This window comes from Cervus elaphus, chromosome 10 (assembly GCF_910594005.1).
Source record: "Cervus elaphus chromosome 10, mCerEla1.1, whole genome shotgun sequence".
Taxonomy (NCBI): domain Eukaryota; kingdom Metazoa; phylum Chordata; class Mammalia; order Artiodactyla; family Cervidae; genus Cervus; species Cervus elaphus.
The window spans coordinates 15,644,278-15,712,930 of NC_057824.1; the positions used below are offsets into that span (position 1 = coordinate 15,644,278).

Here is a 68,653-nt window from a genome sequence, read left to right on the forward strand (position 1 = left end):
AGGGAGTGTGGTGCTCCACCCCAGGGCGTCTGGGTTGGTCAGGGGCCTCAGATAAGACCCTCCTTGTCCCTCAGCCCTGAGACGCTGGCTGGGGCTGGAGGCCGCTGACCCTGCGCGCTGACCCACCAAGCTGGAGCCTGGTTGCGGACATCAGGCCTCCTGGAGGAGCTGCGGAGCTGCCCTGAGGGGCGGCTCAGGCTGACACCGGGGCAGACCAGCCTGCCGGGCGCTGCAGGGCCCTCGCCGGCCCTCAGTTTCCTCCTGTGGACGCACCCTGCCCCACAGTGCTCGCTGTCCATGCACCAAGTGGGGAGCTGGAGGGCGGCTGGTCCCCGGGGTCTCGGGTCTCTCAGAGCCTTGGTCCTCAGATGTGAAGTGACCACACCGACCCCTGGCCGTGCTGAGGGCGGGGCAAGACCCCATGTGTGAGGAGTGGTCACGATGAGTGTTAATCAGGAGGCAGAGGACACAGGAGCCAGCCAAACACCCTGGGTTTGAGTCAGTGCGGCCCCACAGAATGGGGCTGACCCTGACCTGACCCTGACCTGACCCTGAGCCTCAGTTTCCCCGTCTGTAAAAGGGGCACCAGCACCCAGCCCCCGGGCTGGCATGGGATCCAGACTCAGTGGAGACTGGAGTGCTGGGATGGTGGGGGGCTGAGGGCAAAAGGGTCTGTGTGCCTACCCCCAGGTCACAGCCAGATGTGGACACTCTAGTGGCCTTGCCTGCAGGCAGGGAGTGGGTGGACATGACCCCGTGGGCCAGGGCTCGACCAGGACGCCGGGCACCTCTGAGAAGCCACCGTCCCTGGGGCATTGAGGCTGATGTCCCTGTGGACACAGCTGAGACCCAGGGGGCACCCTCGGAGGAGAGCTATAGGCAGTGTCCTCATCTCTTGGGAGCGAGGCCGTGGCTTCTGGTCCAGGCACATTGTCCCCGTGCCCCAGCCCCTCTCAAGCAGCGTGACGGTGTGGTCAGGACCCCTCACCTGAAAGGACGTGACAGGCCTCCCACCCACCTGCCCCGAGATGCAAGCTGTTGTGTTAGAAAACCAAAGGCAAGGAGCCAGTCGGAAAACATCTTTGAGGACGGTCTCCTTTCTGAAACATCAGAGCTGTTGACTTCACCCTGTCTTGGTGCAGTCTCAGGCACAGCATGGTCAGCTGTTGGACAGTCAGGGCTTGAAGGGGCCACCCAGGGCTGCAGCCCCGCAATGGGTCCTGTCCACGTTGAGACGGGCCCTCCGTGTGACATGCTCGCCAGGTTCGCGAGACCGAGAGCAAGAACGTAACGTGGCAGCCCGCGTGATGGGACATTACGCAGGCGAAAGAGGGGATGAAGCGCTAACACAGGCTACCCCAATATGAACCTCAAAGATGTGATGCTCAGTGAGAGAAGCCGGACGCGGAAGACTGTGCAGGGTGCGGTTCACATTGAGAAGCATCAACAACGGGCATGTCCACGGAGGGAGAGCGGGGCTCAGTGGTGCCGGCGCTGGGAGGGGTAGGGGCTCTGGGGAAGGCTGCTCTTTGTGGGGATGAAAATTTTCTCAAACTGACTGTGGAGGAACTTCCCTGGTGGTCCAGTGGCTGAGACTCTGCGCTCCAGTGCAGGGCAGCTGGGTACGATCCCTGGTAACTAAGGTCCTGTGGGTCGCAACTAAGATCTAGCACAGCCAAACAAAGTATTTAAAAAATAAAAAATAAGTAAAATAAAATTGACTGAGGAGATGGTTACATCGCTCTGAATATATTAAAAGCCATGGAAGTTCAGACTTTCAGTGGGTGAACTGTATGGCATGTGAGTTATATTTCAGTAAAACTGGTTTTAACGTCTCTGGGACTTCCCTGGGGGCCCAGTGGTCAAGACCCTGCCTTCCATTGCAGGGGGTGCAGGTTTGATCCCTGGTTGGAGAACTAAGATCCCACATGCCTCCTGGCCAAGGAAACAAAACATAAAACAGAAGCAATGTGCAAATAAAGACTTTGAAGGTGGTCCACATCAAAAAATCTTCAGAAAAATAAATGAGGAAAACATAAGCCACCTCATTAATGATTTTAGTATTGATTACACGTGGCAGGGATGGTATTTCAGATGCACGTGGTGATGGTGCTCAGTTGGGGAAGATGAGGACAGAGGACGTTCTGAGACAGGCGGCGATGATGGTGGCACCACAGTGAGAACGAGCCTGAGCTGAGCATCCAGAAACGGCTCCCGGCCTCCAGTGGGTCTGCCCCGGCCTCCAGCGGCTCCTGACACTCAGCTGCGCTTGGGCTTCAGGACCAGCTGCTGCCTGCCCTGGCACCGTGTGGCCTGGTCTCTGTAAGCTGCTCCGTGTTTGTCAGAGGCAGCTTCCTGACTCAGGGGCTCTGCTCACATCCTGGGACGCTGCACAGGCCCCTCAGAATCCACCCAGAACCTCAGAGAGTGACTTTGCTCAGCAAATAGGGTCTTTACAGTCCAAGCAGGTTGTGTTGAGGTCGGACTGGCGTGGTCGGGGGAGGGTGGCTAGTGTCCTTGCGATAAAAGGGAGAGCCAAAAGACACTGGGGAGGAGGGTGGCCAGTGACCACGAGGCAGAGGCTGGAGGGACGTGGCCACAAGCCCGGGGACGCCAGCTGCCTAGAGGCTGGACGAGGTGGGAAGGGCCCTCCCTGGAGGCTTGGGTGAGCCCGGCCCTGCAACACCTCGATTTTGGACATCAGGCTGCAGACTTCAAGAGATGAGTGTTGTTGTTTCAGGCCGTCCAGCCTGTGGTCCTTTGCTCCAGTGGCCCCAGGAATGAGTAGCTGACCCGCCCACCCCCTGCTGGTGGGGCTCACAGACCAGCCCGGATCTGGGCCACTGGGTGTGAGTGAGGCCGCGCTCCGAGAGCGCGGTGAGCCTGTAAGACTGTGCCATGGGGCCGGTGGGGTGGCGTCGCCCCACGGCGGGGCCAGGGGAGGCCCCTGTCCTTGCGGGGCGCCCGCTGGCCCCGACAGTCCCTCCCCTGGCGGGCTGCGCCTCCTGGTTTAAATTGCTGCCTGGTCGGGTTCCCGCTGTTTCCCAGCGGCCCCCCTGGCTTGGCAGTGAGGTGTCCTGGTCTCTTTTTCCAGCGGGTGTGGGCCAAGCGGAAAATGACCTCAGAGGGTGGGGAGGCCAGGGAGGCCTGTAGAGCTCCCAGGGCACCCTGAGGGCTGGGCTGGGGTCCCCGCTGGGAGCCCTGCCACAGGCACTGTGCCCTGAGCCCCGGGCTCCGGGGTGAGCCTGGACCCTTGTTCTCGTAGCCCTTGAGAAGACCCCTTGCCACTCAGCCTGGCCCGTGTCGACCTGTACCAGGGCCTGTCTGGGAGGAGGGGTTGGGGGCCGGGTGGAGGGCACTCCCACGGCCTAGATGCCTGAGGACACAGCCGGACTTGGGTGCGAGCGCTTGCCTGTGTCCTCGTCCTCAGGAGGCTTCAGATGGAGGTGGGGCCGTCGAAAACTGTGGCCCTGGGCCGTGGGGTCAGTATGAGGCTTCCCAGCAGGATGGCCCCTCATTCAGGGTCCTACCGAGAAAGAGAACCCCTCCCAAGGCGCTTTCATCAGGGGGAGCTGAGTTCCCCTCGATGGGGGCGTGGAGCGCCTGCCCCCCCAGGCAGAGCAGCCCCTGCCCCCCACAGCCTTCCTCCAGGCCCCCTCCCCAGGGCTGGGTGTGGGGTGGGGCTGGCGGAGCTGCTGCCTGGGGCTCAGGGTTTGGGGAGACGCCCAGGACAGGTGCTGGGTGTAGCCGGTGAACCGGGTGCCCAGTCTCCATGGCTGGGGCCAGGCTTGGGGGACAGGGGACGAGCAGCACCCCCAGGTGGGGGGAGGAGGCTCTCGGGTGGAAGCTGGCAATCCTCCATGCTCCTCGGCAAGCAGCCACCTCTTCCCTGGGTGTCTCTTCCATCTCTTTTGAAGACTTGGCGCTGGATTTGGGGCTGGCCAGGGCAATTCAGGATGACCTCATCCGGGGAGCCTTAGCTTCATTGTGTCTGCAGAGACCCCTTTCCCAAACATGGCCCCATCACAGGTTCTGGCAAACACAAATTTGGGGGCACCATTCAGCCCCCCGTGGCCAGGCACACAGAGGGATCCGGATGTGACAAGGACTGGAATCCACCCAGAGCCTTCCTGTCCTGGGTGCCCGTCACCCAGGGGGACAGAGGTTGCTGCCTGACCTCTGAAAGAAAGAGCCCAGGAAGCTGTGGGGCCATGTGGGATGTGCTCACCTGTAGGACCCCCTCACCGAGTTCAGAGGCAGGTTAGGATGACTCAGGCGAGGGCTGGGCTCAGCCCCCAGCCGGTGCTTCTGCCACCATGAACCCCTGAGGAAGGAGCTGAAGGCTCTGCACCACCCCCCCGACCGCGGCCAGACCACTGCTTCCCAGGCCCTGTTAATTTGGTTCATTTGTCCGTCCATCCATTCATCCAAACATCCATCTGTCCGCCATTCACCCGTCCACCAGTCCATCCACCCGGCGTCTGTCCATCAGTCCATCCTCATCTATCAGCGTTTGTCCCTCTGTCCCTCTCTCGGCCCGTCCCTCAGTGTCTGACCTTGGGTGACTGATGAGTGGGCGGGGAGGGGAGCCCCAGACAGGCCTCACGGTCCACCCTCCCCACCAGGGCCTCGGCCCTCCCCGCCGCCAGGCAGGCGGCCCAGCCTGCAGCTGTGGGCTCCGGGTGGGAGTCTGGACCTGCTTGCTCTGTCGCTGCAGCTGAGAAGTGTTTCCAGTTCACAGCAGCGTAATTACTCACCCTCCTTTGGACAGGGTGGGGGGGTGGCCTCAGGGCGGGAAGATGTGTGTGCCGGTCCAAGCTGATTCAGACCAGGGAGAGGACAGAAAGGCTGGACAAGGGAGGTTTGGGCAGAAGTTCAAGGGCGCAAGGAGGTGGCTGCGAAAGTGCGGGGGCGCCAGGTGGGAGAGACTCCTGCAAGCTCCCAGCGTCCGTCGGTCCAGGCTCCGCAGGGGCCTGAGGGCACGGAGCCAGCCTGGGGGGGTGGGTTGGCTGAGGAGGGGGAGCTGCTGGTCAGGGCCCTGGGAACTCAGCGAGAGGGTGCTGGGCCCAGGGTGGGGCTGACTTCACAGCACGGACACATCACCGGGGCCTCTGGCCCCGAGTGGACACTCCCTGGGGTGTAGTGACCTCTGACTCTAACCAGACACCCTCTCTGCAAGTTCCTGAAACCAGCACAAATGAGCCAAGGCTGCTAGTCTTGGAAGTGATCCTCCGGCTGCCCAGGGGGCTGGTCTGGAGCCTTGAGGGGAGAGTTGGCCACAGGCAGCTGCAAGGAGTCCAGCACCTTGGCTTCAGATGAGACCCTGGTTTTGGGAGGGATGTGAGCAGGGGAGGACGTTTGCCACCCACACGGCCACTTCACGCTCCCAGACTCCCTGGGAGGTGCTGGGGCGGTGGGGCACTGAGGCTCCGGGCCACGCAAGTGGGGAGTGGCAGGGCCAACATTCCTGGCTGCCACTGCGGACAGAGGCCAATGAGAGGCAGGGGTGGGTGGGCCCATCCAGAGCCCCATCCTGGGGGCCCCTCAAACCGGCCGGCAGCCCCAGGAGCTCGGTGAGCAGGCCAGCAGCCTCTTCTGTGGTCCTGCCGAGCCCGCGTGTGCTCGGACGGTGGCCTGAAGTCCCCGCCTCCCAGCGTGGGCCTTGGTGGACAACGGAGCCCTGTGTGGACCGGATGAATGGCATGGGGGTGGGGAGGGGCTGGCACGGGGGCCTTGCCTGTCAGTCTGCTGTTAACCCCTTAGGGCCGGGCAGGGAGTGGGAGAGGGAGCAGCTTCCCTCATTCGCTTTGCTTCTCACTCCCAGGAGAGCACCTGCTTTCACTAAGCACCTACTGTATGCCTGAGTGCTCAGGAATGGTCCCCTAGCCCTGCTCTCTGCCTGGCACTGGGGACCCACAGGGGGCACAGCCAGCCCCACAGGGGTGCTTCCATCTGCTTCTGCCACAGCTGGCCAGCCCAGGAGCCCTCTGGACACTGGACAGGGCCCAGGAATTGGCCCATAAACACCCCGGCTTCCAACCCCGCAGATGCGCCGGAGCCCCTCGCTGGCTGCTGTTCCCGCCCTGTCCCCTCCCCCTGCAAACAAGCTCCAGGAGCTGAGGCCTTGTCTGGGGTTCCCCTCCGGGACTCCTGCCCAGAGGGCCGAGCTGGGGTCCCCACTGCCCTCCGTGTGCTGCTTTGCATGGGATCTCAGAGAGGGAGGGGCTGGAAGCTTTGCCTTTTTCCCCACCTGCCCGTGGGTCCCCAACTTCAGGGAGGAGTGTGAGAGTCCACCCCTCCATGGCCTGGGGCTTGTCAGGGTATCCCTCTCACCCTGGGGGACCCCAAATGTGAGGGAGACGGTCCCGGCCAGGAAGGGGGCTGAGTGTCTAGCAGCTGCCCGTGGAGGGGACCCTGGAGCCGAGTCCTGGGGAAGTCGCCCCGCAGCTGTAACTCAGGTCAGGTCGCCATGTGCAGCGCTTCGCCCTGAGCATGTAATCATCCCATTTCCGACGGCCGGTCATCGCTGCTCACAATTAGCAGGACTTGCTCCCCTCGCCGCCAACCTCAGGCTCCAGCCGGCAACTTCCGAAGGAAGCTGCGATGTCTGCGGGGACCATGGGCTTCCTGTGGGAGAGCCAGAGTCCTGGAGGCGCCAAAATGAGGAGGGGGCGGAAGGGGGGCCTCCTGGAGGTGGCTCGGGAGGGGCCCGAGGGGGTGCTGAGAGCCGGATGTGCCTGCAGATGCCCTCGTCCCTGGGAGGTTTATGCGTTCCCTGCTTTGGGGATTTGGGACAATTTCGTGCAGCCGTTTGTGGTTTTCTCTGGTAATTGATGGTTACAGCCCATGACTGATGGGGGGGACCAAGGCCAGAGGGCCAGAGGCTGGCGGCACCTGGTCGGTGGGTCCCTCCACCCCCCCACCCCCGCAGGTGGTTTCTGCTGCGAGGCTGGGGCTCAGCCCAGGGCATCCCCATCCCATCCCACCAGCCAGGTGACCCCTAACATGCCCCTGCAACTCCATGGGGTCCCCTGTCCTCCCTGCGCGGCCATCGGCCTTGGCGCTTCTGGGAGCCGCCAGGGCAGCGGCCACCATGACGTGTCTTGTGACTCGGCTGCTCTGCTGGGCTCGGGGTCGGGTCGGGGCTCCAGCGAGCGTGGGTGCTCACATGCAGCAGCACCCACCGTGTGCTCGGCCCTCTTTCTGGGGCTGTCTTCATGGGCACAGCGCACGTGAGCGCACCAGGGTCCTGAGTGAGGCAGACTTCCGTCCCCACCTCCACCGCCCTCGGGGCTTTAGTGCTGCAGGGAGGAGGTGTCAGTCTTAGGACTTAGCTGAGAGCCTGGCTTCCGTACGTGACTTTCTTCTCTTGCTCGTGACCGTCAGTCAGCTTTTCTGTATGTAGGCTTGGCCCTGGTGCCAGCAGAACCCCCAGAAGGAACGCGCCCCAGTGCCTTCAGCAGGGAAGGAAGACGGAGCTGGATATCCGGCTTCAGAGATAACCATGGATGATGAGAACTTTCGCACCGGAGGACTAAAGGCCTCCTGCCTCCTCAGGAGGCCAGCAGACTCTGGGAAGGGTGGTCTGACCCCCTGCATGGCCTTCAGCTTCAAGGGCCTCGGGCATCTCTGGTCTTGCTCATGTTCTTCATCTTTTGCATAAAGCTTGAAACTGTATTATACAAACAAGACAGGCTCATCACAAATGCCTTTAGAACGTGCAGCTACAGCAACGAGAGCTCCAAGATTTCTACTGTGGCCCCCAAACACACATGTGCGACCTCAGGGAACTCTGGGGATCGTGTCTCTCCAGATGACTTTCCTATAAATGCAGCTGAAATGTTCATTTGGTTGTTGATTAGTCGCTCAGTCATGTCCAACCCTTTTTGACCCCATGGGCTACAGCACACCAGGCTTCCTTGTCCTTCACCATCTCCTGGAACTTGCTGAAACTCATGTCCATTGAGTCAGTGATGCCATCGAACCATCTTCTCCTCTGTTGCCCCTTTCTCCTCCTGCCTTCAGTCTTTCCCGTCAGCCAAGTCTTTTCCAGTGAGTCGGCTCTTAGCATCAGGTGGCCAAAGTATTGGAGCTTCAGCTTCAACATCTGTTCGTCCAATGAACATTCAGGGTTAAGTTCCTTTAGGATGGACTGGTTTGATCTCCGTGCTGTCCGAGGGACTCTCAAGAGTCTTCTTGGCACCATGGTTCAAAAGTATTAATTGTTTGGTGCTCAGCCTATGGTCCAACTCTCACATCCGTGTGCGACTACTTGAAAAACCATGGCTTTGACTAGACGGACCTTTGTAGCCAAAGTGATGTCTCTTCTCTGCTTTTTAATATGCTGTCTAGGTATGTCATAGCTTTTCTTCTAAGGAGCAAGTGTCTTTGAATTTTGAATTCTTGCAGAGCATCTTGGGATCAAGTCTCTGTAACCCCACTGGGCAGCCAGCCTCCAAGGTGCTCCCAGTGGCTGTCATTCTCTGGTGCTCCCACTCAGCATGGGCCCTGTGCTAAGTAGGCCTAGCCTGCGTGGCTGGCAGGAAACTGCAGTGACAGAGTGTGTCGTCTGTCTCCAGGTTCAGGAGCCTCTCTCGGGTCACTCGCCTGAGGGATGCTGGCCGCCGCACTGGGAGAACGCCGGAGGGATGCTGACCTGCCCACCAGCACTGACCTGCCAGCCCCACAAGTGAGAGCTGGGACCCCTAGAAGCGGACCCTCCAGGTCCCGTCCAGCCTCCAGAGGATGCCGCCTAGCCGACAGCATGACTCTGTCTTCACAAGGACCCAGAGCCAGTCCCTCCAGCTGAGCCGCTCCTGGGTTCCTGGATTTGAAGCTGTGCAGACAGGGAGTGTGTCTAGTTATTTCCAGCAGGCAAGTTTGGGGGCGATTGTTCACACAGCCCCCCTCGTGTGTTGTGCCCCCCCCCCAGCAAAGCCCCACAGATGGTACAGTTTATACAGTGGAACTCTCACTGTCCCAGAGGACACAGAGATCCCGACGGCCGAGACCAGGGTGGGGCAGGGCCGATTCCTCCTGCAGCTTCTCTCCTGGGGGTGCAGACGGCTGTTCCCTCACCCCCCACCCCGTGTCCCCACACGTGGTGCCATCTGCACATGTGTGCCCTGATTTCTTCTTCCCATTGGATTAGGGTCCACCCGCATGACCCCATTTTACCTTCACCACCTCTTCAAAGACCTTCTCTCTAAATACAATCACATCCCAAGGAACTGGGGGTTAGGGGTTCAACGTAGGAATTGGGGGCATGCCCAGCCCACAGCAGCAGTGGAGAATATGCCACACTACCCTTTTCTGCCCTCATTCTGGCCTTTGCCTTAGTGTGGCGTCATTGTCCAGTGAATTCTCATCCTCGGCTGGCCCATTCTGCAGAAGCACCCCCTCGACAGGCATTCGGGATGTTTATTTTTCTGCACTGTGGTTGCTGTTGGGTGGCAGGCCACGTCCTGCACCCCTGTCCACTTGTGACGTGTTTCAGATCGGTCCCTGGGAATACGGGTGCCATGGCAACGGGGGAGGACGTCTCTGGGTTTGCCCTCCCAAACCCTGTACTGCGTGGCCCTCCTGGGTGCAGGAGAGAGGCCTTATTCCCACATCCATCTTTTATCCCTGCTCACTTGGTAACCGTTTTCCAGTGAGGTTGAAGGTCATGTCCCTAGCCGCCTGCCCCTCCTCGGCCTCAAGCCCCAGCCTGGCCCCGGGAGACGAGCATAGTAGAATTCCTTCCTCACTGGCTCAGAGAGGTGAAGCGACCTGGCCAGAGTCACACAGCTGGTGGCTGTGCTGGGCAGGGATGCCAGTCCAAGCCCAGCTGTAGCCGAGAAAGAGGAGGCTCTGTCTCTGGCTGAAAGGAAGCTGCTCCCAGGGGCAGAGCCTGGCCTGGCCGTGGGAGCCCAGCGTGGGACCTCAGGGCGTAGCCGTTCCCACTCTGCTGGCCGCGGACGTGTCCGGGGTCCCCTGGGGTCCATAGCCCGGGAACTTCCCTCTGAGGCAATAGTTGGGCTGAGGCTGCCGCCAGGCTGGCCCACCGCGGCCCAACGTGTAATTAGGGAAGTGGGCTTCCAGCGGGGCTGGGGCCTGGAGAGAGGAGCATCCGAGAGCACATCAGCCACTGCTTGGGGGCCCTGAAGGGTGTTTGCACCGACACCCCACGCAGTGAGGGGCTGGGGGGCTGCTCAGGCCAGGGGGCCTGGGGCCGGGGTTCCCTGGCTGTCAGCCAGTGACCCCAGAGCCGCCTGCCTGAGCTCGAGCAGCCTCCTCAGACCAGGGGACGCCTGCCCCGCCTTCCCCCGGGGACCCCCCTCACCTCTCCTCCCAGGACGCCTGCCCACCTTCCCCCCATAATCTCCGTCACGCCCTCTGCTGTTCCCTCTGTCACCCGGGAGCTGAAGGCAGGTGAACCCCCTCTTGCTGGGTGGGAGCCCTAACTCTCCGTGTGAGCGCCTGGGGCGCCGGCCTGCACCTCACACAGGGTCCTGTCACCTCACCCGAATGTCACCCTGAGGCTTCCTGGCCTCTTCGCCACGTGGCCACAGGCCCACCACACGGAGCTTCCAGTTTTTCTCCCTCCCAGGCACTCGGCATCAGCGTGGCTGGACGGTCCCTGGGGCCCGTGAGCTGGACTCGGGGTGGTGGGCTGCCTGGGGGGTCCCGTGTGCTCGGGGTCCCATGCCTGCAACCGTCAGGTTTTCCTCCATCTGCCCTCCCGAGCCCTATGCCCCCTGGAAACAGTGACAGCCGAGGACCCCCGTCCCTTCACGCCCCACCAAGGGCCAACCTCCCAGGACCACCTGCCTCCCCACGTCTCCCGAGCTCAGACTCCCGCCCTGCTCCCGGCGGCTCCTCAGGCGATGTTGCCCCCCCCCCCACCCCCGCCAACGTCCACCGCTAGTTTGTAACCTTCTCCAGTGTGGGTGGCAGGGCCGCTCCGCCTGTGAAGGACTGGGGTCCGCCCCCTTGGCGTCAGGCGCCATGACTGGCCTGCCGGGTTAGCACTCACTTTCTTGGCCGCGTTAAGCACCACCCCTTGGCATTCACGGTATGTGTTGCGTGAGGTAGGGGTCTGAGCGTATGGGTGTTTGCGGGTAGACGGTTGTCCCCACACCCGCACCAGCCACTGGAGAACCTCTGCTTCCCTCGCCGACTCTCAACGTGCCAAGTTCCATGTGTGAGACCTGTTGCTGAACCCTCTGTTCCAATCCATCAACTCAAATCAACCCGCAAAAATGAATTTAATCAGCCCGGTTATGCGTGACTCTGAAACAGCTGGTTAATTCAGTGAAAAAAAAAATCACATGCCAGATGTCAGCAGATCATGTAACCAAGCGGCCGGGTCGCTATTTTCAGTTTGGAGGGGGCGCTGAGGGCCGCTCATGCCCGATTCACAGGGCGTCACGCACGGTCCGCCCCCCGAGGGTCGGGGCCAGACTGGACCGCGGGGTCGTGACAGTGAGTGGAGCACAGGTGCTGACGGTCTGGAAGGAGATGGGCAGTCGGGGGGTGGACACGCGAGATCAGAGGGCCAGGGCTGGGAGAGGACGGCACGGTGTGGCAGAGAGGCTGCCTAGGAAGCGCTTCTCAGCCTGTGTCGTTGTTTGGTCACTAAGTCATGTCCAGCTGTGTGACCCCATGCACTGCAATACGCCAGGCTTTCCTGTCCTTCACCATCTCCCAGACTTCACTCAAAGAGCTGCTATCTAACCATCTCATCCTCCGCTGCCCTGTCCTTCTTTTGCCTCAATCTTTCCCAGCATCAGGGTCTTTTCCAATGAGTTGTCTCTTTGTCTCAGAGTATGCTGTGGACCAAATGTTAATGTTAAATCCTATCCCCAAGGTCCCTCTGTCAGGAGGTAAGGATGCTAGGAGGTGACTAAGCTATGAACCTCTCAAATGGAACTAGTACCCTCTAAAAGAGACCCTCCCCCCAAAAAATAAAAGAGACCCCCAGGGTCCCTTGCCCTTCCATGAGGAGGACACAGCAAGAGGTTGGCCATTTCTGAATCAGGGTTAGGTCCTCTCCGGATGCAGACTCTTGCTAGCACCTTGACCTGGGACTTCCAGCCTCCAGGACTGTGAGAAATCGAGGTTTGCTGTTTAAAGTGCTCAGTCTGGGATGGTTTGTCACAGCAGCCTGAGGGGACCAAGACACAGGAGGTGGCCTCATTGCCTGGATCCGATGGTCAGGTTGGAGCCCAGGCACAGAGCTCTGGGGTGGAGATGGTCCAGGAAGAGCAAGCGCAAAGGCCCTGGGGCTTCCCATCACCTGGGCAGGGCCCCAAGCAGGGAGAAGGGTCAGAAGGGCCACCAGAAAACCAAGAGGCGTCGACCCCAGAAAGAGGAGACCCATGAGCCAAGAAAGATCAGCAAGGTGGCCAGGACGTCCTGTTCCCAGGCCTGTTGTGCATGTGGCCACAGGGGCCCAGAGCAGGCTCCTCGCAGACGGGGCCCAGTGGAGGGAGGATGAGCTGCTCCTTGGCATGGGTGGCCCCGTGAAGCCCAGACACCTGAGCCCGGTCCTGGGGCCGCTGAGCGGGAGCCCAGCCCACCCTCTGCCCAGCTGCCCACGTGCAGTTTTCAGGTGCGCCCTCCTGGCCAGTGACGTCTGTCCAACCGACTTGCTCAAAAGCCAAAGCCATTTTAAAATCTGAGAACCGTGGACGGGCCTTGTGGTGTCACTCTGCAGCCATGGAGCCCACGTTTCGGGGGCCCCGTGTCTGGACAGACGCAGCATCCACTGGAGCTGACGTGCTGGAGCGGCTCTGGGCAGCTGCCAGGAGCCCTGCTGGACAGAGGGGCCAGCCTGGTCCTCCAGGGACAGCGCAGCCCCACCTGGAGTCCAGCGCCCGCCTCTCTTGGTGGGGGCTGGGGGGAGAGGGGCAGTGGGCAGACTGAGCTGCAGTTGGAGGGGGGACACTGGGGCCTCTGGGGGCGTCAGGCTGCCCCACGCCCTGAGCCGCAGGGCGTGGTGGGCGGGAGCGGGTAATGGGCCCTGGCTGTGATTCTCACTGGGGAGGGCGGGGCAGTGGGGAGCCGGCTTGTTCGGCGTCAAGCCTGGCTCTGCTCTGCCGGCCGTGGAATTCCTCCTCTGATCCAGCTCCAGATGGGCCCAGAGAGGAACTGGGGGAGCACTGATTTGTGCCCCATCCAGAACCGCAGGCAGGGAGCTCCCTGCCCGTCTCCCGCCGTCCTGCCCCCACCTCTCCCCGCACATACACCCCTGGGACACCACTGGACAGCCTGCTGGCGCCACCAGGAAGGTGGAGCTGGGAGCAGTGGGTCGGGCCCACCCACCGGGGCAGGAGCCCAGCAGGGTCTCCAGGGGGCTCGCTCTGCCAGCCAGCACTCAGCTGGGTATGGGACCCAGGGACAGCAGTCACGCCCTGGCCTGAGTCCCCCAAGGACAGAGACACGCCTGTGGGGAGTGTCAGAGACCAAGGGGCATCCCCTGGCCTGGGCAGCCAAAGTCAGAGATGAAGGGAGGCCACAGATGGATGCAGCCAGTTCCCCTTCTTGGGCTCTTGCATCGCCTACTGTGAGCTTCAGGGAGGCGAGGGCGGCCTTAGGCAGGCTTCCTGGAGAAGGCAGCCTGAGCTGGTGAGGGGCCCGGTGACGGGCGGCAGCAGGCTGGGCCGCAGGGAGGCCGCTCGGTGGGCCGGGCCCTGGGCAGGCAGCCCTCAAGGCTCCGGCTTCAGTGAACCAAACCTGCTCTTCCCACGGGCCCCGTGGCGACCGCACGCCTCACGCCTGGCTGAGCACTCTCAATCGCCCGGAACGTCTCTCCCCGACGCCCAGCTTCCCTGAGCGCCTGAGTCGCCCAGCAGGCCCCGGGGGGCCTCCTCTGTGGCCAGGCCAGGGTGGGAAGAGGCGGGCAGGGCCGCCAGGAGGCCGGGCCAAGAAGCCGGCCAGGGAGGGGGGCCCCAGGCAGGTCTGGCCGCCTGCCCCTGAGGGGTGCTCTGCAGGGACCTGGCCCTCGGCGCGTGGGGGGTTGAGCCCTGGAGCCTGAAGGGACGGCCCCTCCGCAGAAGGAAGCCACCGGGGCAGTCCAGCAGCAGCCCCCAGGCCGTGGCAGGCTCTGGCCTCGGTGTCGCCCTGGGGGGGTGGGGCCACCTCGGTGCCCGAGGCCGTTGTGCAGGGCTCACCTGGGGCCGTGGCCCCCCCACAGTGGCCATCTGCAGCCCCGACCCCGGCTCCCGCCCCTGGGGTGGCGCGTCCACCATGGCAAGGCCTGTTGGTGTGCAGTCCCCGCACTCCTGGGGGTGTTCAGGCCTTGGGCCAAGTTTTATTTTGACTCCAATCCTGCCATTGGGGCTGCCGATTCTCACCTTTTATTTCTGTTACATCCTGAACGTTAACACTGTGTTAACTTCAACTTCTTGTTCTGAGGGACAATTGTACCAACAGTCTGGAGGGGGGCCGCCTGCCTGCTGGCCTGGGCCCTGGGCAGCCCCTTCCAACTGCCGGGTGGGTAAGGAGGGGCGGCCTGATCCAGAGTCCTGGGCCAGCCGGGGAGCAGTGGGGAAACCGGCCCAGCGTCCGGTTGCCAGAGGCCTGCCTGACCGTCGGACCCGCCAGCCTTCCCGGCTGGCTCCAGCTGTCCTTACCTAATGCCGCCGCGGGGCGGGAGGCCGGGCGGCCGCCCCCACATGTGTTCCCGGCCGCCGTGGGGTGGGGGGCCGGGTGGGAGCCAAGCCCAGGCCTCCCGCCTTCCCTGGAGCGGCCTGCCTAGTGTCCCGAGCGGGGCGGCCAGGCGCCGGCTCACTGCCTGCATGACAGGCCCTGGGGGGCAGGGCAGGGAGGAGCTGGGGGCCAGGGAAGGCTGCAGGCCGAGCCCCTCCTGGGGTCCCTCCCTGCCAGCTGCCGGAGTACCGGCCAGCTCGGGGGGAGAAGGGGCTACCCGGGGCGATGGGGGAGGGGAGGGCTGTCTGGCCTGTGCTCGGCCCTTAGGGGAAGGGGGAGCCCCCAACCCCAGCCTGTCCACGGGCGGCCTCATGTCACTCTCCCCACACCTCCAGGTGGCCCTGGGGTCTGTGCCTTCCAGGGGCAGGCAGACTCAGGCACAGGGAGGGGCATCCACCGTCGGAGCCCGTGGTGGCCGGGAGGGCCATGTCTGTGCTGCTCTGTCGAAGGGGTGTCCCGCTGCCTGAGCGTGTCTGACGGCCATCCTGGCTCCCGGGAGCCTCCCTGTCACGCTGGGCCCTTCTGCGGCCCACTTTCGGCTCCTCTCACCTCTCACCACCTCCAGGAAGCCACCAGGACTGCTCTGCTCAGAGCCGGCCCTGTGTCCCCAGCCCCAGCACCGGCATCCACGTCCTGGGTGCGGCCGGGCACTGGCCGGGGCCTGCAGTGGGGTGGGGGCCGCCCGGCCGCTCGCTGTCCAGGCCGAGCGGGCGGGGCTGGGCCAGGAGAATAGGCGCCTTCATGCTGCAGCCCCGGCTCCGTGTGTGCCGCGCCCCGGCCCGCCCGCGCCCCCCACCCTGCTGGTGCCCGCCGTGCCCTCCTCCGCTCGCGCGGCTGGCGGCAGGGCCTCCCCGTGTGGGACTGGGCAGCCACCTGCTGCCCACAGCCGCAGCCACACAATGGGGCCCTTGTGCGCCGGCGGCCGGCGGGCGGCGGGCAGCGCCTCCCGGCCCACCCCAGGCTCAGAGCCCTGTTGTGTGGGGCGGCTGCCCTGGCCGGGCAGCACGGAGCCGGACGGGCGGGCCCCACCGCCCCGGGCCCCACGGCTGCCAGGCCTGGGCCCCCAGCCCCGTGTGGTTCCTGTCCCTGCAGCCTGTTAGGGAGAGGTGGGCTTCGCCAGGCTGAGGGCTCCATGCCAGGGCCCCTTCCTGGGGAGTCTGGGGTGTCCTGCGGCTTAGCCCACCACGAGGCACCGTCTGCCCCCGGCCCCCAGACCTCGCCTCAAGGCCAGGGTAGGGAGGGTGGTGGTGGGGTGCGCTGTGTGGTTCTAAAGCCTCCCCAGGAGTTATCTTGCAGCTCCCAGGGGTCTGGGGTGGCTGGTGGACACGTCCTGTTGGGGAGGGTCCCCAGAGAGCCAGCAGGGTGCTGCTCTGGGGGGAGGGGGCGCCAGGCAGAGGAGTGCTGGCTGTGTCCCTGGGCGGGTCCGATGGGACGCCAGGTGCAGACAGTTCGGGACATGGGGTGTTCAAGGCTCAGAGCTGAGCTGCTACCTAGTGTAGCTGTGGGGTGCAGGGCTCTCATCCTTGGATTTTGCCGAATACCCTGGGGTGTCACCCGAAAGGCCAAGGGTCTCTGCTGGTACAGAGATGCCCAGTCTGTAGACTGGAGGCCAACAGCTCCGCGGGCCAACCCTGCAAACTTAGAGGCCCACAGGTCCTCTCCCCTGGCCACCTCGGCTCTGTACGGTGGGCAGGGGCTTTATCATAGAGCCTTCTTTTCCACTGTGGATGTGACATGTGACCACAGGGCCAATCTGAGCCACCCCAGGTCTGGACAAAGGAGAGACAGGTCCTCTCATGCCCAGGAGCTCAGTGTGTGGAGTGGACCATCTGCCCTGGGACAGTGAGGGCACAGAAAAGCTGAGCTGAGCAGACAGGAGTGCTGAGCGCTTGGATCTAGCCGTGCCTGAAGCTGTCACCGCAACTTCATGATCTGGAAGCTGGCACTTTTCGCTTATTTCCAGGAGTTTGATGCCTCTGTCCTTTGCTCCAGGATGTGGGGTGAACCCTGGGTGCAGGGAGGGGCACCGGGACGTGCTCAGGATGTGTGACAGGGAGCCCGGCCCCTTCCCCTCTCTGGGTGATCAGGCTTCAGCAGCCTGTGCCCATGCCCACATGTGGGCCTGAGGAGAACCACGGCCCCACTCTGGCCCACCACCCCTCGGGGCCATCCAATAGCCCCCTCCTTGGGGACCTGCCCCTCAGGGCAGCACTTAGCAGGCAGGGAGACCCTGCAGCCACCAGGGGCCCCATGAGGATGCGTCCGTCCAGCCGGGCCTGGCAGGGGCCTCTAAGCAGCTCAGACTCCACCTCCAGCCTCTCTGGGTCACTCCCACACCTGACCAGAGGCCAGCACCCCCGGGGGGTTGTCCTGTGTTTCCTGATCACCCAGGGCAGCGGGGAGAGGGGCCACTCCTCCCCTCAGGCTCGGGACCCCAGGGAGTCCCTCCTGCCCCCACTTCCGCCCTCAGTGGGGGCTGCACCCAGAACCTGACTGTCTTAGGAGCCAGGGACACGGTTCCATCCTGGCAGGGGGAGAAGGGACAGTCACAGCTGCTCAGGGCAGATCGTCCCTGCCCTGAGGTGGGGGTGCTCCCCCAGTGATGCCGACACAGGCCCCCCCAGTGGGTATCCTCGGTGGCTGGGAGCAAGTTTGCTGGTGGAAGGTCCTTGGAGAGCAGCCCCTGCCTGCCCCCTCTTCAGGCAGGGTGCCCCCAGCCCAGCCCCCCAGGAATGGGAGAACAGCCCCCCACCCCCCAGCGGCGCTCCCTCCCAGCTGTTCTGGATGAGCCCCGTCCCCCGGGGCCTGTGCAAAGCTGAGGATTTCCTCCGGCCCGGAGGCCCACAGCTGCGCTCACACGTGTGCGAGATGAGGGGTGAGGCGGGCTGCGGGCGGGCGCTCGCTGGACCCCTCCCGCCGGGCAGTTCAGGGGCCTGGGGGGTGGTGGCTGAGCTGCTCCCAGCCCCGTGGCTAGAGAGCCTGCATCCGCGGGCCCAGGGGCTGCTGGGCTGCATCTGAGGCAGAAGCCTGGTACCACCATCTGGGGGACCCAGCTGGGCACACACAGTGGGCCCGGAGCTCAGGGTCACCCTCGGCCTCTCCTGAGGCTCCTGACCACCTGCACACATTTCCTCTGCACTGGGCACCCAGGTCTGGGGGCAGGAGGCACGCCCACCTGTGGCACAGGGTCTGGGACCCCGTGGGCTCCTCCCTGGGGTCACGACCCTGCATCGCTGCAGCGGAGTGCCTGGGGCTGTCAGGGGTCAGACTGGCTGCAGCCGCTGCTTCTCATTGGGGCCGGGGGGGGTCCACATCATGTCAGCCTGATAACCTCGGCTGCCCAGGGCCTGTACCTGACCCCGCGCCTCCTGGGTCCCCATGACCTAGGGGGTCCTCCAGGGGTCCAGCTCCTCCAAGGCTAGCCGTCCACTCTGCCAGCCCCAGGACTCAGGTGGGGAGAGGAGACCCAGTCTGGTCCCCAGCCATGGATTCTGTCCAGGGTCAGTGTCCGGGTTGTTGGGCAGGGCAGTTCAAATTAAGGAGCTGAGAAGGGCTGAGTGAGCCCAGGAACACAGGGCCTGCGGCTCTGAGCTTTATAATTCAGTTTTGATGGCGATTAGCCAAATCTGTCATGAGACAGGGAGCCTCAAGGGTGTGGGACCCAAAGGGGGGACAGTCCCTTCAGCCCTCCCTGCCCCCCGAGGCAGCACGCACCAGGCCCACCCCACCCAGGCCCCTCCGTGTCTGGGCCAGGAGGGTACCCCCAAGCCCCCTCAGTCAGTAATTTCCCTAAAGTCGCCCCTGAACCCCTCCTCTTCATCAGAACCCCTCCCCCAATATACATACAGCAGAGCTGGGTGGGGGACAGCCTGGTGCCCAGTTACCCACCTGCCACCTCTGGTTGCCATGTGGGTGCTCAGCCTGCCTGGGCCTCTGTTCCCTCATCTGGGGAATGGGGTAATAGTTGTACATGTGTTGGATTGTGATGGAGAGAATGGGGCACATTCCGTGCAGCCCTTCCAACGGTGCCTGGCGCACAGGAGCACTCTAAGAATTTGTTAAGTAAGCACCTCTCCGAGCCTCGCCCCCATCCTTATGAGGGGAAGGCCGCAAGTGTCAAGTTTAGAGATGGACAAGTCAAGCTAGGGGCACACAATAGGTGCTTAATGAGTGCTAGTGGACACTGGCCCAGGCCAGAGCCAAGAGCCCAAGAGGTGGACGCCACCCTGGGGGCTGTCTTCCAGGGCAGGGAGGTGCCCGAGGGAGGGGCCGACATGAGGCCCAGCTTTGCTTCCTAGCATCTGGTTCAAAAGTGTGGCCCAAGCGTCTGGGCTGAGACTTGGGCAGGCGTTTCAGAGCTGACCCACTGTGGGTGCCGGTCCAGCCCCGGGGATCTGCCGCTGGCCCCAGGCAGCTGGGCCCACAACGAGGAATGGTAGAGTCATCTAGCTGAAATGAAGATCTTAATAGCAAAGCCACGTCTTTCGAGGGAAAACATGCTTTGCGGCCAGCCGGCACATGCACACGGGGTTCTGGAAAAGAAGAGGTCTGTGCAGAGCTGCCTCAAGCCTACGGCTGGATTATTAAACTCCTGCGTGGGGAGAAGCGATAAAAGAAACATGCATGGCTTCAGCCGTGCTCAGAAGTGCACAGTGCCGGAGATGGGAAATGCAGACCGCGCGGAGCCGCCCCACAGAAATAAAACCGTCAGCTGTCGGTTTGAAGATGATGGGGAGAAACAAAGCCCAGATAAATCACCTGCCTACAGCCGCGAGCCCCTCACTCCGGGCCTGCGCCAAAGGCTGCTGATGGATTGAGTGCTGAGGAGGGGCTGCAGAAACTGATACTCGGGGCGCCGGGGGCCCGGAAGCAGCGTGGGGACCCTGTCTGCCTGACCAGATGTGTCTGGCCTGGGCCTCCTTTCCTGGGGGCTCAGGAGGGGACCAGCCAGGCGAACTGGTGTGCCCACTCCATCCTCATCTTGCCAGGCAGCCCCGGACTCACCTGGAGACCTGGGGTTCTGGGCAGCCCACTCTAGGCTGGACGTCTGAAGTTGGCCTGGAAGAGACAGCTCCCAGGGGGCACCTGGTGCTGTTCCGAGGCCCCAGCACCCCCAGGCTGGCAGCTGGTTCGGAAGGATCTTCAGAGGCAGTCTGGTTCGTCCTGCTCCGTCTCAGCCGGGAGCATCACTGCTCATTGTGGTGCCCGGGCAGACATCACTAATCAAGCCCTGCACACACTCCTGCAGAAATGGCTTCCTGACCTTCACAGCACATCTCTCCAGGCAGCCGGGGGTCTGATGGTGCTGGCCGGAGAGGTCCAGCCCACCCCCAGCCTCCAGCAGCCCCTGCCCCAGGAGGAAAGGGTCTCCCCTCCTCCCCAGAACTGTACCCACCTAGGGGCTGATGCCACCCTCCTTGATCCTGGAAGCCCAGATAAACTGCCCTGTGTGCTCCCCCGGAGGGGACTCCTGTTCTGTGCTTGGGAGTCAGTCCTGTTGGAGAGGGGACAGTCCTGCAGAGGCGAGGTGGACGTCAGGGGGATCTCAGCCTCTCCCTGTGGGGTGATGGGGCAGGACGAGGGCCTGACGCCCGGGGCCACACTGCCCAACCCTGTGGCACGCCAGCAGCTACCCCTCCAGGTCCCTCGGCCTGCCCGCCATCCTCAGGCCCCGTGTGTGGTCCACCTGTTCTATCCCCTCACCCGCTGCCTGGGGCTCGACAGAGATGAAGATTTACAGCCCCCCACGTGCAACAGAGGCCTCCGGGGCCCCAGGGTGAGTGGAAATACACCTGTGTGCACACGAGGCAGTCCCACCAGGTGCGGGTGGAGCCCACACAGGTGAGCCTCGATCTCAGAGCCCTGACATCCCGAGGGCTCCTTCCACGGCAGGGCTGGTCCTGATCCGGGGTCCTGCCCCTGGAATGAGCAGTTCAGTTGACAACGTAAATTTAAACCCAGTGCACAGGTCAGGTGATGCTGCCCACAGACAAGGGCCATGGAGGCCTGCCACCCTTTCAGGAGCCACCACCACAAGCCATGCCCAAGTGAGGGTCCTGGGGATGAGGCAGAGACAGGCAGGCTGGTGGACCGTCCAAGGGGGGCCTGCTGGGCACCCCAGAGCACCAGGCACTAAAGCACAGCAGGGCCACAGCCAGGAAGCCCTGCCCCCGCCCGCCACGTCCAGGGACACGCCTGTGCTGGAGTCCTGGGGCCGACCGCTGTACAATGTTCACAAACGGGACGGACCCCTCTCAGTCCGGAGGCCAGGAGTGGAGTCAGGGTGTGGGCAGGCCCCACTCACTCACTGCCCCGAGGCTCCATCTCCTGGAGGCCTCTGCAACCCCTGGTCTGTGGCCACATCCCTCCAGGATGAGACCGTGCCCGTGACATCAGTGACTTGGTGACTCTAGTGCTCTGTCGGCCCAGCCTGGCCTCACTTAACCACACCTGCAAATAGGACCGCAGCTGAGGGTCCAGATGCACGTGAATCTGAGGGACACCATTCAACCCAGTCAAGGCACCAGCAGTACGAGGGGCGGCTCGTGCCCGCCTGCGGGACAAGACCCCTCGCCGAGTCCCGGTCTTTCCTCTGTGAAGCAGGGCCACCTGCCCGCGACCGTCCCAGGCCCCGTGTCCTACGCAGGAGTCATGCCTTGTCCTGGTGTGCTGGGGGTTCTGAGGGTCAAAGATGAGGCACCAGGCAGAGGTAGAGTGTTGGGGCGGGGAGTCAGTGCACTGGTATGGGGTGGGGGAAGGGGATCCCCAAGTTGGCCCCTGGTTTGAAGCCTTAAGCTCCTCCCACTGTGGCCTCAGAAGGCCCGAGATACGGGTGGCCATGCTGCAAGGAACAAGGAAGAATTTGCTAGAAGCACCCCAGGCAGGGGGAGTGCCCTCAACCAATGTTCACAAGTGGCCTCCACAGCTCAGGGGCCCCTTGTCCTGGAACAGGTCAGGGAGCTCACTGTGGGTGCTGGGTCAGAGGGTGGGCAGTGAGGCTCACAGGTCGGGGAGCTCACTGTGGGTGCTGGGTCAGAGGGTGGGCAGTGAGGCTCACAGGTCGGGGAGCTCACTGTGGGTGCTGGGTCAGAGGGTGGGCAGTGAGGCTCACAGGTCGGGGAGCTCACTGTGGGTGCTGGGTCAGAGGGTGGGCAGTGAGGCTCACAGGTCGGGGAGCTCACTGTGGGTGCTGGGTCAGAGGGTGGGCAGTGAGGCTCACAGGTCGGGGAGCTCACTGTGGGTGCTGGGTCAGAGGGTGGGCAGTGAGGCTCACAGGTCGGGGAGCTCACTGTGGGTGCTGGGTCAGAGGGTGGGCAGTGAGGCTCACAGGTCGGGGAGCTCACTGTGGGTACTGGGCCCCGAGGGTGGGCAGTGAGGCTCACAGGTCGGGGAGCTCACTGTGGGTGCTGGGCCCCGAGGGTGGGCAGTGAGACAGGCTCACAGGTCAGGGAGCTCACTGTGGGTGCTGGGGCCCGAGGGTGGGCAGTGAGGCTCACAGGTCGGGGAGCTCACTGTGGGTGCTGGGGCCCGAGGGTGGGCAGTGAGGCTCACAGGTCGGGGAGCTCACTGTGGGTGCTGGGTCAGAGGGTGGGCAGTGAGGCAGGCTCGCAGGTCGGGGAGCTCACTGTGGGTGCTGGGCCCCAAGGGTGGGCAGTGAGGCTCACAGGTCGGGGAGCTCACTGTGGGTGCTGGGCCCCAAGGGTGGGCAGTGAGGCTCACAGGTCGGGGAGCTCACTGTGGGTGCTGGGCCCCGAGGGTGGGCAGTGAGACAGGCTCACAGGTCGGGGAGCACATCGGGGGTGGTGGGCCCTGAGGGTGGGCAGCTCACGGGGCAGGGCCCCGGCTGAGCCTGGGCAGGGGTGGGGTGCAGGCTCCTGGGTCTGCTCACTGCTGCTCACTCACGGGGACTGGAGTGAGGACACCATGGTCCTCGGGGCACCTCCTGCTCTCTGCAGGGAGCTTGGACAAGGCACCTGTGTGCGTTTTTACTGCCGGCCTTGAGGTGTTGGTGTGCACATGTGGCAGGGCCCACTCCTGACACTGGTCACAGCCCACAGGCTGGCTGCTGGGGCCTGACCTCTGCTACCACAGGCCCGAGCACCCTGAATGCCAGTCCCAGCCCAGGGCCCCTCCAAGACCAAGCAGATGAGGGTGCAGGGCCTCCTATAGCCCTGGGACCAGCCCTTGGCAGGCTGGGCTGGGCCATGGGGGGCACACCTGCTCTGGGGAGGGTGGGGGGCTTCCGGAGCTGCAGCTGTTAGTCCCCGGGCCAGACACAGCCTCCCCAGCAACAGCTGGGCCGGAGGTTGGACAGCCAGGAGAGCACAGAGCCCAGGCTGCCCCCGGCCCCCCCCGGGGATCGGTTACAGAGGCTACAGATGCTTGGGAGACGATGGGGCAGGGCGTAGGAGGGGAGCACCCTGCCCAACCTCCAGCCCCAGGTGTGACACCAGGACTCCCCTGGGTGGGGGGCAGCAGGGACGTGGCTGTCCACTCCCTCCCACGGCCCAGAGGTCCTGCCACCCACTTCAAACTATCCCTCGGCCTCCCCTGCTCCAGGTCTGAATCTCTGATCAGCAGCCATCTGCAGCCCAGGATGTAGCAAGACCCCCTCCCACCAACCCTTTAGGCAGCGCACGGGATACCCAGAGGCTACCCCACCCCCTCCCCAAGGCTGACGACCACCAGCCAGCATCCTGGGGCTGAGTGGAGGTGGGCAGGGCAGGGGGCAAGGTGGAGGCTGGGGGCCTTGGTGGGGCAGGCCCGGGGGCTAGGGCTAAGAGGAGCTGCGCTGCATGGGGGCCACAGGGTCATCGTGGGCGCCCCGGAATACAGCAGGGCCCCATCGGCACTCCAGGTGTCAGTGGCCCAGGCTCGTCCATCACTCCTGTGGTGCCTGGTCTCACTTCCCACACCTGAGATTTGGGGGTCCCTGAGCAAGGGACAGTGGGTCTCACCCCAGGCCTGGGAGCAGCCCAGACCCCGCCTTCTGGTCCGAGGCGGCCAGGGTGCCCAGACTCTTGCTTGAATGTCTCCAGGCCTTTCTGCTGACACGTGAATCTGCAGGCCCCCGAGACCCAGCCCTGCTGTGTGGACAGGGTCTGCCCAGAGGCCCGGGGTCTGCACAGCCTGGCCAGCCTGGAGCCCATGGCCTCTCTGGGCCCTGGGGCTGTCTGCCGGCCCGCCTGGCCCCAGTCCCTGCCAGCCAGTTCAGCAAAGGACAGGCCAACCGTCAGGGCCAAGGACTCCCTGGCCTGGCCAAGTGGGGCCGTTTTTCAGGACTCGGGGATTTTGAACCAGCTGCTGTGGCAGGTGTGGCCGGCCCAGCTGAGCAGAGGCACCGGCCGCCCGGAGAGTTGCCAGCCAGCTGCTGGAGGGTGCGGGGCAGCCGGGCTGGCCCCTCGCCCGGGCAGCAAAGCCAACAGAGGGCGGACGGGGCTGGGGGTGGCAGGAGGCCCCTACAGCCCAGAGGGTTCACTGCTGCCCCACCAGAGCAGAGACCACAGCCCGGCTTCTCTGGGCCCTCCGGACAGCCGGGGCAGTCAGCTGGCCTGAAACCCCCTGTTCTCAATCCAGGGTGGGAAATCCTCACTGTCAGAGAAGAAGCACCGCAAGCAGAAACCCGTGCCCCAGCCCTGTGTCTCAGCTTGGGTCGCAGGGCTGTGAGGCGCTGGGGCTGCGTTGGGAGCATTTGTGAGCTGCTCACACCTCCCAGTGGCCACTGCCAGCTTTGTTCGCAGGGATTCAGAGGCTGAAGTGTGCCGGGGGATCAGGGAGCCCTGCGTGGTGCTGTGCTGTGGTCCACTGAGGGTACAGGCTCAGAGGGGGACCTGATCTGTCTCATGGAGAGGACAGGGTTAGGGGGCCGGGCGAGAGGAGGGAGCCGAGGAGAAGTTGCCCCTAGTTGGGAGCCTCAAACCAGACAGGGTCTCCGTGCTACCAGGAGCCCCGGGGGGTGTGGGGGCCACCCTTGGGCTTGGCCCGCATCAAACGGGTGTCAAATGGGCATGCCCAGCACCCAGGTGACCGGGCACCAGCTGGCCCCCATGCAGGAATGGTGGTCCCCCTGCAGAATGGGCCACCCCCTGGTCATGGACCAGTAGACACAGGCCCTCAGGCAGGTCCCCGAGGGTGGGGAGAGGTGCACCCCCTCCCCTGTTCTGTCTGGGCCACCCCACAGCCCTGAGGCCTCTGACACTAATCCCTGACAGAAGGGAGCCCCATGGAGGGCTGTCCCCCAGGGAGAGGGGATCGGGGAAACACTGGGGAGGGGTCACCCAGCCGAGAGGCCACAGGGACCCCAGTCCAGGCTCAGGGAGGGGGCAGGGCTCTCCTGGAAACCTCCAGAGGAGGGGACCGGAGGGGCAGTAATTAAGATCCCGGGTTTCTGAGGAGGATGCTAAGGCTCAGAGAGGTTGGGTGACCAGCTGAGGCCACACGGATGACCTGGTAGGAACCTGGCCCGACCACAGGTGGCACTGGGGACCGTAGGCAGACCCTGGTCACCCGTCGCTTGCCTCTCTCCAGAAGTCCGGCGCCGCGCTCCGCCCCGCCCCGCCCTCTGCCCCGCCCTCCGCCCCGCCCCGCCCTCCGCCCCGCCCCGCCCGCAGTCACCGGGGCGCCCAGGCGGTGGCGCCAGAGGCCAATGGACGCGCGGAGGGCGGTCGGCTCACGACCTTCCCCGCAGCGCGTGTCTGGGTGGGGTCCCGCCGCGGAGAGACGAGGGATCGGGGCAGCCCCTGCTTGGGGACCGCGTGGCTCAGGAAGTGTCTAGTGGGGGGCTGCCTCCCGCCAGAGGAGGAGAGGGGGGTCCCGGTGTGGGGCTGCCTTCCCTCTGCTCCTGCCCCCACAAGCTGCCCCTCCGGAGAAGCTGCCCCCGAGAAAGGGGAGAGCTGGGTGGGGCCCCGACAGGCTGAGGGAACACAGCAGGGGGATTGGGGGTCCCAGGAAGAGGCAGAGGGGAGCAGTTGAGGGTTGAGGGGGAGGTGAGGTGGGGGCCCTTGACCCCTGGGTCTGTACTGCCTCCCCCACTGCGGCACTCTAGCTCAGACCAGGCCCCGCCCCCACCCATTTTCTCCCAGATCCGTTGAGAGCCTCTAATTTGTCCTAATGCCTTTAATTTGTCTTTTCAGCCAGTTATCACTGTGTCAGTTTGATGCTGAGAGAGTCCACGTGAGTGCACAGTCAGGGCCGGGTTCTTGGTGCCTATGAACATTTCCTACTTGAGGCCCAAAGCCCCTGACCAAGAGGGGGTCCCGGTCAGGGGGCTGTGGCATTCGGGGGCGCTGCTGGGCTGCGGCCGTTATGAGCGCGTCTCACGCAGGAGGCACAGATGTGGGCGCCGGGCAGTAGGCTCTGGGAGCCCCGGCCAGCCCTGGTTTCCCTGAGTTTCCCAGCCCTCGTGTGTCAGGTCAGCGCCTTCACGCTCCACGCGTGGCTCGGCCTGAATCTTCAGTGGAAAGCCCAGCCTCTGCACCCCGTCCGTCGCCCTCCGGGATGGGGCAGGGAGGGGGCAGGGGGGCGCGGCCAGTGCCTGGGTGATTCCTCGGGCCGCCTCCACACGCGAGCTGCTGCGCAGACCTTCCAGGACGGTTTTGCACCCCTAACCGTGCTTCTCATGCTGAAGGTTCTGTCTGGTTGTTTTCCGAATCCCCTGCCTCTTTCCACACTGTTGGTTTTCACTTCGGCTGTCGACAGTCGAATCACTTTATGCTGATTGCCTGATCTCTTCTGACTCGTTCCGCTGTTTCCTTCTCGTCCTCAGAGTGCTGCGTGCCTGCTGCCGTCCCCGTGCGTGCTGATCCTCAACAGGAGCTGTTTCTTGCGTGGGGCCCCCGCCCTGTGGTGGACATGTGCCTTTGCTGGGTCCTGGGAGGTCTCTGCAGAGGCCCACAGTCTCCTCTGCCCAACCACTCAGAGGAGCCCTCCCAGGGCCCCGCTGCGGCCTGGCATGGATGCCTGGTCGCTCTCAGGCACTGGCCCAGGGCCTGGCTCTTATGCAGTGGGTAGCAAAGCCGGCCTGGTGCTTGGGAGGGTGTCCTGGGGTGTTCCTTGCTCTGGGGCAGGTGGAGCTGGGTGGGCTCTGTCTGCACAGGGTCAGCTGTCCTGGCCGACTGATGCTCTAGGTGGTCCCTCACGAAGGTACCGGGGGGGAACAGCCCTGAGCCCGTGGAGGCGTTGCTCGTAAGCAGTGCTGACCAGTGGTCACCAAAGCCGGAGGCCTGGGGCTGAATCCCGCGCTGGTTCTAGAAGCAGGTGGTGCGGGAAGACCGTGGACCTGTGTCCCGCCAGAGGTGTGTCTAAGTCTCCCTCCCAGTAACTGCCGGCGGGACGTATTATGTGGAAATAGAGGCTGGTAGGTGTGACCGAGTCGAGGCCACGAGGGCAGCTTCCGTCCAGTGACTAGCGTGCTTGTGAGCATAGGGAACTTGGACACGCAAAGAGGCGGCCGTGGACAGCAGAGGCAGACAGGGGTGAGGGAGCGCCAGGCGGGAGGCGGGAGGGTCCCCAGCCTCAGGAGCGGGTGCGGCCCTGCCCACCCCTGCCTCCACCTCTGGCCTGCAGACCCTGGGAGCCGGGCTCCTGTTTCAGCCCCGGCGTGCTGCTGGGTGCCGCAGCCCCAGTGATGGCGGCAGGGCTTTGCCCGTGAAGCCGCTGTGTCCCCGGCCCGCAGCCGCAGGCGTGACTGAAATCTGTGAACAGCGCTTGGAGCTGGGTCCCTCCAGGCATCCGGTGAGCCCAGCTTCAGCCCCGGGGACCCAGCCCGCCCCGGCCCCCGCCCCAGCCCATGGGTGTCAGGAGAGTTGCATTCTCTGCTCCTGCCGCTGGGGCCCGGCCACCGCGCTGGCTCTGTCGGAATTGGGTCAGGTTTTGCCACCATCTAAGGGGCGATGACCTCGGCGTATGGAGCCCAGCAGTGGTTCAGGCCTCTGGGCACAGAGCTGGTTCCATGGCCGCCAGGATCGCAGGCCTCTAGACGTGGACATCAGCGTGGGCGCTTTCTGTGGCCCATAGGCGGTGGGGCTAGGCTCCAGGTCACCCACAGGGACTCAGGGATGGGCATGACCGTGGTCCCTGTGGGGTCCCCGGGCCCCTGGGATGTGACTCAGCACAGAGGCAGCATCCCTGTGGTGTGGCCTTTGACCCCGCAGCGATCCTTCCCTGGGAGGCCCCACTCTTGCTCCTGAGGCCTCCAGCCATTTGGATGAGGCCCACCTGAGCAAGGGCATCTTTCCCTAAAGGCACCTGACGTAGGTGGACAGTGCAGGCGCCAGGCCCACACCTGCGCCCGCGCGTGGCTGAGAGCGAGTGAGTGCAAACATGCCCGTCACAGCTGGGACTGTGGTGGCTCGTTCCCGTGTTTTCGCTGTTCCCCTTTACAGACGAGGAAGCAGCGTCAGAGGTGACCACTGGCCTGGGTCCACGGCTGGCCAGGGCAGAGCCAGGGTTCCCCAGCCGCACCCTTACCTGGGCCGCCACGAGGAGTCTGGGCTGCGGTCTGCGGTCGGGATGGCTCCGGGGCCCGCATGCCCCATGGGCCAGGTGGTTTGCTTGAAGGAAGGGTGGCCAGCACCCTGGTGTCAAGGCAGCCACAGGGCCAAGATGAGGTGTGCTGGGATGCGTGGTGGATGTCGTGGGTGGAGCTTGCTGATGGCCCATGTGGATCTGGGCAATGAATGCAACAATTTTTCTCTTGAAAAAAATCGCAAGTTCTGGGACTTCCCTGGTGGTCCAGTGGCTAGAACTCTGTGCTCCCAATGCAGGGGGCCCAGGTTCAATCCCTGGTCGGGGAGATAGATCCCGCATGCTGCAACCTAGACCCAGCATAACCAAATAAATAACTATTTTTAACAAAAAATCAGAATTTCTGGTGATGCCGGCCCTGTGTTCTTGAAGGGCAGGAGCTGAGAGGGACCATTGCTTAGCCAGTGGACGGTAGGCCACTGGCCGAGCCCCACCATAACCCAGAAGTGCTGTTCCTCATCTGTCCCCCCTGGCTGAGGACAAGGTGTTTGGGAGCCTGGCAGTGGCTCATCGCTGGGGGCCCAGACGCTGAGACAGGATGAGGGGGCTCTGTCCCAAGTCCCAGCCCCGCGATTCGCTGTTGAGATGGTGCAGTGGGGGCTTCATGCTTTCGTGCTGACTTACTGATAACTTTTCCTCTGGTGGGGAATTTTGCCTCCAAACGGCATTTGACTCTCAGATGTAAATGAAATGAATTAAATTGATGAATCACTAAATTCTAACATATTAGAAAAGAGCGCTCCTTTGGCATCTGGTGACTTTTTAATTGACATAAAAGTTGGTTGCTGTGAACAAATCAAGACAAATGTGCTCCTTCTGACTTGCCTCCAAGTGGGAAATTAAGCGACTCAAATGGACTCTGAATGCGCCGTCACCAGAACACACTAAATGTGGAAATGCAACACAGAGCCCCGCGGAGCTCTCGCGTCTGTGGAGAGACAGGGGAGGGCAGCCTCTCCCTGCCCCAGGGACACAGCCTTCCTCCCCTGGGGAAGCTGGGGCCACAGAGGACCCGCCAGGCTGTCTGGACATCTGGCCACAGCCGGTGGGGTGTCCAAGGGGAGACCAGAGCATTAAGCCCTGGGGTGAAGCCCCTGCACCCCATGTCCCACCCTGAAGTCTGGGAAATTGCTTCTTAACAAAGCACGCACTGAAGCCTGAGACCACGGCCGAAGGCAGCGCGCACAGTGGGACCGGCAGTCGCTCACTCACCAGCACTCACACCTTCTCAACCAGGACAGACGCTGCCAAGGGGGTGTGGTCTGGGAGCTGCTGGAAGCTGAGGGACACACAGGCAGCGTGGAGCAGCCAGGGGCCTCCTGAAGGAGGGGGCGTTCCAGCTATAGGTGGGGAGAGGGAGGTGGGCCAGCCAGGAAAGGCTCCGGGGTGAGAAGAAGCAGGGTGTGGGGTGGAGGGCCCCCCGGCCCCCAGGACCCGCCCAGCTGCGGGGTGGCTCCAGGTGAACCGGAGTCAGCCTCCGACACTTCTGAATAGTCATGGGGCGCCTCAGCCCTGGTGCCGAGCAGGGGCGGGGGCAGGGTGGCTGGAGGGGGACGTTGTGTCCAGCAGCCACTGGCCTCAGACTCTGCAGGAGGTGGCAGCCCAGAGTGGAGCTCCAGCGGGGGTGGGCCCCACGAGAGGGGTTGGGGTCATCTGTGACGGGCCCCTCGGGCACTGTCCTGTTGCCATGGCTCCTGGCTGGGGCCAGCGTGACCTCTGTAGAGTGTCCCCAGGCTTCACCTTAGCTGACCTCCTGGGGCTCAGAGGCCAGGGGACACCTGCCAGGAGCAGGGCACAGGGAGGGGACGCCTCCTCTCCTTCTGAGCCAGAGCCCCCAGGACAGCCCAGGTGACCCCATCCTGGGTGTTAAGGTGTGGGCATCGCAGCCTGCTGGGTGTAACTGACCAAGCACCACCCACCCACAGGGCCCGTCCCTGCTGTTTGCCGGGCACCGCCCTCGTGCACGCCCCTGCACCCAGGACAGTGAGCCTCAGAGAGGCTCTCCCTGGCCTTCCTGTCCCCACTGCCCTTTCCCACCACCCTGATCCCTCCACTGATGACACTCTAAAAGCACCTCTATTTTGGTTTGTCACCCGTCTGTCTCCCTGCCGGCCTTGGCGCTCAGAGTATGGTCTCGTCTGTTTTGTGCTAAGCAGCGTCTGCACCAGCCCGTGGAGCCATGGCCCCTGGGGATGCAGGAACTCCATGTCTCCCACCTGAAGGCATCCAGAGGGGGTGTGTGAATCTGCTGAGTGTGCAACAGGCCACATGAGTGTGCCAGCCAAGCAGGAGATGCTGTCCAGCCCTGCCTTGCCACCTCGCTCCATCCAGAAGGCCGTGTGCACTAGTCCACTGGGATGCAGGGACTTCAGCAAGGGGAGAGCTGTGCTTTGATGCCTGCATTCAGGTGGCTCTGACACCTGCTAAGGGGAGACCCCAGAGTGGACCTCCCGGCCAGCTGTCCTGACGCCCATTGCTGGGCCGCGGCCCCACTCCATCCCTCAGAGTCAGCCTCCTGCGCGCCATGGAGGGAGGACCCCTGCTCCATCCTCCTCAGACTTTCAGAAGGGCACTTTGAGTCCCCTCCGACCCCCAAGCTCCGGTGTGCGGTCCTAGCGGACCTGAGAGAACGAGCTGGAGACACCAGCGTCATCAGAGTCGCCGCCACCGACGGGACAAGGGTTGTGGGCGAGCTGCGGAGACCTCAGGGTGAAAAAGGGGCAGAGGACAGTCCTACGCGGGGCCCGCGGGGAGCCGAGTGCCCGCCCCCACCCCGCCCCAGCCCCGCCCCGGCACCCCCACCTCCCTCCGACGCTCGCCCCGCCCCGCCTCCCAGCCTGCGCCCCGAGCCCCAGAGCGCAGCCCCGAGTCAAGAGCCAGCGCAGCGGGTGCGCGTCTCCCCGAGGGCCGCAGGCAGCGCCGCCCCCCGGTGAGTGCCGCGCCCCTGCCGCGCACCCCCGCCCCCGGCCCCCAGAGACCCGCTACCCTCTCCGCGAGGCTAACCGCTTGAGCGCAGCCTGCACCCTGGCCCTGGGTCGCTCGGCGCGCACCGCCCCGCAGCCGCCCTGTCTCCCGCTCCTCCACACCCCTCCCTCACGTGCGCCCCTGGAGTTCGCAGCCCGCTGCTCGGGGTCCCTCCCCGCCCCTCTTATCGGCTCCCCTCTCGGTCTCCCCCCCCAACCTGCCCTCGCTCGCCACCCTCGACCTGGAGTCAGGGCAGAAGCCTCGGGGAGTCAGGCCCGGCCCTCTCTGCCCTGAACCCGGACCTCCCAGCCTCCCCACGGTGGGCGCCGCTGCAGTGGGGCCGCCCAGGGTGGTCTGCGCAGCTGGAGGCTGTGGCTGGAGTAGGTGGGAGGTAGAAACTAGAGTGAGAGGGGGCGGCTGGGGCTAGGACTTCTGCGTGGGGAGACAGGCAGTGGTGGGCCAGGGCGCAGAGGGCCTGGTCCGGGGACTCACCCTGGACCGGTAGGCGGGGCGCGGGGTGCAGCCCTGGGAGCTGGAGGTGGGGACAGAACCCCAGCATCTCCAGGGCTGCGGTGCTCTGGGCCCACACACCCCCTCCTCAGAAGGGAGTACACGGCCTGTAAGTTCGCCCGTGGGCCATCTCCCCGCCCGGGGTCCAGGTGGGGTCTGGCCTGCTGGCTCTGGCCTCCTGCCAGCCTGGGGCCCCAGAGAAGGCGAGGGCGGAGAGACACTGCTGCCCAAAGTGTGAGGCGATCTCGGGTGCTGCTGAGCCCCACCCGAGGAGATTGTGCTGCTGGGGGCAGCGGCCACTCGCGCGGAAGACCGGGAGCCTCCCGGGCAGACACGGTTGATGCCTCAGTGATGGTAAAGGCTGGTTCCCAGGAGACAGTGGCCAGGAATTCTGGGGGCAGGAGGTGACCCTGGAGACTTCCCGAAGGGTGCGGAGGCCCCACAGAGACCCTGTTGCCACACGCGCACCTCAGGTCCCCTCATGGGGGAGGGTGCCCCAGGCCAAGGCTGCCTTAAGGACAGATGGAGCGAGTTTAGGGGTGAGGACAGGGGTGGCCATCAGCTGCCCCCGTGAGCCAAGACCTCCCTGGGGAGGCAGGCCTCAGGGAGCCCCTTGGGTGGTGCTGGGGACTGTCCCTGCCCCACACAGGTGGGGACCCAGGAGCACCGAGCTGCCGTCACAGTGGGTTCCACAGCTGCCCCTGGGCGGCGGGGCCAGTTCCCTCCTGCTGACCGAGGACCATCTTAGCCTGTGAGGGGCTGGGCCCAGCGCTGGTCCTCCCCGGGGCATGGAGCACTGGAGCGCCAAGGTCCCCTCCCTGTCCCCAGGTCCCTGCGGAGGCTCTGGCCCCTCTGCGGAGCCCAGGGCTGCTGGTGCTGGGCAGGAGATGCAGGCTGTTTGGGGGCAGGCAGGTGGGAGCAGCTATTGAGCGCCCACTGCATGCGGATCCTGTGTCGGGACTCGTTTCCTCTGCTCCGTGGCTTTGTACAAGTCTCTGTTACGGGAGCTGGCCCAGAGACGTGGTTCGACTTACCTGAGACCCCTCGGCCAGCATGTGGGCGGGGAGCTGGGGCAGGCGGGTGGGCTCTGTTCCCTGAGCCACAGCAGCAGTCCCTTCCTGGTGGGGGTCTGGGTCAGAAAGCCCCAGCGTTGGCCTGTGGTCCTGCTGCCGCTGCCCTCCCCATTCCTTATCCAAGAGGAAGGGGCCGGAGGGATGAGTCGCCATGAAGGTGTGATTCCTGTGACCAAGATTGCTGTCCCTGAATAGTGACTCTTGCAGAATTGGGCTCCAAGTGGCAGGCACGACAAGATCGACCTAATTTTAATCTTTGCTGCTCTGAAGTTTAACTCAGGCCTTGGGGTGCCAGGGGGAAGGGGGACCTGGCAATCTGCTTAGGTCACCTTGGGTCCTGGGTGTCAGGAGCACCCGGCAGCTTCCTGAAGGCACTCATCTGATTCAGAATCAAACTCACATTCAGGGGCATTGAGCTCCTGCCCCACTCAGCCTTCTGAGAGCCCTTCCTTGAGTATTTTTGGAGGGAGGGTGTAGTCCCCAGGACTCTCTCCCCAGATGCCAACACAGTCCACCCCACCATCTCCAGACCAGAGTCTAGCATTCGCTCCCCAGCAGCACCTCAATGGAGCTTTAAACATTATTTTACATTTAATTTCTTTTTATAACGTGAGGAGGCCCTCTGTGCCCAGCCATGGGGAACAGAGATCGGCAGGCCGACCCCCCGCCCACCAGAGCACCACTGCCTTGGGTCCACTCTCTGGGTGTTGGGGTGGCTCTCCTGCCAGCCGGATGCCAGTCCTGCCCACCCCTGCCCCCAGCTTGGAGTGCAGTCCAAGGGACCCCCAGCTTCGTCTTGAAATGCGTCAACCCCAGGAGCCTGTGTACACGTGTGCCAAGGCCCTTCAGTCATGTCCAACTCTTTGCGACCCCCTGGGCCAGAGCCCACCAGGCTCCTGTGTCCATGGGATTCTCCAGGCAAGAAGACTGCAGTGGGCTGCTGTGCCCTCCTCCAGGGGATCTTCCCAACCCAGGGATCGAACCAGCATCTCCTGTGTTGCAGGCGGATTCTTTTCCGCTGAGCCACTGGGGAAGCCCCCCCCCCAACCCTTCACCGGGAGCCTGCCTTAGCCTTTCTTAAACAGAGGTTTTGTCACACACCTCACATCCGGTCACAACGCACAGCCCGAGTGCTGGGGACCTGGACCACAAATCCTGCAAGACTCAGAGAAAGGTCTTTTTCCACTTCCAGCTGGCTGGGGCCCTCCTCCAGGTGGGGGCTTCAGAGGGGACAGTGTTCGTCTCTCCTTGGCTCCCGGGACCCTCGTGGGTGGGGCCTGCCATCCTAACCCACTGCACTGCCCCAGGGTTTCTGTCCAGCCTGCCTGCCCACATTCTCCAGAGTTCTCACTTCCTCCTTGACACTCTGTAGGTCACTCGGACACTGTTTCATCTTTACTTTATCCGCTCGGGACAGAGTTCGTCCCAGGTCAGTCCTGCAGGCGCCTCTGTGCCCTGACCTCTGCACCTGCTCTGATGGGGTCCCTCAGCCCCTCTTCTGATTCCGATTCTCTCTTCATCTGTGTCCAGACTTTTCTGAGGTTTTTTTTTTGTCCAAATGTTGATGTTTTTCACATCCAAGAGTTGTAATTTTCAAAAATAGATGCTTGTTCATTTTACTTCTCAGAAGCCAAATTCATTTCAGAATATTTTTATCCATGCTTGGAGGATCCTAAACATTTCCAAACGTATCTCAAGCACACTTGTTCATTTTCTTTTACATCACCTCGCGCTGCTGATTTTCCGGGTCGAGTTTCCCAGTGGCCGTTAGCGTCTGGCCGTGGCGGCCGGTCAGGAGCAGAGAGTGTATCCCTGCTGTTGCCAGTGTTGTTTATACTGCACCCCCTTGTCTACCAGATGTCACTCGCCCACCCCCCAAACCCAGGGCCCCCAGCCCAGGCCTGGCAGCCACTGGGGATGCCCTTCGCACTGAGGTGACTGGGGGGGCACTGAGGGTCAGCTGACCCCAGCTGGTCATCACAGCCCTTTCCAGTTCCCTCAGGGCCTTGTCTGGGTCCCTTGGGGGCTCCTGGACCCCCATTCCGGCTGACGTGTCAGCCCCCATCTTCCCTTCCTCTTCTGCTTCTCGCAGAGGCAGTTCCTTTCTCGTGAGGATCACCATTTTTATGAACCATTTCAATGTACAGAAAAGTACCAGAGTGATACAGTGGGTACACGTGTGCCCGTCACCGCGAGCTTCAGCTGCCACCTCCCCAGCCACGCCCTGGCTATTTCTCTACAAACCCATCACCCCTGAGTCGTCCCCCGCATCCCCCTGCCCCACATTGCCCCCCCGACCACACACACAGACACACAGACACACACACACAGAGACACACAGACACAGATACACAGATACACACACAGACACACAGACACACAGACACATAGACACACAAAGACACACACAGACACACAGACACACACACAGACACACACAGACACACAGACACAGACACAGACACACAGACACACACATGCAGACACACACACACACAGACACAGACACACACACAGAGACACACAGAGGCACACAGAGACACACACACAGACACACAGATACACAAAGACATACACAGACACACAGACACACACACAGACACACATAGACACAGACACACAGACACACACACACACAGACACGCAGACACACACATGCAGACACACACACAGACACAGACACACACACAGAGACACACAGAGACACACACACAGACACACGCACAGACACACACAGACACACACACAGATACACACACAGACACACACACAGACACACAGAGACACACACACAAACACACACACAGACACACACAGACACACAAACACACACAGACACACAGACACAGACACACACAGACAAACACACACAGACACACACACACACACAGACACACAGACACACACACACAGACACACAGACACAGACACACAGACATACACAGACACACACAGACACACACACACAAACACACACAGACACACAGAGACACACACACAGACACACAGAGACATACACAGACACACACACACACTGACACAGACACACACACAGACACACACACACACAGACACGCAGACACACACATGCAGACACACACACACAGACACAGACACACACACAGAGACACACAGAGACACACACACAGACACACGCACAGACACACACAGACAGACACACACACAGATACACACACAGACACACACACAGACACACAGAGACACACAGAGACACACACACAAACACACACACAGACACACACAGACACACAAACACACACAGACACACAGACAAACACACACAGACACACACACACACACAGACACACAGACACACACACACAGACACACAGACACAGACACACAGACATACACAGACACACACAGACACACACACACAAACACACACAGACACACAGAGACACACACACAGACACACACAGACACACAGAGACACAGACACACACACAGACGCACAGACACACACACAAACACACAAAGACACACAGGCACACACACACAGACACACAACACACAGACACACAGACACAGACACACAGACACACATAGACACAGACACACACACAGACACACACAGACACACAAACACACACAGACACACAGACAAACACACACAGACACACACACACACACAGACACACAGACACACACACACAGACACACAGACACAGACACACAGACATACACAGACACACACAGACACACACACACAGACACACACACAGACACAGACACACACACAAACACACACAAACACACACAGACACAGACACACACACAGACGCACAGACACACACACAAACACACAAAGACACACAGGCACACACACACAGACACACACACACAGACACACACAGACATAGACACACACACAGACACAGACACAGACACACAGACACACATAGACACACAACACACAGACACACACAGACACACAACACACAGACACACACACAGACACACAGAGACATACACAGACACACACACACTGACACAGACACACACAGACACACACACAGAGACACACAGACACACAGACACACACAGACACAGACACACACACAGACACACACACAAACACACACAGACACACAGACACACACACACGTGCGTTTCTTCTGTCCCACAGCCCGGGCTGGAATCTGCCTCTGCCTGTCGTGTGTTACCTGTTCACGGGGTGGGTTCCTCACCGACCCACTCCCGCACAGGGTCCTCTGCCTGGGGCTACAGGCTGCTGTCCGGGGGCTAGGGGTGCGGGCCCCACCCCAGAGCACATGCAGCCCCGTCTCCGGTCATCTCCGTGGCCCAGGGGCATCCACGCTGCAGCGGGCAGCTGCTAGGGGCAGGGAGACCAGGTCCTCTTGGCCACATGGCCGGGCTCTGCTGGGTGACGCAGACACAGCTCCAGGGGCAGAGCCTCTGTAGCCTGAGGTCTTGCTTTTCAGCCACACGGAAGGCTGGGTACCTCTGGATGGTTCCAGAGGCCACCTGGAGTCCAGCTCTGGGGTCCCTCAGCAGAGTTGGCCTGGCGGGTGTCTCCGCATTCTGGTTTGCCTGTCTCCGCGCTCTGATTTGCCTGGGCTGGTGGTGCCAGGCTGCTGTCTCAGCCTCCTTGTCCCTCCCCTCCCACCTGTCCTGCGAGTCCCTGGGGAGGCGACTCCGAGGGTCCTCAGTCCGTTACCTGCGAGGTGAGGTATCTGTGCCCTCCCAGGACTCCGCGAGGGCAGCCTGGCTGAGCCTGGAAGGGCACCTCTGGGTGCAGAGGGCTGAAGGGACAGTCAAGTCTCTGGGGGCCACTGTGGCATCTCGGCTCCAGGGGTTGCCTGCCCGGTGCCTCCATGGCCGCCGACCCGCTGCTCCTTCCTTTCCAGGTTTGTTTTCCAAACAATTTGCTTAATGTGATTCCCAGCCCAGTTGAACATGAGTAATCGTGTTTACCCGCCACCCCGGGGTAATCCCGTGCGTCCTGGGCAGGTGGGGCGGGCGCAGGGGAGACACCCTCAGCTCAGTCGCTCCGTATCCTTCCTTCTCTTGCAGCAGACGCCCCGGCGCTCTCACTCAGCCTGCCCTGCCCGCAGTGGCCGCGATGGAGCCTCTGTTCCCGGCCTCCCCGCTGACCAGCTGGAACACCTCCTCGGCAATGCCCGGCAGCGGCAGCGACGAGAACGGGACGCTGGCGGGGCCGGGGCCCTCACCAGGCGCCCGGGCAGTGGTGGTACCGGTGCTCTACCTGCTGGTGTGTGCGGTGGGGCTGGGCGGCAACGCACTGGTTATCTACGTGGTCCTGCGCCATGCCAAGATGAAGACGGTCACCAACATCTACATCCTCAACCTGGCCGTGGCCGACGTGCTGCTCATGCTGGGGCTGCCCTTCGTGGCCACACAGAACGCCATCTCCTACTGGCCCTTCGGCCCTGTGCTGTGCCGTCTGGTCATGACGCTGGACGGCATCAACCAGTTCACCAGCATCTTCTGCCTGACGGTCATGAGCGTGGACCGCTACCTGGCCGTGGTCCACCCCATCCGCTCCGCCCGCTGGCGCCGCCCCCGGGTGGCCAAGCTGGCCAGCGCCGCGGTCTGGGCCTTCTCGCTAGTCATGTCGCTGCCGCTGGTGGTGTTTGCCGACATCCAGGAGGGCTGGAACACCTGCAACCTCAGCTGGCCAGAGCCCGTGGGGCTGTGGGGGGCCGTGTTCATCATCTACACGTCCGTGCTGGGCTTCTTCGGGCCACTGCTGGTCATCTGCCTGTGCTACCTGCTCATCGTGGTGAAGCTGAAGGCGTCAGGTGTGCGCGTGGGCTCCACGCGGCGGCGCTCGGAGCGGAAGGTGACCCGCATGGTGGTGGTGGTGGTGCTGGTGTTTGCGGGCTGCTGGCTGCCCTTCTTCATCGTCAACATCGTCAACCTGGCCTTCGCGCTGCCCGAGGAGCCCGCCTCCGCCGGTGCCTACTTCTTCGTGGTTGTGCTGTCCTATGCCAACAGCTGTGCCAACCCCCTGCTCTATGGCTTCCTCTCTGACAACTTCCGCCAGAGCTTCCGGAAGGTTCTGTGCCTCCGCAAAGGCTACGGTGCTGGCGCCGAGGATGCGGATGCCACGGAGCCACGGCCGGGCCCGAGCGGCCGGCTGCAGGAGGTCACGATGCCCGTGCGCAGCTGCAAGGCCAACGGGCTCATGCAGACCAGCAAACTGTGAGTGCTGAGGCTGCGGGGGCAGAGGGGGCCTGGCAAGGCTGCGGGAACCCACAGCCACCTCTTCTGCCTTTCCTCCTGGAGTTGGGGGGCTAGAGCAGAAAAAGAGACTTAGCCAGACAGCAGCGGGCAGGGTGAACCACCTCCTAAGGCAAACAGCAGACTGGAGAGGCCGTGGGCACGTGCAAATGCTGGACCCCGGAGGAATTCAGCTTTCAGTCTGGTCTGGCCGGAATGGTCCTCTCCACCCCCAGAAACACCAGCTCATCCCACCCCCTCCACCCCTGGCCCCAGGCCTAAAACAGGTCCTAGAGAAGGTGCCTGGCAGCATTATTGGGGGAGGGCTGTGCTCCTAGGTGTCCGGGCCTCACTGTGATCACAGCTGGAAGGAGAAGAAGGACATGGGGGTCACTCGCCCACAGGCCCCGCTGAGACAGCCCTACCCAGTGTCCCTCCCGCAGCCGGCATCCACAGCTGGACCAGAGGAGGAAGCAGAAACCAGGGGGGCGTGGGGAGCGGGCAGCACCGTGCTGGGCAGGGGAGAGCCAGGGTCAGCGCTGCTGGGGCTTCGGCACGGACCCCAGACCGAGGCCAAGCCCTGGAAACAAGATCACATAACGAGGGCGCTTGTGTTTGACGACCGCTCCCTGAATAAATTAGAGAATAAATGTTTGACTCTTTCCCAGAGCAAACATTGTCCCTGGAGCCGATCGAAGCCGGTGCACATCAGAGCGGGCAGATCGCAGGCGGCTTGGGCAGGGCGGGCAGCGGGACACCCAGATAACAGTGAGGGGAGCGTCCACACCCGCAGAGAGGAGCCACAGGGCCGGGCTGGCAGGAAGAGGGTGTGGCTACAAGGATTCGGGGGGGCGGGGGGTGGAGGGCGGGAGCATCCAATCCTTCCATGGCTGCCAGGTGTGGGGAGTGGGCAGCTCGCCTGGGGCTCCTGTCCCCGACGCTGGGTGAGTGGGGTCCCGGCCGCCTCCTCTGCCCCAGCTTTAGTATCAGCTCCACCTGGGCTCCGCCTAGGAGGTGGAGGCCACAAATCCTGGTGTCAGTCACAGGGAGCTGGTGACCAAAGCCTCCCCGCCCAGCCCTAGGGGAGAGGCATCCCGTGCAGGGGTGGGTGCCTGGGAGAAACAAGTCCATTCGATCAGTCACCCCCCTCTGCCGGTCAGGTCACCACAGATGGATGCAAAGTCCATCTGTGACTTTGGGGAGCAAGCAGATGGCACGGAAATATCTGCTCGGGTCAATTTCTCCCAATTGATTTGACATGGCGAGCTCCCTCCCGGGGCGGTGCAGATGCCAGAGTGCCTGTGAAGATGGTGTGTGTGGACATGCCTGTGTGTCCATGTGCCTGCTTCCGAGTGTGTGTGCATGTGTATACACTCATGTGAATGTGTGGGTGTGTATGAGTGTGCATGTGCCTGCTTGTGGGTGTGATGCATGTGTGGACATGTGTGTACACACATGTGAATGTGTGTGCCTGTGCGTGTACATGTGTGAACGTGTGTGCACTCGTGTGTACACATGTGTGTGCCTGTGTGTGCATGTGTGTACACGTGTGAATGTGTGTGCACGCGCCTGCTTGTGGGTACCTGTGTAGACATGTATGTACCTCTGTGTACATGAATATGTGTGCCTGTGTGTACACATTTGCGAGTGTGTGTGTACACATGTATGGAAGTGTGCACCTGTTTGTGCACATGTGTGAATGTGTGCCTGTGTGTGCACGTGTGAATGTGTGTGCCTGTGTGTACACATAGGTGAATGTGTGTAACTGTGTGTGCACACATGTGAATGTACCTGTGTGTGCACGTGTGAATGTGTGTGCCTGTGTGTGCCCAGGCCCGATGGACTCAGCAGGTGGAGGAAGAGATGCCAGGTGGCCTGTAGGCCCTGGGTCTGGGTGGGAGCTGGTGGCCAGGCTTGGCCAGTGTGAACAGTCCCTAAAGCCCTGGGTGGGGGCCACTGAACAGGAGAGAGTGAGCACCTGGGCACCCCTGAGGGCCTGTCGAGGTGCAGGGACAGGAGTGTCCCAGAAGGAGATGAGCCCACAGAGCCGTGGACATGGCACAGTGGGTGTGAGGATGCAGCCTGGCCCATCCGCTGCCCTCCACGCCCAGCACAGGCTGGGGACAGCTGCAGGGGCCACAGAGCACCACACTGCTTGCAGGTCTTGGGGCCCCAGGCTCCAAGCAGGGTGGGGAGGGCAGAGCAAACACCCTCAGTGGAGGGGGTGACCTGCTTTACTGTCTCTCTCTCCGCATCGATGGGTTTTATTGGCCGCTGGGCTCCAGTGGCTCCCAGAGTGACCTTGCTCAGGAAATCCGGCCCGCAGGACAGGGTGAGGCCGCCTCCGGGATCAGGATGGGCTGAGGGGTGGCTATTTGCCAGGCAGGGGGGGTGCGGGGTGGCGGGGCACCGTGGTGCAGCCCCCACGGGCAGAGCCCGTGCTGTGGCCCAACCTGGGGCTGAGAGCGGGCGCCCCTGGAGGGGTCAGCGGGGCCCATCCTGGGGTGTGTCGGGACAGGAGGTGGGTAAATACCAGGAAGAGCTTCCCACCGAGCCTGGGGGCTGAGAGCTGGGATGCCCTTTGGGGGTGTCAGAGAGCAGACTGACTGAGAATAAGGTCTTTGCTGGTCACCTGTCAGGGCCGCCGTGGAGCCTGGGACCTCAAGGACTGGGGTGGCTGAGGCCCTGCAGAGACCACTGAGGCTGTGACCCGCTCCCCCTCCCAGCCTGCCGGGCTCCAGCCCCAGCCTGCTGCCTGCTCTCCCTGCTGTCCTGGCTGCTCACGGCTGGTCCGGCCACTGTGAGCCTCTGTCCAGGTGGAGTCCTCACCTTGAAGGTCCAGCAACTATCCAGGAACCTGAGGGGGTCCCCATCACTGCCCCCCGCCCTGGACTCTCAGGCTCACCCCTCCCCACTCACTAGGCTGCACACCCGGCCGTGGCGGTGACAGGTGTGCATTTGTTGTATCTGCGCTGACGGGGGTCTGGGGGCTCCATCTGGGCACCTGCGTGGGTCCTGACCGGTGTGGGGGGGAGGGTCTCCATCCAAGCAAACCCCCTCCCTGGCTCCTGCCTCTGGGGAGGGAGCTTGAGTCCCCTTCTCAGCCGTCTCTTCTCTGACCTCTGCACACACGGCAAACCGTGGCCATGGTCTGGGTGTGGGCCACCAGGCCTGTGGGTACAGGGGCGGGGGCACCACAGGAGGGGAGGGGCATGGCCATCCACAGGGGCTGGCTGTCCAGGTGAAGGAAACTGACTGTGGGGCAGTGGGGACTGGCCCGATTCCCTTCTGCTCTGCACCCCCGAGTGTCTACTGTGCCCCCACGTGTCCCCCCTCCCCCCATGCCCAGGAAACAGGCGGCCCCTCCATTGCTCAGTTTGAGGAGGGTTTAATGAAAGGACGTTTGCAGAGTGGACCCAGGGTCCTCCTATGGCCAAGGGCAGCAGCCATTCTGGGGGCTGAGGGCCCGTCCTCTCCCCCTCACCCACATGGCCCATGGGGATCCATGTTCTGGTGGTCATCAGGCCTGAAAGGGTGGCCAGAGGAAGGGTCAGCTTCCAGAATCCCATGACCTCTCCCCATTTGGAACCCAGGACCCACCCTCCCAGCTGAGCCCCCAGCCGAGGGGGCTGGCTCCAGGCGGGGGTCCAGGGGGTGCAGGTGTCACGAGAGGGGCCAAGGCTCCCAGGAGCTGTGCTGTGGCCCCTCGGCCCCCTGGACAGTGCACCTGTCTGCCCGTGCATCCTCTGGAGGCGCTGCCCAGAGGAGGGACGCAGATGATGGTGATGACCGGGCAACTTGGAAAGGAGACTCTCTGGATGGACAACCTTGAACACCCTAAATGTTGCTGAGTTGTTCACTTTTCCAGCTTCCCTGCTGGCTCAGCTGGTAAAGAATCCGCCTGCAATGCGGGAGACCTGGGTTCGATCCCTGGGTTGGGAAGATCCCCTGGAGAAGGGGAACTCCAGTATTCTGGCCTGGAGAATTCCATGAACTGTACAGTCCATGGGGTCGCAAAGAGTCAGACACGACTGAGCGACTTTCACTTTGTTCATTTTAAAATGGTACATTTTATGGTTTATGACTTTCACCCAAATTCTAAAAATGGATGTTTTGTTGGAATTCCACCAAACGGAGAAAAACTGAGACGGGAAACGGCTTCCATAGGATTCCGCCTCTGGGCTGCCCCGTGTTCTGGTCGTTTCCAGCTCTCTTCCCCAGGGCAGGTGCACCCTGGTCCCCCCACCCCACCCCAGGCTGCCGTGCGGTTCTTCGAGGATGCTGTTCACCCTCTCGTCTCCTGAGCGAGCCGCACAGGCACGGATTCCTGAGTCTGGAGCTTCTCATCACTTTGTGGACATGACGCCTTCCCCTCACCCCACCTGTTCTCAGTCGTGGGTTTTCACTAAGCCGGGGGTGGGGGGAGGCAGGCCTTGCCGCCCATCCTGCACCCACCTGTGGTGTTCCTGGCGCGTCCCGGGCAAGGAGGCTCTGACCAGCAGCCTCCACGGGGTTCTTGCTCGCACTCAGGGGAGACACTACCTGGCCCCTGTTCTCTGAGGGCAGGGGTGGCCTTTACTTTGGAATTGATCGGACACCATCTGTTTGGCCTGCTCTGCCCTCTGGGCAAGCAAGGGGAGCAGGGCTGTCCCGGGGGCTCAGTGGAGCCGCCCCAGTGCCTCTGGTCCAGGCCCCGCGGATGGAGTGAGGTGAGAGGGAGGCCCAGCGGGCAGCAGGTCCGCAGATTTCATGGGAATGCCCCCCAGCCCTGCACCCTCAGGGCCCAGTGCACCCCAGGGCCAGACGGGGAGCCCGAGAGAGCCGGCTTTGCCTGGGCTGCTGGACTGGGCGGCCCTCCCGCCCCCACCCGGCCAGGCTGGCCTGCAGCACTCGCGGGCAGGGTCCCAGTTGGGGGCAGGGAGTCCAGACCTGGGAGGATAGAGGGAGGTCCTTCCACCCCTCATGCTCCTGTGTGGGTGCCTTTATCTCTGCCGTGGGACCCCCCTCGGCCCCCGCGGCCCCTCTGAGCACTCCTGATGCCCTGCTGGTTGCCAGGCACCCTGGGCGTGTCCAGCTATTCCAGCCATAAAAGGACCCAGGCCAAAGGGCCAAAGTGCAGCCTGAGGCTCCTCGCCCCAAGCCAGCATCACTGGCGGGGGGGTCGGCGGTACCGAGCGGGTCTCGGGAGGGGCCGGGGAGCAGTCCAGGGCCGCCCTCTGGTGCCCCACGGGCTCTTCCAGCACCCTCTAGTCTCAGTGGGGTCGGGCTCACCAGTCCAGGGTGCCCCACTCAGCTCCCAAACCCTCGGCTACAGCAAGCCCCCCGGAGTCCTGCTGCCCCCTGCCCTGTGCCACGGCCAGGCCCAGCTGGGCCTTGGGGCTCCTGGGGGCAGGCATCGCTGTGAACCCTGCCCCCCATGCTCTGCATCTTGGGGTACAGACCCTGCTTGTGCTGGGGGGTTGGGGTCACAGCCCTGCCCAGGCCTGAGCTCAGGGACCCAGGCCTCTGAGTCCCAGCTTCCTCCTGGGATGTCCCTGTCCGCTGGTGCGGTGATTGTAGGGCCTGCATGGGATGCAAGGGCCTCATACCTGGGACCCCAGGAGCCCCCGATCCTGGTCCAGAGCTGGCCCGAAAGCCAGCCTCAGAGGCGGGACTGTCACAGCCCTTGAGGCCCTGCGGAAGGCTGCCGGCTGGAAGCCCCCTCTCCCTGCAGACTCGGAGTCCCAGTAGCCCCTCTCCAGTGGGGGCCCTCCCCTCCCCCCATCCCAGGCCACACTAGAGGAGTCAGCCCTGTTTGAGGGGGATCCAGCTCCCAGCATCACACACACTTGGAGGTCTACACACCCTCGCTGGACCTCAAAATCTCCACCTGTCCAGGATGCCCCGGCCTGGGAGGGTGGGCCCTGCTGCCCACGGGTGTATGTGGATGCTCTTGGCTCCAGCCTCACTCAGGGTGGATGTTCCTGAGGGTCACGGGGTTCCGTGCAGCAGGGGAGGGCGCCGTGCTCCCAGCCGTGCCTCCTCCCCATGCGCGGGGACGAGAGGCTCCCACCCCCTCTCCACCCCCCCAGTCGATAACCATGGTCTGGGGAGGTCTGCCAGAGACCATCTCAGGATGGGCTGGGCTCCTGGGGTGGGGCGGGGGGCCGTGATGAGGAGACAGGACCCAACATGCAGTGTTCTGTGGTCTCAGGGCCCCAGGGTGGAGGCCCCGGCCTATTCATCACCCAGCAGCCCCAGCAGGCTCGGCCTGGCCAGCCTGCAGCTCCAGCCACATCCGCCTGGCCGGGGACCTCAGCCAGCATGCTGGGCTCTGGTGGCTCCAGACACTGCTCCTGCCAGGGCCCTCGCCACCTCACCAGCTCAGCATCCTCACTTGGGCGGAGTGGTCACAGGAGGGGAGGCCGGGGAGGGCCCAGAGAGGAGGCAGCGGGTGGTGGGGCCACAGAGGCCGGACAGAAGGTCCCAGAATGGCCAGAGGACATGTGGCAGGAAAGGAACAGGCTCAGAGCGGACCCGAGGGCGGGGCAGCCTGATGGCTCCTCCTGCGGGGTGGACGAGGCCTCTAGTGGAGAAAGCTGGGCCAGTCCACACACGCCTGCCTGCAGGGACGGGGCCAGCCTGCTCTCTGCAGGTCCCCGCCAGGCCCAGCTTCAGCATGTGGAAGTGGGAGGTGATACCCCAGGGGTCTGGGGCTCCCTGGGCTCAGGCAAGCATCCTCCTCTCAGCCCACTCAAGACAGACCCGGGGATGCCGCAAGCCCCAGAAAATAGACCCACCGGGGCTGGCAGTGTGTTCACCCAGGCTGAGGCCTGTCCTGGCTCGGCCGGCACCCACTTACTCCACGTCATTGGTCCCGTGGCCTCTGCCGCCCTGAGCACCCTGGAATTCAGCACGCTCCACCCCTCCCCCGGAGCCTCACCAGCATCCAGCCCAGCACCCAGTAGGCGCTTTGTAATTCTCTCACACCGCGGGGGCCTGGCACAGCCTTTATAACCGGAAAGGGAATCCGACCAGGAGTGCAAGCTCCTTAGCAGAGGAAGGTGCCCCGCCCCAACCCCGCCCACTGCGCGCCTGGAACGCGGTCTGCTCCGGAATCTCTTGCTGGGACCCCTCGGTTGGGGTCTGTGTCTAGCAGGTCTGGTGGGTCTGTCTTGCTCCTGCCGGGGCCATGCTCAGCTCAGCATGTGCACGCAGGCGGCACTCAATCACAGCTGGCCCCACTCCTGGGCAGGGGGCTTGGGAGGGTGGGCCCTGGGGGCTGGTGGCGCCGGGCCGTCAGAGCTCGGCGTCCGGCTTGACCAGGTGGCCGCTGAAGGTGATGTAGAGGTCGCCGCGCTCACCGAAGATGGCGTTGTCGCGGTCGCGCTGGAACATGCGCACCCAGACGGCGTCGCCCGCGGCCAGCGGCAGCAGCAGGCTCTGCGCCTGCATCACGCTGCGCTCGCTGGGCTGCGCGTACAGCACGGCGGCCGCGTGCGCGTTGCGCATGATGTGCAGGTAGGTCTCCTTGTAGTTCCAGGTGTGCACGTTGAGGCTCAGGAAATAGACGCCGGGCGCGGTGCAGAGGAAGCGGCCGGAGGCCAGGTCGAAGGCGCCGTCCAGGTTGACCAGCTCCATGTCGAAGGTCACCGCCTGGAGGGCGTCGGCGCTGTGCAGCCCCTCCCGTCGGCCCACCGAGAAGGCCGCGTAGGCGCGCGTGCACTGGGCGCCAGGCAGCCCTGCCTGACCCTTCTGGCCCTTGCGGCCCCGGAGGCCCCGGGAGCCCGGCGGGCCCTCCTTCCCGCTCCTGCCAGAGTGACCTCTGACCCCGGCCTCACCCTTCTCACCTGCCAGGGAGGGGCAGGGGGTGAGGAGAAGCCCCTGGTCAAGGCTCCCAGGGTCAGATTCTCTAGCCACGTGGCCCTGCAAGTGACCTCACCTCTGTGGGCCTCTGTCTCCTCTCTCGAGGGGCGCTAACCTCACCCTCCAAGGGGGAAAGAGAAAGAAGTCACACCCTGAGGGCCTGGCTGTTCTGGGGTCTGTGCTGACGGTCATGCGGGGCCAGGGGGGTCAGGCAGCCACCAGAGGAAGGGTCTGAACTGGGCTTTGAAGGAAGAGAGCGCTGGGGTTCAAGCTCGGTGCAGCCCCCAGGGTGTGGGCCTCCCAGAGCCCCGCCTCTCTCCCCCTCAGAGGGGACCCAGGCCCCTTCCCCTCCCCTGGGGGGTAGGGCTGAGGGTAGCCTCAGGACCCCTGTCCACAGCCCCTTCCCCGGGACACCCTCTGCCCACCCGGGGGGCGGCCGTGGGGAGCAGGCACCCGTCCATTGTCCCCTCGGGGTCCCCTCCTTCCCAGAGCCCGCCCTGGGCCCTGTCCCTTCCCTCAGCACAGGTGTAGGGCCGGGGGCGGGGGTGGCCGCCCCTCTGGGGATGCTCACCTTTGAGGATCGAGATGTCGATGGTGGGCCGCAGGCGGGGCAGCTGTGCCCACGGGTCCCCGTCGCTCATGTGGGCGCCCGGGCCGGGGGCGGCGGGGGGCCAGGCTGGACGGCAGCACTGCACGCACGGCCGGCGGGGCAGCCCCAGGCCACGCCAGGCCCCAGCAGGCAGTGCCAGGAGCAGCAGGAGGGCAGGGGCCACCATTCGGGCCAGGGCCTGGGGCCGGGCAGGAAGTGGGGAGGAGGGTGGGAGAGGAAGGCGGGGAGTGGAGGGCTCGCCCTGCTGAGCCCCCAGTTCCCCCCACGGCAGCCTGGCAGCGCCCCTGTGTGGGGGAGACGATGGAGGGCCCAGAGAGCCACCTGGGTGGGGAGGGACAGCTGGGACCCCTCAAAGGGGCTGTGGTCCCAGAGACCGCAGAGAGCGCCTGGTCAGCCCCTCCTGGACTCTCATCCCGCCCTGACACTGCTGATGGGTCCCTCCCCGGGACTGAGACTCCTCCCTGACACAGCCTGGGGGCCACCACTGCTGGGAGGGCCCCGCACCGCCCTCCCCGAGCCCTAGCAAGCGCCCAGGCGGCCGCCCATGGGATCTGGCACTTCCTGGGCACTGCTCCCTGCTCATGCCCCTCCCTCCCCGAGGCCTTAGTTCTGGGCGGCAGCGGGCACCCTCAGTGCCTGCAGCCGGGGAGTCCAGGTCCCCCAAAGCCCCCATGGCTGGAGACCCCCCACCTGGCAGATGCAGGGGGCACTGAGTAGGGAAGCAGTCCCCCAAGCCCCACTCGCCGTGGCTGGCCAGAGCCCTCCAGGAGGGGCTCCTTCAGGGAAGGGTATGCCCCCCATCCCATACCCCACACTCCGGGCAGCCGGGCCCCGGGCCCGTGTTGGGTGGGGCCCGACATGAGGCAGTTTCTGCCGAGCTGCATTGCTGGGCAGAGGGGACACGTGCATCCTGACCCCCCAGGAGGAGGGAGGGTAACCGGGGAGGCTGCCCCAGCCCCCACCCAGCTGTACAGAAGCTGGTCTTTAATCGCTGTCAGTTCTGAGCCTCCAGCCTCCACGTCCCCTCCCTCGGGAGACCCTGCCTGACCCTGGGCCCATCAGTGCCAGATGGAGCCACACTTTCCAGCTGCTGGGGGCCCTGGGTGAACTCCATAGGGGCCTGGGCCTCAGTTTTCCTGGCAAATGGACTCTGCCTACCCTGTTCTCCCAAGGGCTGCATCCAAGAGGCTCAGGCAGGGTTGGTCTCCTGCAAGGGCAGGTGTGTGATATTGCGGTCCTCACTCTTCCCTGTACCCTGGCCATCCTGAGCAAATACCCAGGCCCCCCCTTCCAGGAAGCCCTCAGGAATGCAGCCCAGGATGAGGGCCTTCCTCTCACATAGTCTGAGACCCACTCCCAGGCTGAGCTTTCCCAGCAGGTGGGACCCCTTCTCTCTACCACCTCCTTCTCAAACCTCGCAGACCCTCACCCAACCCCTGAGCCACATTGGACCCTGCAGGACTCTCCCGGACCCCTCCCATGGAGGAAACAGACCGGCGTGGGTGTCTCCTGGGCAGCCACCCCCGCAGGCAGGCCTGTGCTGCTGGGGCCCCTACCCCAGGCCCTGCTCAAGGTTGCTGTGAAGACCCCCACCCACCCCCACCGCCCCGTTACCATTTCACAACCGGGTGTTGCTGCCTGCCTGGCGGTCTCCGGCGTCTCTGCGCAGCGGCCAGTGAAAGAGCCCTTTCATGCCCACCCCAGGCACCCGTGGCTTCCCTCTGGGCCATCCAAGACCAACAGGCCTCGGGCCAGCTTCCGAGCTCCCGGCAGGAGGCTCATGGGGCCCCGTTGCCCGCCGCCCGGCCTGCCACCTGCCGCAGCCCCACCTCAGGGGCTCCGGGGACCTCCCCTAGCCCTGTTGTGGCGGGACTTGGGGGCCTGGGGTGGCCGGGACTGTGGGGCTGGCTGCCATCCAGGGTGCGGTGACTTAAGGGGAGTCGGGGAGGCTGGAGCAGTGGCTGAATGGAGACAGACCACTCGCCGGTGCCCATCGCTGGCTGGGCTGTGGGGGCTGGGCCTGGCGGGTGGTGCTGGGGGTGGGGGCAGCGTCTGGCCAGGCTGTGGTGTCTGCCCCCACCTTCCACCACACTGTGCCCGGGCCCTGGTGCCCAGCGGAGTGAGAAGCCTGCTGTGATACCCTGTCGGGGGCCCTTGACAGTAGCCCAGCCTTTCAGGGGATGAGGGTTATGTCCCTGTGATGCCAGCCCCCTCCGGCAGGAATGACTCATAGGGCGCCCCAGGCAGTGGTAGGCGGGGGCTGTGACTACACCAGGACCTGGCCTCATGCTTGCTTGGGCCTGAGTAGCTGGACACTGGGCCCCGGGCAGCGCCTGGCGCCTCAGCCTCTGAACACGAGGCCATGCGACTCCCTGAGAAGCATCCCCCCGCCCACTGCCACACCAAGCCAGGCTGCCTGGCGGCGGGGCGCCGACGTGGCCTGGGGAGCCGGGGCCGCCTTCCGGGAGGCAGGCTGCGGGCATCTGGGGCTGGCTTGCTGGGTGGTGAGCAGACCTGGTGAGGGCTGTGGTCAGGGGAGCCCGCCAGCTGGAGCCGGTTCCCAGATGTCCCCGGCCCCTGGAGGTGTGGGTTCACACTGCAGCAGTGCTCAGCCGTCCCCACACCTTGTCCTTGTCTGAACAAGCTCTGCTGGATTCCAGATGTGGGTGGCCTGGACAGAGGCCTCTCTGCAGACTCCACCCGCTCCCAACCCAGGGCTGGGCTAACCCAAGCTCTTGCTGGTGCTGCTGGGCCCAGGGGTGGGCCAGGGGCTCCTCTCTGCCCGCTCCACTTTCGTCTTGGGGGTTCCTGGGGCACCCAGAGAGAGGTGGACGCCCAGGCTCCACTGCTCCCGGCGTCCAACCTCGTTTCCCCATCTGTAAAGTGGGCACCGTGGACTCAGCAGTGGCCAGTGTGTCCCCAGGCTTCAGCCACCCTCAGGGCCCTGGTGTCCCCTGCGCCTCCCAGCTCCCCACTCCTGCAGGGCCTGAATCCCTGGGGGTGGGTGTAGCTGTCTGCCTCCTCCCCAGGGCTGCTGATCCCCCAGAGAGATGCAGCCACCACCTCGGGAACCTGCTGAGCAACCCAGGGCCATCCCTCAGCTCCAGGGCCTGGTCACTTGTCTCTACAAGAGGACAAGATTTCCGGCCTCATGGGTGGTCATGAGACAACTGCAGACAATGAGTGCCCGGCCCCCCGGGTTGTGGAGATAATGAGCCTCGCACAGCATCTCCGCTTGGCTCCCCGTCAGTGGCCACACTGGGGGGTGGGGGCTGGGACACAGAGGCCCTGGGCACTGATGGGGGCTCCGCACATCGCGGCCTCGGCTGATAATGGGATCTGAGAGCTGTGAGCATGCGGCCGGGTTATTATCTCCTGGCCTCTTAATGTAGATTGCCCGAGTCCTGCTGATGAGTTGCTGTTGGGGAGGGAAGCGGCCCCCTTGAGCTCGTCAGCAGCGGGCACAGGGAGAGAGCCTTGGCGGAGGGGTAGAGAGAGGGCCTGGTGCTGCTCGGGGGGCGCCCCAGAGGCAGCGCCCACTTCTGTCCGGAGCCGTGGACCACACCCCCCCCAGCTCAGGTGTGCCCTCTGGCACCCTCCCCACGCCAGGTGGGGGTGGCAGGGAGTGGTCCCACAGTTCCCTTGGCAGTCACTGCCCCAGGCCTGCAGTGTACATCCTGGGGGCCAAGTCCCTCGCGGGGAGCCGGGCCAGCACCATGTTCTGACACCCCCACTAACGAGAGCAGCATGCCAGCCGGCCTTGGGTGACTGTCCAGAGCATGGCGAAGAACAGAGCTTCAGCCGCCACCGCGGGGCCCAGAGGATGTGACCCATGGTGATGGGAGGTGACGCTCTCCCTGAAGCATCTGGCAGGTGGCCCAGGTGGTCAGCGGAGGGCAACGAGGGGGACCTCGACTGACCCCTGTCCCCAGGTGGGGACTGGGGGTGCCCTAGGCAGGAGACCCCCGGCCTCCCATGGCGGGGACGATGGGGTCCACGGGCAATGCCCACCTGTCCAGGTGCGCACCCTGAGTAGAAAGCTAATGTGCTCTTTATTCAAGGAGGGGTGGGCCCTGCGCCCGGCGGTCACTGGTAGCCGGCCAGCTGCAGCACGGTGGGGTAGTAGGCGCGGTGGGCCATGCACTTGTGGCGGTCGATGAAGAGGCTGTTGTTCTTGACTGCGATGTCCTTCTCCAGGCTCATGCGCGTGTCCTCCAGGTTGCGCAGGGACTGCTCTGCTTCCAGAAGCTTCTCCTTCAGCGCTGCCAGGGACAGGTTCAGCTCCTCCACCTCACTTGCCAGCCTGGGAGCAGAGGCGGGCTGAACGGGGCCACCCCAGACGCCAGGCCTGCCCAGGGCGCCGAGGGGGTGGCCCCGGGTTCAAAGGCTGAGCACCCAGGTGGGGCATCCTACTCAATATGCTCGGCCATAGAAGGATCCCCAAAAGCCCCAGGGGAGACCCAGAAGCCAGGCTGGAGGGGGGTGTGTGTCCACCATGACGTCAGAGGTGTGGAGGGCCAGGACAGGTGGTCGGGGTGGCCATGTGTCTCGGGGACCTCTGCCTCCCAGACCCCGAGATTCCAGACCAGGGTGAAGTGGGGAGTGTGGCCAGCCCTGGCACTTGGAGACCCACACGGTGTCCCCCAAAGGGACGTGCAGTGTCCAGTGGTGCTGGGGCAGGAGAAGGGACGTGGGAGCCCTGTGTGGGGGGCAAGGTGGGGGCCAGCGTCTTTCCTCTTTACATTTGCAGGGCTGTGTGTTGGGGGGTGTTCAAGGGGGCCCCAGAGGCTGAGGAGGCCTGGGGGCGGGTGGACGGTGCCCGTGTGGTGGAGGGTGACCGGCCCAGCCCAGGGCGGCCCCCGTGGCCACAGCACCTGAACTGGGCAGCGTCTCGGCACAGCTCCACATTGGGCCGGTGGGAACGCTGGTAGAGGCGGGTCTGGGCCACCTTCAGAGGCGCCTCCTTGTCCTTGATGGCCTGCTTCAGCGACGCAATGTTGTGCTCCTGGTCCGTGATCTCCCACAACGTCTGCACACAGGACAGCCCGTGGGTCACCCCGCGCCTCCAGCCCTACCCACATAGGACGGCCCTGAGGGTCACCCCGCGCCTCCAGCCCTACCCACAGAGGACGGCCCCGGGGGTCACCCGGCACCTCCAGCCCTACCCACAGAGGACGGCCCCGAGGGTCACCCCGCACCTCCAGCCCTACCCACAGAGGACGGCCCCGAGGGTCACCCCACACCCCGAGCCCTACCCACACAGGACAGCCCGTGGGTCACCCCGCGCCTCCAGCCCTACTCACAGAGGATGGCCCCGAGGGTCACCCCGCACCTCCAGCCAGCCCTACCCACAGAGGACGGCCCCGAGGGTCACCCCGCGCCTCCAGCCCTACCCACACAGGACGGCCCCATGGGTCACCCCGCGCCCCGAGCCCTACCCACACAGGACGGCCCCGAGGGTCACCCCGCACCTCCAGCCCTACCCACACAGGACAGCCCGTGGGTCACCCCACACCCTGAGCCCTACCCACACAGGACGGCCCCGAGGGTCACCCCGCACCCCGAGCCCTACCCACACAGGACGGCCCCGAGGATCACCTCGCACCCCGAGCCCTACCCCCACACAGGACGGCCCCGAGGGTCACCCCGCACCTCCAGCCCTACCCACACAGGACAGCCCCGAGGGTCACCCCGCACCCCGAGCCCTACCCACACGGGACGGCCCCATGGGTCACCCCGCGCCTCCAGCCCTACCCACACAGGACGGCCCCAAGGGTCACCTCGCACCCCGAACCCTACCCACACAGGATGGCCCCGTGGGTCACTCCGCACCCCAAGCCCTACTCCCACACAGGACGGCCCCATGGGTCACTTCACACCCTGAGCCCTACCCTCTGGCTCTGGGGGCGGTGTGGAGGCAGGGCCAAGGTGGCCATGCAGGGAGGCCCTGCCATGGGCACCCAGAGAGCCTGGGGTCAGGGCCCGGCTGCGCCAGGGCCAGCATCAGGGACACCCGCTAGATAGCTGAGCCCCCCACCTCCTTCCACTTTCCCTGCTCTGGCCTGCAGCCCCCCCCGTATCAGTCACGCCAATGGCAATGCCACCATCCTCAAATGTCACTAGGTTTTCTCATCAGCTTAATGAGGGCCCTGGGGAAGTGGGGCAGCGGATGGGGGCGGCCCTGACCAGGGGTCCCTCATGACGGACAGGGCCAAGGCGGGGCAGGGGCCAGGCCAGCCTGTGACCAGGGCATAGTGGACAGTGGGAGTCTGATGGTCTGGGCTACCCGTTCTGAGCCTGGTCTTTGTAGTTACGGGCGGAGAGCCAGTCTCAGGGGCTGCCCTGGCGGGGCCAGGTCATGAGCTGGGCAGCCTGACAGAGCGATGGGCGTGGCTATACCATAGCCTGGGTGTGGCCTGGTTGCGAGACGGGCGTGGCTGTATCGTGACCATGGCGTGCCCTGGCTGCGGGATGGGCGTGGCCTGGCCGCGGGCTGCGCGCAATCGCGAGGCCCCACCTTGCGCAGGTGGTGCTCCAGCTTGTGGCGCGCGTCCTCCAGCTCCTCACACCGCCGCCCGAAGGCCAGGTTTACGGCGTCGCACTGCAGCCGCAGGTCCTCGGAAGTGTCCTGCAGGATGCAGTCGATGAGGTTCCGCAGGTTGACCGAGGCCAGTCGCTCGCGCTCAGCGCGATACAGGTGTTCCTGGGTGAACTTGGCCCAGGTCTCGGGCGTGGAGGCACTGCGGGTGGGGGGAGTGGGCCGACACCGCGGTCGGTGGGGGGCACGTACCAGGGCCTCCCCGCGCCCGCCACACCCCGAGCCCCCAGCGCCTCGGCACGAACGACCACCCGCAGTCCTAAGGCCACGCCGCGCCCCCGTGCCTCTCCCGCTATTGCGCCCGTAGGACCTCTGCGTGCGCTCCCGGCGCTTCCTGCGCCGCCCGGGGTCCCCGCGCTCGCGCCCCCACTACCGTGGCTACGACGGGTGGTGGCCGCGCGCCCCCTGCCGGCCGCATGCGGAGCTGCAGCCCGCTCCCCCTTACACACGCGCGCGCGCGCACACACACACACTCTCTCACTTTCACACGCACACACTCACACACTCTCACACATACACTCTCTCACACACACACAGACACACACACAACACACTTTCACTCACACACACACACTTTCTCACAGACACTTTTTCACACACACAACACACTTTCTCTCACAGTCACACACTCACACACTTTCACACACACTCACACACACACACACCCTTTCTCACACACACGCTCTCTCTCCCTCTCACACACTTTTTTCTCCCTCACACACACACTTTCTCTCACAGACACTCTTTCTCTCACACACACACACAACACACTTTCTCTCAGTCACATACACACACACTTTCTCTCACACACACACACACACACACCCTCTTTCTCACATACACGCTCTCTCTCCCTCTCACACTTTTCTCTCTCTCACACACACACACTTTCTCAGACTCACACACTCTCACACACACACAACACACTTTCACTCTCACACACAGACACTTTTTCACACACATACACACACACACACTCTCACAGTCACACACACAGTCTCACACACACACACAACACTTTCACTCACACACTCACACAGACACACTCACACACACACTTTCTCTGTCTCACACACTCTCACACACTTTCTCACACACTCAAACACAGCACACTTTCACTCACTCACACAGACACACTTTCTCACACACACACACAACGCACTTTCATTCAGTCAGACATACTCTTTCTCACACACTTTCTCACACACACACACTCACACACACACCCTCTTTCTCACACACACACTCTCTCTCCCTCTCACACACTTTTCTCTCACACACACACACTTTGTCTCTCTCACACAGACACACTTTCTCACACTCACACACACTGTCACACAGAAACACTTTCACACACTCACACATACGCTCTCACACACACACTCTCCCTCTCACACACTTTTCTCTCTCTCTCTCACACACACACACACACACACACACACACACACACACCCCACCCTCAATGCTGGGTCCTGCTTCCCTCTGTGAAGCCCAGCTGGGACGGTGAACTGTGTGTGCCCGGCACTTGGGTGGGGGTCCCGCCGCTCGCCTGCCCACCCCAGGAGTAGAAGAATTGCACAGAGGACCCCCGGCGGAGGGATGGGGAACCTATTGGGCTCCCGCAGCCCCACCTCTCCTCAAACTTGGCTGAGTGCGGGTAGAACTGCACGTCGGTGCTCTGGTTGTTGTAGCGGCAGCAGGCCTCGTCGATGTTGTAGGCCTCCACCTTGTCAGACCAGTCCATCTCGCAGGTTTCCTTGTGCTCCCGGTTCAGCCTGCGGGCGGATAGCGGGTCGGGCCTGTGTCAGGGCGGGTGGGGAGCTGGGTGCACCCCCGACGCTGGGCACGGCCAGCCCCCAGGCAGCAGGGGGCCCTCATCTGCTGATGGTGGGCCCCGGGGTGCTGGTCTGGCTCTGGGTGTCCAGGCCCCTTGGCCACCTCCACCTGCCCAGTGCCCCCTCCCCGCCCTGTGCTCCTGGCTGTGGCCGGGGACCATCCGTCACCTCACGGAGCCTCAGTGCTGGGTCACCCGACTTCCTGCCCACAGGGGCCTGAGGGGTAGGGGGACGGGGTCACCCCAGGGTGGCTCTGGAGGCCGCCCAGACCCACCGAGTCTGGCTCACGGCCTGCATGATGGTCCTTTTCAGGAGCTCCTGAATGTTCCGGATGAGCTCGGCCTCCTGGGGGAGAAGACCCCCACCCCTGGTGAGAATCTGAGGACCTGGGAGCTCTTAAACCCCAAGGAGGAGCAGAGTTTGGGGTGACGCCCAGTGGAACTGGGCCCTGCTGGTGGCGCTGCTTATTGACTCCCAGCCTCTTTGGTGGAAGTGGGGGCGAGCATGACTCTCACCGGATTTATTCTGGGCTTGGAGCACCCTGTCTGGGGCACTGCAGTGGGTTCTTTGGGGGTCTTCTATGGGCTGTGGGGAGCATCAGCCAGAGGTGGTTCCCACTTGCTGGGCACGCAGCACCCCCGAGCTCCGGCCCATCACTGAAGCCTTCCCACAGTCCCCGGAGAGCCTGGTAATAGCCTCTGAGAGCCCTGTTGACCAAGTCCCCACCTGGGACTGCCCTCACACACCCAGGACACACGGGAAACCTGTGTTTCCTCCTGCTTCCTGACGGGTTCTTTTCCTGCAGAGGAAAAGCCCTCCCCGGACCTGAATCTTCGCCTCTGCTGGGCTCTAAGCCTTTGCGTCCGGTTCTGACCCGTGGGCCCGCCTTCCTGTCCTGACTCTTTTGTCCATGTGCTGCTGGGCGGAGGGCCTGGCTCAGAACAGAGCCATCATTCCTGGAGCCTTGGGAGGTTCTTGAGTGAATGAGTGAGGGTGGGGCCGTTGGGGGGAGGGCAGAGGAAGGGCCTGGGCTTGAGGGAGGTACCCAGGTTTGAGGGGGTCTCCGGATGCCTGACTGTGTGTGTGTCTCCCCACGTCTCATGAGTGCCTGTGGCTGTGGCCTGCTCAGAGCTGAGGCCCTTCCCCACCAGCATCAGGGGCCTGGCCTGGGTGACCCCCGGTCCTAGGGGGCTGCCCCAAGGACAGGTCCTGCCTGGTCTCTTTGTGGGATGCACGTGGCCTCCACCCCACCTTCACCGTCCACACCTGCACCCTGGTCTGAGGCTGGATTTCCAACACAGACATCAGAAGGGTGGGGATGTGGTAGGGCTCCACCTCTGGGAACTCAGGGTCAGGCTTCATCTGCATGACCCAGGGTGACCAGAGGGGCAGTTCAGCAGGTGCCGGGACCCAGGGGTGACTGAGGGACCACCCAGTAGGTACCGGCACCACCACGACCTGACCAGAAGGGTCTCCCTTGCCCTGCACACATCCCAACCCCAGCCAGCTGCCCCTGGGGCTCAGCTCAGGCCCCTCCTGATTTCCTGGGGACTGTGGAGGGGCAGCCAGGCCTGGGGAACAAGCCCCACCCTGCCTCAGGCAAACGTCCTGACACATGTTCCAGGATGAATGCCACCGTGGCCTCACCCCGAGTGGGAGCCGGGGTGGAACGGGCACAGCAGGAACCCTGGGCCCCGGGCTGGGCCGAGTGGACAAGCACCAGGCTCCAGCCCTGCCACCTGTGCAGGGGGGCACCCAGGCCACGGTGCCCCTCACCCAGCAGGGCCTGACTGGCCCACCTTGCAGGGAGCTCAGCCTTGCCCAGCACCCACTGTGGGGACCAGGCCGAGGGAAGGCCAGACCTGGCACCCCCCGGGCCCGGGACACAGGCCCCGCTCCACCTGCTTCTCCCCTCCCCCCAGGCAGCCCTAGTTCTGCCCCTGCCCCCAGCCAGGGAGGCCCCAGGACCAATTGCTTCTGGCACCCCGCCCCTCTGTTCCTGGGCGTGTGCTTGAGTGTCCCCACGTGTGCAGAGGGTGCAGGCTCCCGGGGGTGCCCAGGCACCGAGGCTTCTGCCAGCCAAGTCGAGGGGGGGACACGGGGAAGGTTGTGCTGCCTGGACAGAGCTGGGAGGCCCGTCTGCAGCTCCGGGACCCAGGTGGCCGAACCTTCAGCAGCTCGATCTCCACACAGTCGCGCACGAGGTCAGGGTGCTGTCGGCGCTCGCGGCACTGCAGGTTGTCGGTGACGATGGAGAAGGGCCCGGCCGTGGCGTCCAGGGCGCGCTCCAGCCGCTGCTTCTGGGCCAGCAGCAGCTCGGTCTCAGAGACCAGCTCCCCCACCTGGCGCTGCAGCTCCGACTTCCAGCCGTGCATGTCCTGCAGGCGCTCACCCACCTTCCTCGTGGAGTCCTGCTGCGTGCGCTGCGCCAGTGCCTCGGTCTCTGCCGCTAGCTGCTGGCTCTCGTGGCGCTGCCGCTCCGACTGGTCTCGGTCGGCGAAGGCCTGGTGGTAGCGGGCATAGCAGTTCTGGAACCACTCGTCCAGCAGGTACTTGGCCGTGCGGAAGCCGGAGGTGGCCAGGCCTGAGGAGGTGTGGGCGCCCGTGTTTCGGGCCACATCGTATAGCTTACAGGGCAGCTGGCATGCTGGCACCGTCTGTGGGGCTGGCTCCTTGGTCAGGAGTATGTCCGTCTGCGCCATGGCGCCGCCCAAGCACAGGCAGGAGTGGGGAGAGAGGGAGGGGGGCCGCTCAGCTCACTCAGCAGGGCAGCTCCGGCCACTGGGTCCCCAAGCAGGACGTGGCTTCTGGTCTCCCAGAGACCAGTACACACCAAGCCCTTCTGTTGCTAGGCAACCGGAATTCTCCCCCCTCCCACCACCCAGTGGCCCTCTTAAAGGGCCAGGCAGGCCCCAGCCCCACCTGTCCTGGCCACACCTGGTACCTGCCAGAGGAGCTGCACGAAGGCCAGGCCCTTGTCTCCTGTGTCAGACTTGTTCCCGGGCAGCGCTCTCCTGGGCACCCAGGTGTCCCTGATGGGGGTTTACTCAGCCCCCAGTGAGAGCCTTGAATCAGATCCTCAGATCTGCCCCGTAGGAAGGAGGCAAGTCCTGTCATGGGGACAGTGTCCCCAAGACCACCCAGGGCCTGGCCTGTGTCTCCTGGTCCCTGGGCTGCTCCTTGTCCTTCAGTTGCTCAGTCATGTCCTCCTCTTTGGGGCCTCATGGACGGCAGCACGCCAGGCTTCCCTGTCCATCACCATCTCCTAGAGTTTGCTCAAACTCATGTTGCTTCAGTTGGTGATGCCATCCAACCATCTCATCTTCTGTCTCCCTCCTGCCTTCAGTCTTTCCCAGCATCAAGGTCTTTTCCAGTGAGTCAGTTCTTCGAATCTGGTGGCCAAAGTATTGGAGCTTCAACTGCAGCATCAGTTCTTCTAATGAATATTTGGAGTTGATTTCCTTCAGGATTTTCTGGTTTGATCTCATTGCTGTCCAGATTACTCTCAAGAATCTTCTCCAGCACCACAGTCCTAAAGCATCGATTTTTTGGCACTCAGTCTTCTCTATCATTCAACTCTCACAACTGTACATGACACTGGAAAAATCATAGCTTTGACTATATGGACCTTTGTTGGCAAAGTCACGTCTCTGCTTTTTAATATAGTCTAGGTTTGTCATAGCTTTTCTTCCAAGGAGCAAGCGTCTTTTAATTCCATGGCTGCAGTCACTGTACTCAGTGATCTTGGAGCCCAAGAAAATAAAGTCTGTCACTGTTTCCATTGTTCCCCATCTATTTGCCGTGAAGTGATGGGATGGGGTGGCATGATCTTTGTTTTTTTAATGTTGAGTTTTAAGCCAGCTTTTTCACTCTCCTTTTTCACTCTCATCAAGAGGCTCTTTAATTCCTCATCACTTTCTGCCATTAGGGTGGTGTCATCTGCGTATCTGAGGTTACTTGATATTTCTCCCATTAATCTCATTTCCAGCCTGTGCTCATCCATCCCGGCATTTCACGTAATGTACTCTGTATATAAGTTAATTAAGCAGGGTGACAATATACAGCCTTGATGTTCTACTTTCCCAATTTTGAACCAGTCTGTTGTTCCATGTCTGGTTCTAACTTGCCTCTTGACCTTCACTTGCTACCTGGGGAGGGTGATATCTCCAAATGCCCACTCCTGGGCCAGTCCAAGAGCCCTGTTGATTCCCAGCGTGACTGGCAGAGGGAAACATTGGCTGTGAGATGCAGTAAGGAGGCGGGGACGGTGGTCTGGTTTTCCCATCTCTTGAAGAATTTTCTACTTTTTGTTGTGATCCACAGAGTCAAAGGCTTTAACGTAGTCCAGGAAGCAGAGGTAGATATTTTTTCTGGAATTCCCTTGCTTTTTTTGGATCCAGCAGATATTGGCAATTTGATCTCTGGTTCCTCCTTCTTTTCTAAATCCAGCTTGAACATCTGGAGGTTCTCAGTTCACGTACTGTTGAAGCCTGTGCTGAAGGATTTGGAGCATTACCTTGGTAGCATGTGAAATGAACACAATTGTATGGTAGTTTGAACATTCTTTGGCATTGCCCGTCTTTGGGATTGGAATGAAAACTGAACTTTTCCAGTTCTGTGGCCACTGCTGAGTTTTCCAGTTTGCTTGCATATTGAGTGCATCACTTTCACAGCATCGTCTTTTAGGATTTGAAATAGCTCAGCTGGAATTTCATCACCTCCGCTAGCCTGTTCATAGTAATGTTTCATAAGGCCCACTTGACTTCACAGTCCAAGATGTCTGCCTCTAGGTGAGCGACCACCACACCATCTGGGTTATACAGGTCATTAAGACCTTTATTGTACAGTTCTATTGTGTATTTTTGCCATCTCTTCTTAATCTCTTCTGCTTCTTTTAGGTCCTTACGTTTCCTGTCCTTTATTTTGCCCATTTTTCCATGAAATATTGCCTTAGTGTCTCTAATTTTCTTGAAGAGATCTGTAGTCTTTTTCATTCTTTTGTTTTCCTCTACTTCTTTACTTTGTTCTCTAGAGAAGGCTTTCTTATCTCTCCTTACTATTCTTTGGAACTCTGCATTCTTGGGTATATCTTTCACTTTCTCCTTTGCTTTTCACTTCTCTTCTTTTCTCAGCTATTTGTAAGACCTCCTCAGAAACCGTTTTGCCTTCTTACATTTCTTTTTCTTGCAGATGGTTTTGGTCACCACCTCCTGTACAAAGTTACAAACCTCCATCCATCCATAGATCTTCAGACACTCTATCAGAGCTAATCCCCTGAATCAATTTGTCACCTCCACTGTATAATCATAAGGGATTTAATTTAGGCCATGCTTGAATGGCCTAGTAGCTTTCCCTACTTTCTTCTTCAATTTGAGCCTGAATTTTGCAATATGGAGCTGATGATCTGAGTCACAGTCAGCTCCAGGCCTTGTTTTTTTCTGACTGCGTAGAGCTTCTCCTGGAGGAGGAAATGGCAACCCAGTCCAGTATTCTTGCCTTGAAAGTTCCACGGACAGAGGAGACTTAGGAGCTACAATCCATGGGGTGGCAAAGAGACCGACATGATAGCAGCTGAGCACCACCCTTCATCTTCAGCCACAAGAATATCCACCTGATTTCATTGCTTGATGCCCAACATGGCCAGCAGAGGGCGGCAGTGACCGTGAAATGCTGGAACAGGGACTGGTGTGTGTATGGATTTATCAAATTTATTGGTTTCCAAACCTCAACTGTGTCGGAAAAATTGAGCTTCAGACCTACGGGACTGCCCTGCTCCCTTCTCAGCAGTGTTCATTCGGACAGCGGTCTGAGGCTGCGCTGGGGTCAGCAAAGCTCTGAGGCCCCAAGGACAGGCTGCTTGCACACCCAGGACAGGATGCTACCCTCCTCACAACGGGGCTCTGGAGGGCGCCCCCCCCCCCAGATTGCTCCTCCTGTAGTTCATCCCCTCTCATGAGCCCTTCCCTGTCTAATCCTTTAGGGTAAACTGAGGTGGGGAGAGGAAGGTGAGATGATGACACGCAGGAGCCCGCACCGCCCGTACCAGCTCCACCGAGAGCAGAGCGGACCCTGAGCCACGGGCAGGCCCGCACAGCGGGAGGCAGCAGGCAGGCTAGGCCCAGGATCTGGCAGGTGGAGTGGATCAGAGAGGGTGTGGTCCCAGCACCTGGGGAGCTAACTGACAGGAGGGGAAGCCCCGAGCTGGGAGGGAGAAGCCCCTGGTGGTTGTTCAGTTGCTGAGTCCTCTCTGACACTTGGGGACCCCATGGACGGCAGCACGCCAGGCTTCCCTGTCCTTCACCATCTCCTAGAGTTTGCTCAAATTCATGTTGATTGAGTTGGTGATGCCATCCAACCATCTCATCCTCTGTCGTCCCCTTCTCCTCCTGCCTTCAATCTTTTCTAGCATCAGGGTGTTTTCCAATGAGTTGGCTCTTTGAATCTGGTGGCCAAAGTATTGGAGCTTCAGCTTTAGCATCAGTCCCTCCAATGAATATTCATGGTTGATTTCCTTCAGGATTTTCTGGTTTGATCTCATTGCTATCCAGGTTACTCTCAAGAGTCTTCCACAGCACCATAGTCCTAAAGCATTGATTTTTCAGCACTCAGCCTTGTTTACTGTCCAATTCTCACATCCATACAGGACACTGGACAAACCATAGCTTTGACTACATGGACCTTTGTTGGCAAAGTGATGTTTCTGCTTTTTAATACACTGTCTAGGTTTGCCATGGCTTTTCTTCCAAGGGGTAAATGTCTTTTAATTTCATGGATGCAGTTCCTGTTCTCAGTGATCTTGGAGTCCCAAGAAAATAAAGTCTGTCACTGTTTTCATTTTTTCCACATTTACCTTGAAGTGATGGGATGGGACAGGATGCCATGATCTTCGTTTTTTCAGTGTTGAGTTTTAAGCCAGCTTTTTTACTCTCTTTCACCTTCATCTAGAGGTTCTTTAGCTCCTCTTCACTTTCTGCCATTAGGGAGATGTCATCTGTATATCTGCAGTTATTGCTATTTCTCCTGGCAATCTTGATTCCAGCCTGTGATTCATCCAGCCTGGCATTTCACATGATGTACTCTGCATACTGGTGGCTCAGCTGGGAAAGAATCCGCCTGCAATGTGGGAGACCTGGGTTCGATCCCTGGGTTGGGAAGATCCCCTGGAGAAGGGAACAGCTACCCACTCCAGTATTCTAGCCTGGAGAATTCCATGGCATATATAGCATGGGGTCACAAAGAGTCGGACACAACAGAGCAATTTTCACATAGTGACTTAATCTTTGCATATAAGTTAATTAAGCAGGGTGACAATATACAGCCTTGACGTACTCCTTTCCCAAGTTGGAACCAGTCCATTGTTCCATGTCTGGTTCTAACTTGCCCCTTGACCTTCTTTTGGTACCTGGGGAGGATGATATCTCCAAGTGCCCCCTCCTGGGCTGGGAGTCCAAGAGCCTCAGTGCTTCCCAACATGACCAGCAGAGGGAAACATTGGCCGTGAAATTCGATAAGGAGGCAGGGACGGTGGTCTGGTTTTCCCATCTCTTGAAGAATTTTCTACTTTTTGTTGTGATCCAGAGTCAAAGGCTTTAATGTAGTCCAGGAAGCAGAGGTAGATGTTTTTTTCTGGAATTCCCTTGCTTTTTTTTTGATCCAGCGGATATTGGCAATTTGATCTCTGGTTCTTCCTTCTTTTCTAAATCCAGCTTGAACATCTTGGAAGTTCTCAGTTCACATACTGTTGAAGCCTAGCTTGAAGGATTTTGAGCATTACTTTGCTAGCATGTGAAATGAGCACAATTGTATGGTAATTTGAACATTCTTTGGCATTGCCCTTCTTTGGGATTGGAATGAAAACTGACCTTTTCCAGTTCTGTGGCCACTGCTGAGTTTTCCAAATTTGCTGGCATATTGAGTGCAGCGCTTTCACAGCATCATCTTTTAGGATTTGAAATAGCTCCGCTGGAATTCCATCACCTCCACTAGCTTTGTTCCTAGTGATGCTTCCTAATGCCCACTTGACTTCAGACTCCAGGATGTCTGGCTTTGAGTGAGTGATCACACCATCATGGTTATCTGGGTCATGAAGATCTTTTTTGTCCAGTTCTTCTGTGTATTCTTGCCACCTCTTCTTAATCTCTTCTGCTGCTGTTAGGTCCATACCATTTCTGTCCTTTCTTGTGCCCTTTTTCGCTGAAAGTATTCCCTTGGTATCTCTGATTTTCTTTAAGAGATCTCTAGTCTTTATCATTTCATTGTTTTTCTCTATTTCTGTGCATTGTTCCTTTTAGAAGGCTTTCTTACCTCTTCTTCCTATTCTTTGGAACTCTGCATTCAGATGGATATATCTTTCCCTTTCTCCTTTGCTTTTTGCGTCTCTTCTTTTCTCAGCTATTTGTAAGGCCTTCTCAGAAACTGCTTTGCCTTGTTCCACTTCTTTTTCTTGGAGATGGTTTTGGTCACCACCTCCTGTACAAAGTTACAAACCTCCATCCATAGTTCTTCAGGCACTCTTTCTATCGGAACTAATCCCCTGAATCTGTTTGTCACCTTCACTGTATAATCATAAGGAATTTGATTTAGGCCATACTTAATTGGCCTGGTGGTTTTCCCTACTTTCTTCAATTTGACCCTGAATTTTGCAGTAAGGAGCTGATGAACTGAGTCACAGTCAGCTCCAGGTCTTGTTTTTTCTGACTGTGTAGAGCTTCTCCTGGAGGAGGAAATGGCAACCCCCCCACCCCACCCCCAGTATTCTTGCCTGGAAGTTAGATGGACAGAGGAGACTTGTGAGCTACAATCCATGGGGTGGCAGAGTTGGACAGGACTGAGCTCTGAGGACCACCATAGAGTTTCTGTCTTCGGCTACAAAGCATATATTAGATATATTAACAATTTATTAAGTTTATTTGTTTCCAAACTGAATTTGTGTCGGAGAAATTGAACTTCAGATGTGCTGGGACTGCCCAGCACCCTTTTCCGCAGCAGCGTTCAGACAGCGATCTGAGGCTGCGCTGGGGTCAGCAAAGCTCTGAGGCCCCAGGGCACCCGGACAGACTCTGCACACCCAGAATAAACTCCTTGCACACCCAGAGACAGGACGCTCCCTTCCCCACAGGGGAGATCTGCAGGGCAACCCCGGCTGATCCTCCCTGAGTCAGCCCCTGCTTGGCCCTTCCTGACTGGGCCAGTCTCAGGTAAGCTGGGGTGAGAGGAGGCAGAGATGGAGGAGGAGGAGGGCCAGACGATGACCAGCTAACAGGAGCTTGGAAAGCACCTGCCCCTGCTCTGCTGACTCAGTGCCTGCTGTCCCGGGTGCAGCGGGGCCCTGAGTCACAGGTAGGGCAGCACGGCCAGGAGGCGGCCTGGCCTGGGCTGGGACCCGGGCTGCGGAGACCCAGCAGCTGGAGCAGCTCTTCAAGGATGTGGTCCCAGCGCCTGTGCAAGCTCCTAGAAGGGAGGGCGAAGTCCCTGGGAGGGAGCAACGTAGCTGGTAGGAACGGGGAAGCCCCTGGTAGGAAGGGGGAGCCCCTGGTAGGAAGGGGAAGCCCAAGGTAGGAAGGGGGAGCCCCTGGTAGGAAGGGGAAGCCCAAGGTAGGAAGGGGGAGCCCAAGGTAGGAAGGGGCACCCTTGGTAGGAAGGGGAAGCTCTTGGAACGAAGGGGGAAGCCTCTGGTAGGACACTAAAGGTCCCTGGAAGAAAGATGGAAGGCCCTGGTAGGAAGGAGGAAGCTTCTGGTAGGTAGGAAGAATCCCCTGGTCAGAAGCAGGAAGCCCCTGGGCAGGAGGAGGAAGCCCTTGGTAGGATGGGAGAAACCTCTAGTAGGAAGGGGGAAGTCCCTGGTACAAAGTGGGAAACCCCTGTGAGGGAAGGGGAAGCCCCTGGTAGCAAAGGAGAAGACCCTGGAAGAAGGGGCATTCCATGCTCAAAGGGGGGAGTCGCTGGTTAGGAGGATGAAGCCCCTAGTGGGAAGGGGGATATCCCTGACACAAAGGGGAAGACCCTGGTAGGGTGCTGAAGTCCCTGGAGAAAAGATGAAAGCCACTAGCAGGAAGGGGGAAACCCCCGTTGGGATCGGGGTTGCAAAACTGCACAGGACTACACCAAAATGATTAATGATCCAGATAACCATGATCGTATGATCACTCATCTACAGCCAGACACCCTGGAATGTGAAGTCAAGTGGGCCTTAGGAGCATCACTAGGAACGAAGCTAGTGGAGGTGTTGGAATTCCAGCTGAGCTTTTTCAGATCCTAAATGATGATGCTGTGAAAATGCTGCACCCAAGATACCAGCAAATTTGGGAAACTCAGCAGTGGCAACAGGAATGGAAAAAATCAGTTTTTCATTCCATCCCCAAAGAAGGCCAATACCAAAGAATACTCAAACTACTGCACAATTGCACTCATTTCCAATGCTAGCAAAGTAATGCTCAAAATTCTTCAAGTCAGGATTCAGCAGTATGTGAACCAAGAACTTCCAGATGTTCAAGCAGGATTCAGAAAAGGCAGAAGAACCAGAGATCAAATTGGCAACATCCATAGGATCATAGAGAAAGCTATATAATTCCAGAAAAGCATCTACTTTTGCTTCCTTGATTATCTAAAGCCTTTGACTGTGTGAATCACAACAAATTGTTGAAAATTCTCAAAGAGATGGGAGTACCAGACCACCTTACCTGCCTCCTGAGAAATCTGTATGCAGGTCAAGAGTCAACAGTTATAACTGGACATGGACATGGAACAATGGGCTGGTTCCAAATTGGGAAAGTAGTATATGAAGGCTGTATACTGTCACCCTGCTTATTTAACTTATATCTAGAGTAAATGATGCGAAATGCCAGACGGATGTAGCACAGATGGAAATAAAGATTTTTGGGAGAAATATCAATTGCTTCAGATATGCACATGATACCACCCTAATGGCAGAAAGTGAAGAGGAACTAAAGAGCCTCTTCATGAAGGTGAAAGACTGAAAAAGCTGGCTTAAAACTCAACATTCTGGAGAAGGAAATGGCAACCCATTCCAGTATTCTTGCCTGGAAAAGTCCATGGACAGAGGAGCCTGGCGGGCTGCAGTCCATGGGATTACGTGACTGAGCATGTGTGCATGAGGGTGGAGAGAGATGGGTTGGTAGCAATAAAGTGGTAGAACTAAAAAAAAAAAACAAACAAACAAAAAAAACAAAAAAACAACCAACATTCAAAAATCAAAGATCATGGCATCTGTTCCTGTCACTTCATGGAAAATAGATGGGGAAACAGTGATAGACTTATTTTCTTGGGCTCCAAGATCACTGCAGAAGGTGACTGCAGCCACGAAATTAAAAGATGTGTGCTCCTTGGAAGAAAAGCTATGACAAACCTAGACACTTTTTAAATGGCAGAGACAATGCTTTGCCTGGGTGGCAGGGGGAACCCCCTGAGATGGACAGGTAGCCCCTAGTTGGGAGGCAGGTGGTAAGAATACACAGAAGAACTATGCAAAATAGATGTTAATGACCTGGATAACCATGATGGTGTGATCACTCACCTAGAGTCAGACATCCTGGAGTGCGAAGTCAAGTGGGTCTTAGGAAGCATCACTAGGAACAAAGCTGGTGGAGGTGATGGAATTCCTGCTGAGCTATTTCAAATACTTAAAGATGATGCTGTTAAAGTGCTGCACTCAAGATGCCAGCAAAATTGGAAAACTGAGCAGTGGCCACAGGACTGGAAGGGGTCAGTTTTCATTCCAGTTCCAAAGAAGGGCAACACCAGTTTGGACTATAAAGAAAGCTGAGCACTGAGGAGTTGATGTTTTTGAACTGTGGTGCTAGAGAAGACTCTTGAGAGTCCCTTGGACTGCAAGAAGATCCAATCAGTCCATCCTAAAGGAGATCAGTTTTGAATGTTCATTGTAAGGACTGATGCTGAAGCTGAAGCTCCAATACTTTGGCCACCTGAGGCAAAGAACTGACTCATTTGAAAAGACCCTGATGCTGGGAAAGATTGAAGGCAGGAGGAGAAGGGGATGACAGAGGATGAGATAGTTGGATGGTATCACCTACTCGATGGACATGAGTTTGAGCGAACTCTGGGAGAAAGTGAAGGACAGGGAAGTCTGGTGTGCTGCAGTCCATGGGGTCACAAAGGGTCAGACACAACTGAGTGACTGAGCAACAACAAGCCCCCAGTTGGGAGGGGGAAGGCCCTGGGAGGGAGGGGGCGTCCCTGCAGGAATGCTTGGACCCTCTGTGCTCAGTGTCCCGTTTATGCACTTGGGGTCCGATGGGTCAGCTGAAACCCTGAGCTGCATGGGCTGGGTTTCCAGACCACAGGGGCCTTGGAGGGTGCTCTGCATGAACTCAACCCCTTGGTTAGGGACCCAAACACGGGAGGGCAGGGCCAGGTTCACCCCGGCCACAGCTGGAGTTTCGGGTCATGTGTGGGGGCTCGGGTGCAGCCATCAGCCATGTCCCCATGTGGGTGATGGTTAGGATGGCTGCCCCGCAGGACCCTGGGGAGGGTACCCTGTCCACTCCCTGCCCCCGAGCTCCCAGAGGATGCCCGGCCTGGAGGCCTCAGAGCACGGACCCGGGTCCTCAGACAGATGCCCAGGAGAGGTGCCCTGCCCCCTCCATCTGCTTGCCGAGAGCCTGGCCCACAGGCCTGGGGGCTGCAACCCTGCCCCCTCACCGGGCTGACGCAGAGTCCGTCCCTCCGGAACGGCTGTGACCCGTGCCTTGTCACCATCCCCAGGGCCTCCTGCTGGCTCCAGCCTGGCTCACCT

General features: G+C 61.6%; 3 protein-coding genes, 1 long non-coding RNA gene and 1 other non-coding gene across 5 annotated transcripts in view; 3 read left to right on the top strand and 2 right to left on the bottom strand.

The window, feature by feature from the left end:
• LOC122702233 overlaps nucleotides 1-1,720 on the top strand; it is a 2,730-nt gene extending 1,010 nt beyond the window's left edge. The window contains exon 3 of the long non-coding RNA XR_006343202.1: nucleotides 75-1,720. This is a non-coding gene — a long non-coding RNA (uncharacterized LOC122702233). The remainder of the gene's footprint in view (nucleotides 1-74) is intronic.
• A 26,694-nt stretch (nucleotides 1,721-28,414) lies between these two features.
• On the top strand, nucleotides 28,415-28,487 carry TRNAG-CCC. The gene has a single exon. It is a non-coding gene; the product is annotated as a tRNA-Gly (tRNA).
• Nucleotides 28,488-37,844: 9,357 nt separating this feature from the next.
• On the top strand, nucleotides 37,845-38,979 carry SSTR5 (somatostatin receptor 5). Its single transcript, XM_043914410.1, has one exon. It carries the CDS (start codon nucleotides 37,873-37,875, stop codon nucleotides 38,977-38,979), a length of 1,107 nt encoding a protein of 368 aa, XP_043770345.1. The 5' UTR covers nucleotides 37,845-37,872.
• Nucleotides 38,980-43,029: 4,050 nt separating this feature from the next.
• Nucleotides 43,030-49,161, bottom strand: C1QTNF8 (C1q and TNF related 8). The gene is made up of 3 exons (XM_043915571.1): nucleotides 49,063-49,161; nucleotides 47,410-47,626; nucleotides 43,030-46,822 (listed from the first exon to the last, which is right to left on the bottom strand). The coding sequence occupies exons 1-3, from the start codon at nucleotides 49,063-49,065 to the stop codon at nucleotides 46,272-46,274; spliced, it is 771 nt and encodes a 256-aa protein (XP_043771506.1). The 5' UTR covers nucleotides 49,066-49,161; the 3' UTR covers nucleotides 43,030-46,271.
• A 2,320-nt stretch (nucleotides 49,162-51,481) lies between these two features.
• Nucleotides 51,482-58,692, bottom strand: TEKT4 (tektin 4). Its single transcript, XM_043915595.1, has 6 exons — nucleotides 58,050-58,692; nucleotides 56,156-56,226; nucleotides 55,678-55,821; nucleotides 53,966-54,188; nucleotides 52,323-52,477; nucleotides 51,482-51,751 (listed from the first exon to the last, which is right to left on the bottom strand). The coding sequence occupies exons 1-6, from the start codon at nucleotides 58,581-58,583 to the stop codon at nucleotides 51,535-51,537; spliced, it is 1,344 nt and encodes a 447-aa protein (XP_043771530.1). The 5' UTR covers nucleotides 58,584-58,692; the 3' UTR covers nucleotides 51,482-51,534.
• Between the last annotated feature and the right edge of the window lie 9,961 nt (nucleotides 58,693-68,653).

Coding starts and splice junctions, on each gene's coding strand:
- TEKT4 (XM_043915595.1), bottom strand. CDS start 58,583: ATGGCGCAGACGGACATACTCCTGACCAAGGAGCCAGCCCCACAGACG. Junction 55,822..56,155: donor CAGGCCGTGAGCCAGACTCG/GTGGGTCTGGGC, acceptor ATCCGCCCGCAG/GCTGAACCGGGAGCACAAGG. Junction 54,189..55,677: donor TCAGCCAAGTTTGAGGAGAG/GTGGGGCTGCGG, acceptor CCCCACCCGCAG/TGCCTCCACGCCCGAGACCT.
- SSTR5 (XM_043914410.1), top strand. CDS start 37,873: ATGGAGCCTCTGTTCCCGGCCTCCCCGCTGACCAGCTGGAACACCTCC.
- C1QTNF8 (XM_043915571.1), bottom strand. Junction 46,823..47,409: donor CGACATCTCGATCCTCAAAG/GTGAGCATCCCC, acceptor CCTCCCTGGCAG/GTGAGAAGGGTGAGGCCGGG.